General features: G+C 38.1%; 1 protein-coding gene and 3 pseudogenes across 1 annotated transcript; all 4 read right to left on the reverse strand.

The window, feature by feature from the left end:
• Window positions 1-1068, reverse strand: part of LOC122138592 — a 1309-nt pseudogene extending 241 nt beyond the window's left edge.
• A 40664-nt stretch (window positions 1069-41732) lies between these two features.
• On the reverse strand, window positions 41733-42818 carry LOC122138593 (interferon-induced very large GTPase 1-like; the record flags this gene model as incomplete). Its single annotated transcript, XM_042731978.1, has 1 exon — window positions 41733-42818. A coding segment is annotated over one exon (657 nt), but the record flags the coding sequence as incomplete, so codon positions are not given.
• Window positions 42819-42879: 61 nt separating this feature from the next.
• LOC109083600 lies at window positions 42880-43862 on the reverse strand (annotated as a pseudogene).
• LOC122138594 lies at window positions 43700-45813 on the reverse strand (annotated as a pseudogene).
• Window positions 45814-72089: the final 26276 nt, after the last annotated feature.

The following is a 72089-nucleotide window of genomic DNA, read 5'->3' on the forward strand; positions in this document are numbered from 1 at the left end:
AAACCATTTGTTATTTGCTTACTGATGTTTCCACAATCCATGTTGAAGTGAACAAATGTATCATTGTACTGCTGTGGATTGCTGAGCAGCTTATTCAGAATTTCTGATTTGGACATGTTGCATTTACCAAGTCTCACAAAAGACACTAAAGGTAATTCTGAGAGAGCAATTCTTTCTTCCACAAATGCACTTGGATTTGACAAAGGAGTGGGGTCTGTATTTTTTCACAATATCTCTCATTGCCCAAAGCATAAGAGTGATCTGATTTTTATCACTGTTTGGAAGCAGCAGAGGAACAGCAAACTGACACATGGACATTTTTATGATCATTTCCTGCTGAAGAAAACTGTCAGAACAAAGGAATACAGCAGTTAAAAATGTCTAAAGGATTTACTGACTGAAGACAGTCTGATTCAATCTCCTGATCATCATCCCACTCTGAATCTTCTGTCCCATCTGATGAAGAACACTTAACGCCTCCTCGCTGTTCTCTGTAGCATCATCAGTCTCTTAAAAAGAGCCATGGCAGATCTGAAAGGGACTGAACAGGCACATCTGTGACATTGATCCTGTTGTTTTTTGCAGCACTGTGTGTAGAGTGAGCTTCTTATCGTAGTACTCTGCCAAACCCAAGTTTTCCAGGAGTTTCTTCATGATGTTCCATTAAAACAAGACCAAAATACCTTTTGCTGTCTCTTGCCCAGTAAGCAACATGCACTTGCTTTCATTAAATAAGGGCAATTAATTATGAATAATCATGTTTTTGTTTGCAAGTTGTCAATCAGCAGGACTACAGTCACCTAAATAAGTATTTATGTAAAATATGTCCAGTTAGGTGTACAGTATATGCATAGGAGTACTCTGTGAATAGATTATATAGGTTACTTGTTCGACATAGTCATATGTAAATTATGTAGATTAATATATATTTTTTTTTTATAGAATATATGTTTGATCTATATGTAGCACCTTGGTCCTGTACAGCACATATTTGGCTCCCTTGTATGTCTCCATGTATAGTGGAATCACAATATAGACATCACTCTTGAACTTGAATACAGTAGCCATGGAACCAAAATGCAGAAGTTGTATTACTTTTAACTTGACCACGTATTTTAAAAGCTGTGGTACTCATGATGAGTCAAGCCACAAGAAAAACAGTAAGACACAAAACAATGGGCCAAAGATGTCTGTTTTCCATGTAGCACAGTTCAAGTTCAGGAGTATGAGTGACGTTAGTGATTATAGACCGGGGAAAACGCTATTTTGAATTTTTTGAATGAAAATGAGGTTGTGAGGATAGGACCTAAAGTATAGTCTTTGAAATGGCAACACACTGTGTATGTAGGTCTATAACTCACGGCAAAGATCTGTGTTTTCAAGTTGATATTTTGGTTTAAGGCTTTGTCCTGCCTGCCTATATATACAGTAGATTAACCATGCTTATGTATATTTACATTTACATTTCAAAAAGCAATAGTAACAATTGGTAAAATAAATAAAATAAGATTTTTTTTTTTTCACTTTTGTGGACATGGGCTAAACACTAAGAATTTTCACAAATAGAAAGAAAGAAAGAAAGAAAGAAAGAAATATAATACCTATTTTTTTAAAGTTTTTCAGGTAGGTCTATATAGATAGGCTACTACAGAAAATAGCCTACTACAGACAATTTAATAATGCAATCGCAGTGAATTCATATAAAGTGGACTGTTTTAAGCTGTTGTTTTACATTTATTTATTCAATTTAGCAAACACTTCTATCCAAAGCGACTTACAATTGAGGAATACAATATGTGATTCATCATAAAGAGGCAAATAAATGCAGAAAGTGCTTGTGATACAAAATTTTTGGGCATTGTTCAGATTAGTACAAGCTATACAGGGAGAGTTTACGGATGAAAGAGATGATGTTTTTTTTTTTTGTAAGTCAATTGGTGAAAGAAAGAGATGAGTTTTCAGGTGTCGCTTGAAATTGTGAAGGGATTCAGCATTTCGGATAAGGGTGAGAAGAAGATCATTCCACCAGCCAGGAACGGTGAACGAAAATGTTCTGGGACAAGTGATTTTGTGACTCTCTGTGATGGTACCACAAGGCATCGCTTACTTACAGATCTCAGGTTTCTGGACGGGATGTAGATTGCATCGCTTACTTACAGATCTCAGGTTTCTGGACGGGATGTAGATTGAGTGAGTGGAAGTAAATGTCTTGAACTTGATTTGTGAGCTGCAACCAGAAGCCCAGTGCAAGGAGATAAAGAGAGGTGTAACATGGGCCCTTTGGGGTTCATTGAAAACCAGTAATACCGCAGCATTCTGAATCATTTGTAAAGGTTTGATTGTGCAGAAGAGCATTGCACTAATCCAATCTAGAAATGACAAGGGCCCTGGACAAGAAGTTGTGCAACATGCTCTGTTAGGAAGGGGCCTGTCGGCCTGATCTTTCTGATGTTGTGCAATGCAAAACTGCAAGATCAAGCAGTTTTTGCAATGTGGTCTTTGAAAGCAAGCTGGTCAGATTACACCAAGATTTCTGACTGAACTCGATGGGGTAATTATTGATTAATCTAACTGGGTGATGAAATCATACTGTAAAGTTGGAGTGGCATGCATAACAAACAAGCATAAAAACCTCTGTAAAACAACCATCCCCATTACCATCCCCTTTAGATGAATGATGCTGCGTATCATGTAAAAATTATCTTGCAAATGAAATATTAATATTCTCCTATGTATAATAATTTATTTTACTAAATAAACAGTGATTGGCCAATCAGAACTCAGTATTAACAAGCTGCGAGCTCACGCATGTTTTCTGCATTTTTTGCACAAAATGGTTCAAGCACAGCTTCTGACATTATTTAAAAAGACAAACATAAGGTATGATATTTTGTTGTTTAGACTTTACATTCCTCTTACATAATGTTATTGTGCTGTAGTACTATGTGTGTGTCATGATTCGGTCACTGAACTTCCGTTAAATCACCACCAGAGGTCATCATCCACAATACAGACTCTTTCACTACACAGTGCACCCTGGGCTACATTTCCCATGCTACACTGCACCAATCACATTCACCTGATAACAATCACAACATGCACCTGAGACCAATTACATTTTTGTTTGTTTGTTTTTTTTGTTTAATTTTTTTGTTTCTTTTGTTTTTTCTCTTTTTTTGTGGATTTTGTATTGATTCTCTTGTTTAGCCTTATGGTTATTGTTCTTTATTTTTAGTCCCGTGCTTGCCCTAGGATTATTCTTGTGTCTTGCCCTCTATATACATGTTTTGCAGTGTTTGACCCATGCCTGTTACGACCACGTCTCTGTGTAATAAAAGCTTTCGCACATGGATCCGCAGTCTCAGACTCGTCGGCTCCCACGTTACAGAATACTCAGCCACACAAGGATCCAGCGGCTTTTCTAAGGGACACTGGCCAGGTATGGGGCCATTTGAGCAGCTGCTTGAACTGCAGGGGAGTTTGTCCATAGAGGAATATGTCACTCCCTTTTGTGAATTATCTGCTAAGGTACCTTTTGACAAGGTAGTATTAAAGGACATTTTTATGTTTCGGACTGAGGTGAACCCATAAATTCATGGTTGCCAGAGGGTAAATTTCATTGTAGTCTAAGGGATTTTATCAACTATGCTTTGCTGTCTGCTGGCTATTGTACACTGTGGGTATCGTGGAAGAGGAAACATGACACCGTGTCTTTGCCTGTAATGGCGGACACACCAGTTTACGTTCACAGTTTACATTTGTTCTGTCCTGTTATGGCTATGGAGGCCATCAGTGAACTTTCGTCCTGTCCTGTCACGGCTATGAATGCCATCTGTGAATCCTCATTCTGTCCTGTGATGGCTATGGAGGCCATTTATGAACTCTCGTTCTGTCCTGTCACATCTATGTAGGCTGTTTATGAACTCTCGTTTATGTCCTGTCACGGCTATGGAGGCCGTTATGAACTCTCGTTCTGTCCTTTCACGGCTATGGAGGCCGTTTATGAACTCCGTGTTCCCTGCTCGGTCCCTGAGACCAGGAATGCACTGCCTGTGCCTGTCTGTCTATGGTTTCTCTAGGCCCCAGTTCTCTGACATGGGTCCGGCCCCATCTGCTCTGCCTGGTGGGCTTCAGTTCCGCCTGATCCACCCTGGTGGGCTCCAGTTCCATCTTGCCCGTCTGGTGGGCTTCTGTCCATCATCTGCTCGGCTGTGGTGGTCTTCTCTCCAACCTTGTGGGCTGCAGTTCCATCTGCTCCACCCTACATTTCCATGCTCCACTTGCACCATCACATTCAACTGATAACAATCACACCATGCACTGAGACCAATTACACACACACAGCACAATCAAATCAGACATGCTTTATAAACAATGGACTTCCTTTCACACACTGCAGAGAGTATTGTTCTGCACATGTCCCTCTCCTAGCGATAGCTGCGATACCAAGCCATTCCATGTTTGTTTCCATAGTCTTGTTTCAGTTTCTAGTTTTCATAGTCTTGTTTCAGTTTCTAGTTTTCATAGTCTTGTTTCAGTTTCTAGTTTTCATTAGTTTAGTCTTTTTCCTGCCTTGCCCTGGTTTCTCGTGTATTGACACTTTGCTCTAGATTCTGGATTACCCCTCTTGCTTAGCCCTCTGGATATTGTTCGATCATCGAAGACCACGCTTGGGACAAAGGGCAATACTGAGAGAGAGATAGACACGATCAGGATGCATTCCATTCAGAAATGATCAACCTGATCTAATTCACATTATCAAGTAGGTCAGTTGGTTTTGCACATCTTCAGATTCCAAAAGCTTTCACTGTGTGATAAAGCCTATTAGAATGCAGTTAGAATGCCTCTTAATTCTAATAATGAAAGAAAAATATCCCTGTGTGAGTTTTTTTATCTTTATATGATATAGTTCAGTATTATCACACAAGAATCTTAGCACGTCACTGTGCGCGATCTAAGGCATGAATACACTTCCGTGTGACCTTAATCGTGCAAAGCGGGTTTTCCCTTGGGGAGAACCCCTTGGTCTTAAGCCACCATTGTAGGGATCTCATGTACAGCAGGCCAAAAGGTATCATGTTGGACGCAGCTGCCATCAGGACCCAGCAGCCTCTGAAACTGCTTGACAGTGAGTAACTGGCCTTCTCTGACTCTCTTGACTGCTGTGAAGATCGACTTCTGAAACTGCTTGACAGTGGTCGAATCCCACACCACAGCCAGATAAGCAGTTCTCTGTGATGGCGTTTAGTCTCAAACCCAGCTCCCCCATATGAGCAAGAACGACATCTCAATGCAAACTGCCATCTGCTCCGATTGAGCTCTAAAGTCAACCAATCGTTGATGTAATTCAGTATGCGGATGCCCTGGAGTTGCAGCAGAGCCAGAGTAGCATCCACACAGTTCGTAAAAGTGCGCGGGGTGAGAGTGCAAGGCCGAAAGGAAGAACACAATATTGGTACACTTCGCCCTCGAAAGCAAACCTCAGGAACTTCCTGTGAGTGGGAAGGATGAAGACGTGAAAGTATGCATCTTTTAGATCTATCGTGACAAACCAGTCCTCGGACCTGACCTGAGACACGACTTGTTTAATAGTGAGCATCTTAAACTTCAGGGCCAAAGTTTACCGCGGGGAACGCTGGATGAAGGCTCCCTCCACAAATGGAGCCTTCCAGGAGCAAAGCGTACGCAGGGGAAACTGCTCACAACTGAGGGCAGTCGGCTCCACTCAAGAGCTCAAAAACCCACCTGTAACCTTCATTGCGAGGGTTAATTAAGGTGATTGATGGTTGTGCATTTCTATGCAATTTAACATATTGCTGTAAACTTGGGATTTCACATTTTCATTCTTAAACTCATTCTTCCTAACTTTCTATCTTCCTGCAACTGTGAATGTGAATTGTGAATGTGTGTGTGTGTGCTTATGTGTTAGATTAGTTTATATGTCTTAGATTTAATCTAATAAAGCCTTATTCATATTGAAAAGAGAAGTATCTTGTGTTTTGTGCTTACAAATTAATGTCTTAAACTGCCGATTTTGTTGCTGTGCTAATTAATAGTGTTTTCACTATACTTCGGATATTAATATTGCAGAGCTGATGTTATATTGCTCGTTCAACGAATCGCTGGCCGTCGCAGTGATCAGCCGTAAAACTGTGATTCTGTTCAAATTCCCTTTAAAATTTTAAATGATTCCCTTTGAGCTAAATTGACCTGTTCCCTTTCAGGTGTTCCCTTAGTGTCTTCGGACGCAGCTCGAGTTCCTGAAGGGGAGTGTTTTTGTATTCGGCGGCTGTAGATCAGCTGAAAATCAAATACTGCTATAACTTTATGATTTTATTCCTTACTATGCTCTAACATTAACCCTTTTCCTATGGCTAAGTATATGAAAGTGTGTGTTGTCCTTGTTGAAAAAAGAAGTGTGCTTAATTGTATTAAACGTGTACTGTTTATGGACTTTAAATCTTAAAAAGTATACTTTTTTTAAAAAGTGCATAGCAGGTAATATAATATCATTTAAATTAAAGGCCACTTAAGTGTCTTAACATACTTTAGTGCACTTTATAAAATGCACTTATGATAATGTCTAATTAAGTATTATTTAAACATACATTTTACATAATTATGATTTTATTATGTTTTAAATAAGTACACTTATTTGATATTTATCAATATACTAAAGCATATGTAAAATAATAGATTTTAGTGTAGTTCTCCAAAATTACATTTGTTGATGTATTTTAATATATTTTACTGTTTAGTCTATACTATATGCTATGTGCATAAATGTTAACAAAAAATAAAAAAATAAATTGTTGAAAATTTTCATTACCAGCTCCTGCGCTATGAACTCTAAAGTTTAATTTTCTACATAATATCTGACATACAGTGTCATTTATGAGAGTACTGTATTTGTATGTGTAATAGTACTGTAATTTACATTCTGTGTACAGAATACTTCAGTATCATGTTGTTCTAAGTCACTTAAATACACATTTAAGTGCATTAATTGCAAGCAAAAGTTTAACTAATCTAAACCAAATTAATTTGCATTCAAATTAGCCTACATTTGGTTTCTATTATAGGCTACACAGCACTGTAAAAATGAGTCTAAAGCCACAAGGATGCGCTGTTTATTTCAAATCAAAGCTAAATACACGTAGAAACAGTTGCAATTCTTGTGACGCGAATGACACAGAAGAGCATATGCAGCACGGTGATATGGAGTGACACAGAGGACACAGGCCGTGGTGTAGAAGAGACGCGGCGCGCTGGATCAGGCAGGTGAGGAAGAAGATAGGGACTCACCCGTCTCCATTCCCTCTGCCAAATCCAACTGACAAACAACACTCAAATAAGTAAATGAATTGAACAGTACACACACACAGAGCGCTTGCTGAAGACAGAAGGCTAAATGCCGGCTTCACCGCTCATGCTTTTTAAGCTTCCTGGGTCTCTGACGTCACCCACCTATGACGTCTCGCCCATCCATTGGACTGATTACAACACGTGATTCAGAGCCGTCATGCTGGAGGCATTCCCCAAAGCTGTTCTCCGACGCAGCTCGAGTTCCTGAAGAGGAGCAAATAGTTTTCTACAAAGCCCCTCCTTATGACAAGCACAGTCTGCTCTGATTGCCAGCTGACCCAGTGCATTGAGATTGGCCGAACACCACAAGCCCGTAACAAGCAGTAATATGTGAGCTTCAGCTTTCAACCTAAATGTAAAGACAATAAATAATGCCCTTAGTTTTACCATCAGTTCAAGCCTGAAGGGGAACAGAGTCGCGGAAAGACACAGTGATGATGCTCGTATGTATTTGCAGTTACCAAGCAGCGATTTAAGAAAGCTGACTCCACTGTGTCTTTCTCTCATGCGCACACACACACACAACGTGATACTCTACATGGTGCAAAAAACTCTGCATTTTGAACAGTCAATAGCAAATACTTAAAACTATTAAGAAAACATACTTACAAGTAGCTGATTGAGAATAAGTGCCAGACTGTCATAGCAAAGTCGGAATGACCATTTTTTTTTTAAAATAGCCTTTGACACAGCCATCCTTGTAGGCTACTCTCCTAGGTTCACAGGACTTTCGTCCATAAAATGCACAAATTCGAACATCTGGGTTTGAAGCTGTTCTGTTGTAAACATATATCTTAACCAATAATTCCTCATTTCATCTACTTTCGGAAGGGGGGCCAAATAAAGTGCTTTTGCTTTTCACACAGAAAAACACAGATCTCCCTGGCATGGCTGCATTAACACTACTGCGGTTCCAGAAAACCACACCTTCTTTCTTTGCATGAACATTTGGGTGGCATTACGCAAATCTTTTACACATCATGATGTAGGACATGTGGGGGCTTGTTGAATAAGGTGTTTTAGCCCAGTCTGGGATCAGCCTGCCTCTTTTAGATAGAATAAAATCCTTTTGTGGTGAGTCTTTGAGTTTTGTAACTCTGCAGATCTTTATAACATGCACAAATAGCTACATAAACCACACTAAAGAAAAGGGAGAAAAAAATAGAAATCGAAAACGTCATTTGAATCATTTATTCATTCATTTGATTCTTTCAAATGGCTTGATTCATTCAAGTGAAGTGGATCATCACCATTAGATCGATCAGTATGTGTGACATCAAAGTACCACAAGAGCTGTATAGTGAGCAGACAGATCCTTATCTATTTTGAATCGCTCTCACGGCCTTTGATGTCATACACCGTTCAGTCTGTGCTGCGCACTTCAAATCCAATGCCCCTATGGCAAAACGGTTCAACTCGCAAAAGGTTCTCCCAATTTGTTCAAAAACGTGCATTTAGAAGTGAAATTGCCATTGTGTGTTGCTCAGAGACAAATACTTCTGCTTTGTCTTTTATATTTTCGTTGCAAAAGAGGACAACACTGTGTCTAAAATATAACACAATATTAACTTCTTACTTATTGAACTTTTGTATAAGATCAGTATCACATTTGCACTCATGTGATATTGCACTTAGCATATTGGTCATGTGATATTGCTTAACTATATGATGTAAATATCAGACAAAAACTCAAACAGGGGCTTCTCTCTAGGCTCCATCATTGCAGTGAGTGGTTGCACCGCATCATATTTGTCATCAATCAAACTGTATGAAATGTCAGATGACCCCCGTAGGTCTGGGGTGGGGCAAGTGCGTTAAATGCATTAATAATTTTTTTTATGCGTTATTTTCACCCGTAATTAATTAATCTAATTAACACCTTAAATTACCAGCTCTAATAAAAATTAATATATGCGTATAATACAGTGCAGTGCAGATGCACGGCAACTTGCTCTTGAGTGTTAATGGACATTCCAATATGGCAGACAGCTTACGTAAAGCAGCCATAGAAACAGCTGGTACTAGGGCATCTATACAGATCTATGCCCATGACAACAACTTGTCACGGGAGGGTAATTCCAAATAGTGAATGCTACATCTGTGATGCTATATTGTAAACAAACCACTTTAGTGGCTAAGCCCTTACGAAAAAGAAGTTTATTCAAGTGTGTTATTAGTATACTTCTTTTAAAACTAAAAATAGGAAAGCATTGCTTTTAGTTTACATTTTTTTGTACTTCCTCAGAAATGGGCTTTATGTACTTCTCAGAAATATAATTAAAATGACATTTAAGTATACTTGACTATACTTACAAAAAGATTCTAAATTATACTTGAACTAAACTTTAAGTATACTTAATAAAATAAACTTGAAGTATACTACTTTTTGGTAAGGGAAGAAACTTTAAGTATACTTAATAAAATAAACTTGAAGTATACTACTTTTTGGTAAGGGAAGCAAAGTGTACGCGCCTATAGGTGAATATTACACATATTTTGTGTATGCAGTACACAAAGTGCCTGGTTTCTGATTTCTCACTTTGGGGCCATATCATACACCCGACACAATGTGACGCAAGGCACGGCGCAAGTGTTTTTGCTAGTTTCTGCATGACACAGTTCTCATTTTTCCATCCTGTGCCGAGTTGTTTAAATAGCTAATGCATTTGCGCCCATTTGTGTGCCCATGGACGTTGCTGGTCTAAAAGAGGTGTGTTCAGGCGCATTGTTGACACGTTGCTATTTTGAGGAAACTGAAAATAGACTGTGCCATTGACGAACAAAAACTGGTCTCTAAAAGTGTGGCACAATGTTTTTTCCTTGGTATTTCAAAGAGCGCGTCAGTAATATGCACCTATAGGTGGACGTGCACAACGCGCACATTCTTTGCTTATTAAACACAACAGGGATGTGCAGCAGAACACAAACATTTATAAAAATGAAAAAATTTAATTCTGCGATTGTAAATAGCGAACCCTCACGGGCTCTTAAAGGGAAGGAAGATGCACACTCTGAATGGTTTATGCACGTTATTACGACCAAAAAAAAACAAACACCCATTACTCATTACAGATAATAAGGACAAACCCATTTAGACCATGCGTCTGATGTGCGCTGACCGTTTCCCATCGTTAAACTAGCAAAAGTGGATTCAGAACATGCCTAAATGCACCTGCGCTGTGTTGCTTTACACCTTGCGCTTAGATCATTAAAATGTAGGGCCCAAAATCTTTCTTTAACTTTAATTCTAATCAGCTAATTTCATTTTTACTATTTTAGGTGCATTCCTTTCTGAGCACAATTCAGCTAAATCACAGTTACTCTGTTAATTGAATCTAAATGTAATTTATGTAAACTGTTAGAAAGAGAAGAATTCTTACAGTTATTAGCTATTTTCAAAAGCATACTGACTACTGTTCTAGTGTCATTTAACTGTAAAACAAAAAAGGATGAGTTCTGCCATTCTGTGGAATATGGATTAGTATGCCTTATTACTAGGTTGGCAGTAGTAGTAAAGTGACAAAGAGAAGAAAGTAAAATGGAAGAACAACCGGATGTCAGCGAAAATCTACGGGGGAGGAGCTCTGATGACATTCTTCAGGTTCTTTTTTTTTGTTGTTGAAGATGTGACATAGTAGCAGGTGTAACTTTGTTATTACCTTAATCAAGCCCTATCTGGATAGCACTGATCATTAGTTTACGCTCTTAAAATGTTTAAGTTACACACTGTGATATAGTCATTGTGAAACTGTCACTGTATCATACAAAATATTGTAGCATGATTACTGGCTGATGGAAGCACAGACAGAAGATGATACGGATTACTTACTTTGCACAGGAAATGTGTCTTGAAGTGTGTCTGGATGTGGCAGCACTTTTTTCTTTAATTTTCTTTACTATTAAACACAGAGGAGATGATGTTGTCATAATTGACATAAACAGAAATGTTAAAAGATTTACATAATTAAAAAGGAACTGTAATGGGATTCCTTCCAGTAGCATTCTCCACAGGAAAAAAAAAAAGATTTATCTTTAAAAGTGTGAAAAGCATACCATTATGTAAATATGTTTGAACACACTATGCAATTCCAAGGTATAGTAAAAGGTCCCATTTTAATTATTACATTACATTACATTACATTTAGTCATTTAGCAGACGCTTTTATCCAAAGCGACTTAAAATGAGGGACAATGGAAGCAATCAAAAACAACAAAGGCAATGATCTGTAAGTGCTATAAGTCTCAGTTAACCTAAACGCAGTATACGTAGCAAGGGCTTTAAATAATATAATAAATAAAAAGAAAACAGATAGAATAGAAAAAGAATAGAGCATGCTAGTTGTTAGAGGTCTTTTTTATAATTGTATAATAAATTAAAAAGAAAATAGAATAGAATAAAAAAGATTAGAAAGGTAGTTTGATTTTTTTTTATTTAAAATAGAATTAGAATAGTGAGTGCAAAGTTAGAGGTTCAAATAAAGATGGAAGGGATGTGTTTTAGGCCGATTCTTGAAGATGGCTAAGGACTCAGCTGCTCGGATTGAGTTGGGCAGGTCATTCCACCAGGAGGGAACATTTAATTTAAAAGTCTGTAAAAGTGACTTTGTGCTTCTTTGGGATGGCACAATCAAGCGACATTCACTTGCAGAATGCAAGCTTCTAGAGGGCACATAAGTCTGAAGTAATGAATTTAGGTAAAGGGGTGCAGAGCCACGTGGTTGGTTTGTATGCAACATCAATGCCTTGAATTTTATGCGAGCAGCTATTGGTAGCCAGTGCAAAATGATAAACAGAGGTGTGACGTGTATTCTTCTCGGCTCATTAAAAATTAATCTTGCTGCCGCGTTCTGGATTAATTGTAAAGGTTTGATAGAACTGGTGGAAGACCTGCCAAAGAGAGCATTGGCATTAGTCTAGCCTGGAGCAGAACAAGAGCTTGAACAAGGAGTTGTGCAGCATGTTCGGAAAGAAAGGGGGCATGATCTTCTTAATGTTGAATAAAGCAAATCTGCAGGACCGGGACAGGTTTTTAGCAATGTGGTCTGAGAAAGTTAGCTGATCATCAATCATAACTCCAAGGTTTCTGGATGTTTTTTGAAGGAGTTATGGTTTGATGTGCCTTAACTTGATGGTGTGAAATTGTGATGAAACGATGGGTTTGCTGGAACCACAAGCAGTTCTGTCTTGGCAAGGTTGAGGTTGAAGGTGATGGTACTTCTTCCAGCAAGAAATGTCTGTTAGACAAGCTGAGATGCGAGCAGCTACCGATGGATCATCAGGATGGAATGAGAGGTAGAGTTGAGCGTCATCAGCATAGCAACGGTATGAAAAGCCATGTTTCTGAATGACAGAACCTAATGATGCCATGTAGACAGAGAAGAGAAGTGGTCCAAGAACTGAGCCCTGAGGCACCCCAGTAGTTAGATGTTGCGACTTGGACACCTCACCTCTCCATGATACTAAGGACCTATCTGATAGGTAATAATAAAAAAAATGGAGTGTGGTTGGTGAGATGCCCTTTGTCAGTAGGGTTGACAGGAGGATCTGGTGGTTAACTGTGTCAAAAAAGCAGCAGATAGATCAAGCAAGATAAGTATTTAAGATTTGGATTCCGCTCTTGCCAGTCTTAGGGCTTCAACAACTGAGAGCAAGGCAGTCTCAGTTGAATGTCCACTTCTGAAGCCAGATTGATTGCTGTCAAGGAGGTTGTTCTGTGTGAGAAAGGTAAAGACTTTGGTTCAATACAGCTCGTTCAAGTGTTTTTTGCAATGAAAGGAAGAAGGGAAACTGGTCTGTAGTTCTCTAAAAGAGATGGGTTGAGGGTGGGTATCTTAAGTAGTGGAGTTATACGAGCCTGTCTAAATGATGAGGGGAAAACACCAGTGTGAAGAGATGTGTTAATGATGTGAGTGAGTGCAGGTACAACTGCAGGAGAAATGGCTTGAAGGAGATGAGATGTAATAGGATCAAGCAGACAAGTAGTAGGATGATTAGAAAGGATGCATTTGGAGACTTCTGCCTCAGAGAGTGAAGAGAAGGATGTGAATGAGTGTATGTTTGCTGGTGAGATGTGCTTGATGGATTGTGGTGTGGAAAATTGTGCACTGATGTTTTTAATTTTATTAATGAAAAACGTGGCAAAGTCGTCAGCTATTAGAGATGAATCAGGAGGGGGAGGAGGAGGACAAAGGAGCGAGGAAAATGTTTTAAAAAGCATGCGAGAGTTAGACGAATTGTTAATTTTGTTATGGTAGTATGTCTTTTTAGCAGTGGAGACATTAGCAGAAAAGGAAGAGAGGAGTGACTGATACACATTAAGGTCAGTAGTATTTTTGGATTTGCGCCACACCCTTTCAGCAGCTCTAAGCTTAGAACGATGTGTCGCGTAGAACATCAGATAACCAAGGGGCTGAAGGGGTGATACGGGCTGGCCTGGAAGACAAGGGGCCAAACAGTGTCTCAACAAGATGTAAGAGTGGAGCAGAAAGTATCAGTAGCACTGTTAGCATCAAAAGATGCTAACAGTTTAGGGGAAGGAAGCGAAGATGAAACCATTGCAGATAGCCGGAGAGGGTGAGAGTGAGCGTAGGTTACGTCGAAAGATGACATGTGGAGGGGTAAGTGATGTGTCAGGAACCATGTTGAGGTTAAGAGTGAGGAGGAAGTGATCTGAGGTGTGCAGTGGAGTAACCCAGTACATGATCAGTGGAGCAGTGTCGTGTGTAAATAAGGTCCAGTTGGTTGCCTGATTTGTGAATAGCAGTAGTTGACACTCGGTTGAGATCAAAAGAGGTAAGCAGAGTGTGGAAGTCAGCAGATAGAGGTTTATCTAGGTGGATGTTGAAATCTCCAAGCATAACTAGGGGGAGTACCATCCTCAGGAAAGGTTGAGAGATCTAATTCATCCAAAAAGTTACCTAGTGGTCCTGGGGGTCGATAGACAACTACAAAAATGTATTTTAAGAGGGTAGGTAACAGTAACGGTATGAGATTCAAAGGAACTGTTGATACCCAAAGATGGTAAAGGATTAAATTTCCAATCACTATTATGACTAATAATTAAATTATGACTAATGACTAATTGTTTTGTATTCCTACACAAATTATTTCATAGTTAACTGACTCACTGTTGTACAGGAGAGGAATGGTAATGCATGTTGATGTTTTTTTTTTCGTTGGAGACTAATCCAACCTTTAAACACAGGAACATTTAAAACAAAGATCATATTTAGATATGCAGCCTTTTTAGAAAAAGTTATCAGGAATAATTATATAAGTTCATTTTCAAATGTACAGTAGTTTAATTTAACAAATTTATGTTTGTTAGTTAACTTCTAGCAAAAAAAAAAATTATCAGCAAAACCATGTCTCATTCGAGTTTACATCTCACAGTTTGGGCTTTTTCCTTTTTGAATTTTGAGTTTGTCTCAAAATTGTGAGTTTACATCAGTAGTTGATAACCGCCAGCAAACGTCATGATTGATGAGATTGACCTTTGACATATTAATTATGTCCAGATGTGCCCTTTGACATTATAATAATTTCCATATGCGGAACTGGTGTGCGTGAAATCCATCCGTCATCCTTTGAACTCCGCGGGCTGAAATGTGTTGTTTGTTCAGTGACCAAGTGATTAATGAGATCCCTGAAGAACGTGTCTGTAGATCTTATACACATTCTCATATTTGGAATCATCTGCGGACTGTGCTGTGTGGTACGTGACTGACGCGGTATCAGGTTGCGTTCCAAGGCTATCCCGCTTAGATAAATAGACCATGTGCACTTCTGTGGAAGATCAAAAAAGTTGTGTGAAATACATAGACATGGGACCATTTATACTCACCTAAAACTCCGAGAAGGATTGGGATGAAGAGATGATGGAAAATCTGACTTTGGCTCCGAGAAAAGCAGTACAATGCGAATCTGTATTTGACAAAGTTTCTCCACAAAAATACCGAATTTTTGAGAGACAATTTTTTTCTGATCAGCGGACGCATATTCGGCTATATATTTCACAAACCGTCTCTAACGGTTACGCTCTACACGTCTGACGAGATCAATGAATTTGTTCACGGTCAAGCCCCCTGTCTGGTATTTCCTGATAAAAACTGGCACATTTCTTTTTCAATCGTATGTGGAAAGATTGAACGATTGTGGGGAAGAGCCTTTGTACAGCTCGGGAATGTTCAAGTGGTGTTGTTGACATGCGTGACGGATACAACAAAATTTAAAACACAGCTTTTTCTCCCGAGACTTCCCCCGGCAGAGAAGTTCAGGGGTTTGCCGTCCCCCCGCCCATTTACTACAACCATTATAAAGAACAGTAAGTACCACCCAACATTCACATTTCCAACATGTCTCCAAGAAGCCTCTTTACGAAGCGATTACGCTCCTTTCAGAACTTGTTGTTCCTGATGATAATGCTATCGATTATATTACGACAGATGAACACCACGCACCCGACCTGCACAAAGAATGCTTGGATAAATTCTGCACGGGCTCGGCTTCGGATATCGCAATCTGAGCTATCTAAAGGATCTGAGCACTACCTCCTCGCACACAGGGGTTCGATACCACAGATGGCTGCTTCAGCGGCACTGGGTTCAAAATAATATAAAGCCACGATCGTGCTGCTGCTACAGCACATTATTTGACAACAAACTGACGGTGGGAGGAGTGTGTGGGGTTGCGCAACGGGGACCATCCGAGTCAGAGGCAACATTCCTGTCTGTTTGAGCCTGCGGCATAATATTTCGAAACTCACATTCTCGATGAGCTGTCCCGCAAACTCTTCCAAACCCGATCTTCAGACTATTATCGACTCCACTCTATTGCGCTTGGGTTTAATGACCAACAACATTCTGAGGATTCAAGGAACTACCGGTGCTATCCTGTACGAATTAAGAGAATGAACCGTTCATCGCTGCCAAAACTGCAAGAAATCAGGGAGAAGCTTGCCGGATGAATCCTACAAGAAAAGTCGTTTACGACACCGTAGATCTCTGGGGATAGCAGTGTGTCTCCCCCTGGACTGTGACAGCGACAACATGGGGAGTGTGTGGTGTAGCTGAAGAATTTTTTCAGAGACGTTGTGTTTATCCCCCGTTATAAAGAGCAGATGATCGAAATGATACTTACAGCTATCAAACATGCGTGTGATCCCGAGAAAGATTACGAGGGACAAACGAGATGTATAAAGAATCTCAAGAAAACAAATGGATGTTATGAGAAGAGTTACCGATACATGGGATACGTTGACCGACATGTGCATTAACAGAGGTGATCCACCGACTGTAATGCTCAGAAAAATTCTAGATGAGATATCCGCAGCTGGCCAAGGGATAGGAGTTAGCGAGGTACTATGTATGTGTACATATGTAACTGACGTATATGTGAAGCTTGTTTCAAAAAATGAGACAAACAAGGTCGGCGAAATGGTTGAAATTCTGGTTGACTACGTACTAGATCGGGGGTATATCGGGGGATATGTCCTGTGTAAATTGTCTTTAATGGTTAGACAGTCTGTAACATCATTCTATCAGTTTTATTATTATTACTTACTACCATACATTATGTAATCAATTTTTATTTTATTCTTGTCATGTGTAAATCAATTTAAATTTTATTCATGTAATTATGTAACCATTTGTTGAATTGTATTTTGTCATTGGTATCAAATTTTTGAATTTTATTCTTGTCATTGTGTATTCAGTTTTGGAATTTTATTCTTTTCACTATTTCTTTATTATTTTTTAATAAAAACCCGAAACGCTACACTTACACTTGTTACTCTTTTGCAGAGGGTCGAAACGTCGACATGTCCGAGCTCATGAAAAAAGTCTATTACACTCCAGCTCACCGCGGCTTTAGGAGGTAAAAAGCGGGTTAAAAGATGCGGTGTTGTTAAAGGATACAGGAATACCGTCTGAGTGATAAGCAAGTCTCAGACTGGCTGGCTGGGGAGGGAGGATGCATTACACATTACACAGAACAGCGCTTATAAACTACAACGTAATAAAGTCATGGTGTATGGTATGGATATGCAGTTCCAAGCGGATCTAGTAGACATGTCGGCATACTCCAAGGGAAAATGATAATAATAAATATCTGTTGACCTGTATCGACAGTTCTTTAGTAAGTACGCCTGGGCTTGAGCATTGAAGAATAAGAGCGACGTCGAAGTTACTAAAGCATTCAACTCTATACTCGAAGAGGAACGCATTCCAAAGAAATTGCAGACAGACCGTGGAACAGAAGTTTTTTTAACAAGCATTTTCAAGATTTATGAAAAAGCACAACGGTCATCATTGGCTACGGGGGGGGGCTACTGATTTGAAGGCCCAGTGTTGTGGAGGGCCTACGATTTAACTCCCGTCATAGAACGTTTAAAAAGTCGAATGTGGAGATATTTATCAGCCACCACAATTCACAGAGATACATAGATGTTTCGCAAGATATTATGCAAGGGTACAACTCCAGTTACCTAAGAAGAGAAGTATTAAGATAAGACTGACGGACGTCGGCAAAGAACAATGAAGGTACCGTATTTCAAAAACTTGTATGGCAGTCTGAAGAAGAACAAAACATGTACTATTTAAATATAAAATTAGGGGATGTGGTCAGGATTTCTAAAGTGCGAGGGACCGTTCGCCAAGGGTTATAAACAGAACTACACCAATGAATTTTTCACTATCTCAGTGTGTATCCTCGTGATCCCCCGGTCTATAGACTCTCTGATTTATGATGGAGACATTATCCATGGGGTGTTTTATGAAGAAGAGTTACAAAAAATAATCGTGAGCAAAAACAAAGCGGTTTAAGGTGGGGAAAAGATTTTAGTGGGAGAAAAAACATGGACAAGCTACATTAGTATTAGTGAAATGGCTAGGATGGCCTTCGAAATTTAATAGCTATATAGACAAAAAAACTTGTGTGGACTTACAAAAGCCTTAAAATGTGACAAGCCTTTACCGAAAGAGATCATTTGAGTAAATGTCTACCATGGATGATCGTGGGTTTCTACGTCACGTTGCCGTGCAATGCGTCTTTGTCGGTTTATCCTGAAAATCGTATATCTAGTTATACGACCAGGTTTGGCGAAAACTAAAAACCTGACAAAGGAGCGTGGCAAGTAGGCCTCGTTGAAATTGAATATCCTAGAACCTGGTACACCTTTCAGGATGACGAGGGGTATTTCAACCTACACACTGCCCCACCCCAGATACATGCTAATAAACCCGGCGAAGCTGTGTTTAAAGAGTTATCGGGGCTTTACGTATCGAGGAAGTTCCACATGAACGACGGGTACTACGAGAACGTTCGAGCAGTGGTCCGTAAGATAAACGAGGTTATAGTGCCAACTGCGGTATTGGCTTTCGATCAATTAATAAACAAAGTTCAAATGGTTGCAAAACCTAATGTTTGGAAATCAGCTTACTACGAGAAACTCACTGCTATTTTAGGTACGAAACCTGAGGAAGCTTTAGGACGTTCGGCCTACACCATGAAAAACGCGGATTTTACAAAGAGCGTTATTACAAACGCACCTCATCAGGCTGAGTATCAACGGGGGATTCTATACGATGTGCGTTTATACAGACATTATCGAATACCAGTCAGTGGGTGATTCGTACGTACCCCTTTTAAGATTGCATACATATAACCGGGGGAAAGAATGATATCATCAGTGTTAGATACGACAAGCCCCATTACGCATCAGTCAACAAGTCTCATATCACGGACATGACCGTAGAATTAAAGGCCGCAAAATACCATTTCTTATGGAAAAGTCCATCGTAAAACTACACTTTAGGCCCGCAAAACAAACTGGGTTTTAAAAAAATGGCTCTTACACCAACACCCAAGGGATGAATGTCGCTGATTACATTGACTATTATCGAAACCAAGCCGGGGGGCGGACTACCTGGATATGCCGGCAGGGCTGTTATGTACGGAGCCGGCCTAGGAGGGCTTTCAGAGGCTTGTTTAGGATGGCAGTGCCGTTGTTAAAAAAGGGGTTCAACATAGCTAAACCTCACTTAACAAGCTGGGCTGCTAAAAATATAGTTTCCGATGTCGTCTCAAATGCTATGACTAGATCATAAAACGGTGATCCTAAAGCTCAAGACGGATCGGGTCTTATGGTCATGGCCCGTAAGAGATTGTCTAAACCACGGGTATAAGGAGGGGTATAGGAGGCGTGGTCTTTCGATAAACGAAAACAAAGCGAAGGGCCAAGAAGCTCTCAGTTACGACGCAGAAAAGCGTAAGAAGACTAAACTAAGAAAGAAAACGCATCGTGTTAAGAGAACCATAAAAACCATATTCTAACATGGCTTTACTGCATTCGCATGTCAGGAGAGTGCATCAAGTCCGAGTTGGATTATTCACAGTCCCGCTGACCCCAGACAGTTATTGAGGAAAATGCATATTTAGAAGTACCTCCTTTATCGGCTATATCAGATTCGTCCCCTTTGGAGTTTTTTATCCCGGGAACCGGCGACGATTACATCGACCTAAATAACACACTGTTGTTTCTATGTCTCAAAATCACAAGACATAATGGTGCTGACATTGCAGACACTGCAAAGGTATCGCTAATAAATTACCCCGGAGCCACTATATTTCACAAGTCGACGTCAGTCTCGGTGACCGCCTGATGATATCTTAGAGTTCGAGCACATATCCTTACCGATGTATCATCAAGAGTCTTCTCAAAACTACAGCAAATATACACTGGAATCGCTTTTTTTCATCTCCCTCGGCTGGGGGTGGGGTCGTCTGTTTTACAAAGACACACCGGGTCAGATGAATGAGACTGACCCTCTGGGACGTAACTCAGGGCTGACCAACCAAGAGATGGATCTACACATCCGGGAGTAAGGAGTAACGTGGAAACTGTTGGTGCCTATTCACAGCGATATTTTCATTCAAGAAAAATTTATGCTAAAACGGTGTCGACATAAAAATATGAATGATCAGAGGCAATGACAAATTCTGTCTGATGAACGACGAGGATGTTGGCTATAAATTAAATATCATGTCGGCTAACCCTTTTTGTCAAGAAAAGTGACTGTGTCCACGGCAGTAAGATTGGCCCATGCCCAGACCTTGCTCTCAACTATGGCCAAGTACCCCATAGATAGGGTGTGCCTTGAAAAATTTCTCCATACCAGCAGGGTCCCGTGTATCAAATGAGAAAATTTTGTTTTTAGGGACATTACCTCTTAAATCTATCTTCCTGCTTATGGTGGATAACGACTCTTTCACTTGGTACCTACGATAAAAACCCATTCGCATTCAATCATTCAGAGTTACGATTTGGGAGTTCGTTGTTTTGCCGTCTTTTATTTAAAAAAAATATTAAAAACAGTAGGTTATACATAGCATTTTCACAGAGACATACATTTAAGACCAAAAATATTAAAAAACAGTAGGTATGACATAGCATTTTCACAGAGCCATACATTTAGAAGCAAACTGGTTTTTAAAGAACGCTAATCATACGTCTAACATGAGTGATTCGGTACTGTAGAAAATGGGATGTTTAATTCAGCAAAACGATTGTAGAAACTCTGACCATCCTAGAGGTCTTTCTGTTTCCCTGACCTGGTGCGGAGCTGTGACATTTTTTAACAAATCGAGGATGTGAGAGCCAGGTATGGGTTTACCTTTAAACACAAATTCACCCGACTCATCCAAGTACAGAGTCCTTTAGCTTTAGACATTTTGTCTAATATGTATTGACTGTTTGTTTTTTACACTTCTCGACGGAATGTTCTTAAAGACTTCAGCCACAAGATCTTTCGATCCCTCATTAACTTGGGTTCTAGTATCGATGTGTGTGATGTCTTTATGATCAGGATTTGGTAACGAGAGCGTTAAAAACAGAGCTCAAAAACACGATCGCCTTGTTTAACGATCGTCAAAAAACCTGTTAGGATGCTTGAGTAAAAGTTTTGGCTTTTTTCACTTTGATCCAAATCGGTCCTGAGTAAAATATTTCTTATGGACGTATCCAAATCGTTCTCTACGACCTGTTGAATGTTCTCGCTTTGTGGATCCAGATGTTCAACATCTCCAGCTGGTTCTTGGGGACGAGATACATCTTCCGGCATATTTCATGATGTTTCAACGCCCTGTCCTAGACGATATTAAACTGGAAATAAGGGTACAGCAACGCTTAGGAGCGGTTAAAGAGAAAACCTCCGTTCTGGTTAAAAACTTGTTTCTTGGCGGTAGTATACCGATTTTCTTATTTGCAAGAAATTTAATTTCCGATTTTCTTCTTTTAAGTTTTTGGTACCTGCTGTCGGCTGGTAGGAATTGTACTGTAAAGGATGTTTAGTGCTACTCTTCGCAGAGTGCTAAAATGAGCTCGTCGGACGATGACTATATAAATAAGACGACGCTGTTTAGGAGTAGCTTTATGTAGCTCTTTAGCAGAGGTAAATGCTTACAAAAAGCTTGGCAGACATGATGATTATGATCAGATTCTTCTTTTTTCTGGAGGTAGACCTACTGGCGATCTGGTTAAAGCAATCCCATGTCTGAGCCTGATATTATTGTTCGCAGGTGTTTTTTTGCTTTATAGTCTATCATAAATGGTAACCGTAAGGCTGACTCGTAGCATCTTGATAACACTCCATAAAGTATTTTGCATTGGCCTCGGATACATCTGCTTCGCTAATACCATCAACTGATTAGCGTCCTGTGGATTTTTGAACAAATTAAATAATTTGTGTTCAAAGCTGATGGTTCTACTTGGGATTTACCTTGAGCGAAATAAATTTTGCACTATATAAATAGTGCTAAGATTTATGGTGATGTACAAACTTGTGTGAAAAACTTTTTCAATCTGACCATTTCCGCTAGCTTTGCTCATCATATTGTCCCAAAATCAGAAAGATTAGCTTTGAGTAGAGGTGGTAATAAAGGGTCATCATTTAGAGACGTTGGTATTCCTTCAACAAATTTAATGTGCGTACAATTTAAGCAGGTCATCGTACAGAGGCTCCAGCGGTTTGTAAATATAAACAATGTTTTCAATTTTTTTAAGCAGATAGCTTGGGTATTTCTAGCGCGTTCAGCGTTTATATACCCTTAGCTTTCATGCACACTTTTCCTTTGGAAGTATGATAACCGTTACGATTTCGGACCGCTCGAACAGAACTCTGTGATGTTAATCGCCGCCCCCTATTTCGTCCGTCAGCTCCCCCAAATGATCCCCCAGAGGAGGAATACAGTCACTGTCCCTAGACAAATAAATGACGCTGTCGGCGTCCGAGTATAATACTCGGTCGCCAAGTTTGTCCATCAGGTTGTACAGCTCCAGGTCAGGCATGAGGGGTTTTTGAATTAAAAAAATAATAAAGAAATAGTGACAAGGAATAAGATTTTCAAAAACTTGAATACACAATGACGCGAATAAAAAATTCAAAAAATAGGAATACACAATGACAAGAATACATTCAAAAATGGTTACATAATGACATGAATTAAAATTCAAATTGATTACATAATGACAAGAATCAAAATTAAAAATTGATTACATAATGTATGGTAGAAGTAATAATATAACTGATAGAATGATGTTACAGACTGTCTAACCAGTAAAGACAATTTACACATGATATATACCCCCGACCTATGATATAGTTCAACCAGAATTTCAACCCATTTCGCCGACCTTGTTTGTCTCATTTTTTGAAACAAGCTTCACACATACATCAGTTATATATGTACACATAACATAGTACCCTTGCTAACTCTTATCCCTTGGCCAGCTGCGGATATCTCATCACATTCTAGAATTTTTCTGAGCATTACAGTCGGTGGATCACCTCTGGTTAATGCACCATGTCGGTCAACGTATCCCATGTATCAGTAACTCTTCCTCATAACATCCATTTGTTTCTTGAGATTCTTATACGTCTCCGTTTGTCCCTCGTAACTTTCTCGGGATCATACTCATGTTCGATAGCTGTAAGTATCATTTGATCATCTGCTCTTTATAACGGGGCGATAAAACACATCGTCTCTGCTTCCCCAAAAACCCATTACTAGGCATGCATACGACGGTGCAAAACAACTCCCCATACTGACCCCACGCTTTTTGTAGATAATAATGGCCCGCCATATTGGAAAATAGTTTCATTCCAGATTTTCCATCATCTCCTTCATCCCAATCCTTCTCGGGAAGTTTTAGGTGAGTATAAATGGTCCAATGTCTATGTATTTCACACCTCTTTTCTGATTCTTTCCACAGAAGTGCACATGGTCTATTTATCTAAGTTTGTGCCTTGGACGCAAACCTGATACCTTGGTCACGTACTACACACACATAGACGCGTCCGCAGAGGAGTTCCGAATATAAGAATCTGTATAAGATCTACCAAACACATTCTTCAGGGATCTCCGTTCATCACTTGGTCACTGAACAAACAACACATTTCAGCCCACGGCGCTCAAAGGATGACGGATGGATTTTCACACGCACACCAGTTCCGCATACGGGAAATTATTATAATGTCAAAGGGCACATCTGGACATAATTAATATGTCAAAGGTCAAACTTATCAATCAATTATGAGGTTGCTGGCGGTTATCAAACTACTTACATCTCGTAAATCCGGTTTATATCTCACAATTATGACTCCCCCCACCCAAAAAAAAAAATAAAAAATAAAAAATAAAATAAAATAAGCAAAATTAGATTCCGAAAAAAAAAAAAAAAAAAATTAAGCGAGAGTATCCAGGGTAATAAGTCCGTTTTCAGTGATTCAAATCACAGTGGTTTTTTTGTCCCCCGAGATTGCAATCATAGTTCCAACTGCTGAACATTGTGTTTTAAAAAAACGCGTCTCCATCTTTTCAGATTTTGTTACACACAAATGAACACATGATAAAAGCCATGATTTAATGAATTTAAAACAATGATGTTAAAAGACCAATATCAGTAGTCTATAACACTTTATTCATTAAACATAGCAATGCGGCATTTTGTGCCATTATTTTACCACGCCCACCCAAAAAAAAAAGCATATCATTTTGCACTTGACGTGGCTGTAATTGTTGCTGTCAGGAGGAGGCACTGCACAGAAAAGAGAGCGCGTGGTAGAAGAGAGAGGATTTTTCCACTCGTATTAATTTATTTGGAATGCCAGAGGAAGATCCGAACATATCATTTGCGCTGCTCTAGGTCAGTGGCGGCGTTTCATGGAAACGTATGGCATAATTCCATGGCCATACAACATTCCTGAATGATAAACCCAAATTATAACCTAAAAACAAAGTGCGTCATGCACTATTAAATATAGTTCACATTGAACAGCATTAAATATAAAAACAAATGTCTTACTTTTGTCTGACTGTACAGATAGGTAATTGATGCAATATAGACTGCGCACACTCAGAGAAAACTTATCATGAATTACTTTTGCATTACATGCATACATTTATACATTACTACGATTTTGTAAAATGATTTTTACGTTGTTAAAAATAATAAATAAACATTTTAATGTTTAAATGACAAGAAATTCAAAATTTGAATACATAATAACAAGAATAAAATTCAAAAACTGAATACACAATGACAAGAATAAAATTCAAAAATTTGATACACAATGACAAGAATAAAATTCAAATTGATTACATAATGTATGGTAGAAGTAATAATATAACTGATAGAATGATGTTACAGACTGTCTAACCAGTAAAGACAATTTACACATGACCAATCTAGTACGTAGTCGACCAGAATTTCAACCATTTCGCCGACCTTGTTTGTCTAATTTTTTTGAAACAAGCTTCACACATACATCAGGTATATATGTACACATACATAGTACCTTGCTAACTCTTCTATCCCTTGGCCAGCTGCGGATATCTCATCTAGAATTTTTCTGAGCATTACAGTCGGTGGATCACCTCTGTTAATGCACGTCGGTCAACGTATCCCATGTATCAGTAACTCTTCTCATAACATCCATTTGTTTCTTGAGATTCTTTATATGTCTCGTTTGTCCCTCGTAATCTTTCTCGGGATCACACGCATGTTTGATAGCTGTAAGTATCATTTCGATCATCTGCTCTTTATAACGGGGGAAAAAAAACACATCGTCTCTGAAAAAATCCTTCAAGCTACACACACTCCCCATGTTGTCGCTGTCACAGTCCAGGGGGAGACACACTGCTTTGCCAGAGATCTATGGCGTTGTAAACGACTTTCTTGTAGGATTCGTCCAGCAGCTTCTCCCTGATTTCTTGCAGTTTTGCGACGATGAATGGTTTGTCTCTTAATTCGTGCAGGATAGCACGGGTAGTTCCTTGAATCCTCAGAATGTTGTTTGGTCATTAAACCACAGTGGCGTAGAGTGAAGTCGATAATAGTCTTGACGATCGGGTTTGAAGAGTTTGCGGGACAGCTCATCGAAACGTGAGTCGAAATAGTATGCCGCAGGGAGGAAACCCAAGGTCTAAACTCGGACCAAGGAAACAGAACCGGAGCACACAACGTTTTTTATTTATTAATAAAAAACGACTAACGTTTCAATGTCATGCGTCTCTCTTCAGAGTCAAACAATGAATGGCAACATACAAATTTTATAGCATTGAAATTCAAATCATTGGCCACAAACCTAGATGGGTGTGGTACATCAATTAATTATGCATAATTAGGCACTCAGGTGTACACCAGTGTGAATTATAAAAAAGCATGAGAGGCCCAGTTCCTCATTCAGACCATTAGGTTCCACTGTGTTAAGAGTGAAAATCCAGAACGCCTCTCTTTGTAGTAGGTACTTGACTATATCGCCACCTCGTTGGGAGTGTAGAATTCTTTCAATCCCCCAAAATTTTAAGGACACATTAGAGCCGTGATTAGCTTGTACATAATGTCTCGCAATTGCATAGTCCATATTACGGTTCCGAATTGCTGCTTTTTGTTCTGCAATGCGTAATTTAAGGGGCGTTTAGTCTGACCTACATACACTAAACCACATGGACATTTCAACATATAAATCACGTGGGTGGTATTACAATTAATAAAGGAGTTAATCTTGTATTTTTTTACCTGACTGAGGATGAAAAAAATTGCTTAGTATCATTTGAGTTAGAGCAATGGGTACAATGTCCACATCTATAAAAAACCCACAGGAGGAGCCGGCAACCACGTAGATTTTAGTGAAGTGCTCATGGTCGTGTGAACCAACCTATCTCTCAGTGAGCACGGACGCTTAAACGTAATGCGCGGCGATTCTGCACATATATCTTAAAGAGCTGGATTGCTCTGCAAGATGTGCCAATGTTTCTTAATCGCATGCTTTATTTCTCCGCCAATAGGAGAGAAACTCTGTGGAGAAGCAAAGTCTTTGTCTAGAGACGTGTTTGGTTTTAATCAAGAGATGTGATCGTTGCGTCGATCTAGCTCGTTCATAAGCTGCGGAGATGTCGTTTTCAGTATAGCCCCTATTATGAAAGCATTCTATCATTTCTACTGCTCCTCGCTCAAACTCGGCATCATTACTACAATTTCTTCTAAGCCGTAAAAATTGGCCAATAGGAATATTTTTAATGAGTTGTTTAGGATGATGGCTATCTGCTCTGAGGATAGTATTTCTGCTAAGAGGTTTACGATAGATCGATGTTCCTAAACCTCCTTGGGAATTTTTGTAAATAGTCAAATCTAAAAGTTAATATTATCTGTAGAGTGTTCTACTGTGAAGCTCAGAAAGGATGTGGTAGAGTTAATATAGGCCATGAAAATCTCCAATTCCGACACGGTCCCTGTCCAGATGAAGAAAACATCATCGATGTTATCTCTTCCACCAAAGGGATTTTAGGAAGAAATAAGTTGTTAACAGGATTCCCAATAAATTTTGCTTCCCAAAAAACCCATTACTAGGCATGCATACAACGGTGCAAAACAAACTCCCCATACTGACCCCACGCTTTTGTAGATAATAATGGCCCGCATATTGGAAATAGTTCATTCAGATTTTCCATCAATCTCTTCATTCCAATCCTTCTCGGGAGTTTTAGGTGAGTATAAATGGTCCATGTCTATATATTTCACACCTCTTTTCTGATCTTCCACAGAAGTGCACATGGTCTATTTATCTAAGTGTGCCTTGGAACGCAACCCTGATACCTTGGTCACGTACTACACACACATAGACGCGGTCCGCAGAGGAGTCCGAATATAAGAATCTGTATAAGATCTACAAACACATTCTTCAGGGATCTCATTCATCACTTAGTCACTGAACAAACACCACATTTCTGCCCCCGGAGCTCAAAGGATGACGGATGGATTTCACGCACACCGGGTTCCGCATATGGAAATTATTATAATGTCAAAGGGCACATCTGGACATAATTAATATGTCAAAGGTCAAACTCATCAAAAACAAATATAAATATAAAATAAAAATAATAAATAAATAAAATAAAATAAAAATAAAAATAAAAATAAAAAAAAAAAAAAAAATTAAGCGAGAGTAATCCAGGGTATAAGTCCGTTTTCAGTGATTCAATCACAGTTTGTCCCCCGAGATGCAATCATATTCCAACTGCTGAAACATGTGTTTTCAAAACGCGTCTCCATCTTTTCAGATTTTGTTACACACAAATGAACACATGATAAAAGCATGGTTTAATGAATTTAAAACAATGATGTTAAAAGACCAATATCAGTAGTCTATACACTTTATTCATTAAACATAGCAATGCGGCATTTTGTGCCATTATTTACCACGCCCACCCCAAAAAAAAAAGCATATCATTTTGCACTTGACGTGGCTGTAATTGTTGCTGTCAGGAGGAGGGGCACTGCACAGAACAGAGAGCGCGTGGTAGAAGAGAGAGGATTTTTCCACTCGTATTAATTTATTTGGAATGCCAGAGGAAGCTCCGAACATATCATTTGCGCTGCTCTAGGTCAGTGGCGGCGTTTCATGGAAACGTATGGCATAATTCCATGGCCATACAACATTCCTGAATGATAAACCCAAATTATACCTAAATAAAGTGCGTCATGCACTATTAAATATAGTTCACATTGAACAGCATTAAATATAAAAACAAATGTCTTACTTTGTCTGACTGTACAGATAGGTAATTGATGCAATATAGACTGCGCACACTCAGAGAAAATTATCATGAATTACTTTGCATTAATGCATACATTTTATACTTATACTACGATTTTGTAAAATGATTTTTACGTTGTTAAAATAATAAAAATAAACATTTTAATGACCAAAACAAACTGACCGAAAAAACCAAAAAAACGTCAATCCTGTATTTTTCTTTTATGTATTGACCCTGCTGAATGAGATTTTTAACTGGACTAGTTTGGGCTAGTTTTAAGCAGCAGTTGGGCGGAATGGTTAAAACCTGACAAACCTTATAACACAGCAGCGCTCATCGTGACACACCCTACTACCATGAATTGTCTCTGTTCAGGCCAAATATTTAAATTATCTTTAACGAGGATCATCATGATGTTTTATCTGAACTCTGAATGCTAGGGTATGGCAACTGCCATATGCAAACGCTGCCCCTGCTCTAGATGCTTTGGTCGTTATGAAAATGAGATGTTGCGTCTGTGTTCTTTAATTTGCTTATTTTTTTTTTTGTGCTTAATATCACCCACTGCAAAACTTTTCACTCCCATCCGCGTTTTTTTTTTTTTTTTTTTTTTTGTCTGTAATGCTAAAAGTGCAATCTGTTAGTAGGCTAAACCTGTCCCTAGGTCAATATCACTGTTTTAATGCATTAAGCCCACAATAAGCAACAAAAAGTCATATTTAGAAAAAAGGGTTTCCATAGTTATGTCAGATCACTGATACTCTGCATCTCACCGGATAATTACAATTAATAGTAGAAATTATTTTTGGAAATATAAAATAAAACACTAAAATGCTTCTCTGATGCTGTCAGAAGGAAAATTCGGACCACCACTGGTCCTCCCTCTCTTTTATCTCACAGGACTGTACCAAACAACAGTGGGGGAGATGATGTGACTCCGTTACAAAAGTAAGATTATATAAGTTCAACTCCTAAAATACCCTTATTGAAGTGAATGATTAATGACTAAGTGTAGTATGATTAAGTGTAATATAGCTTTTGCTGTAAAATGACATATTAGACTTTGTTTCAGTTTTGCTTTCAGTTTCAGTTTTTCTGTAAGTCATGTGATTTGCAGGAATCAGAATAAATAATAAATTTAGGTCTGGAAGGCATTCAAACTTTCCATTATCATTTACTTTTGATCAGTTATGTTAACTATTAAGAAGCTGGCACATGTGCATAGATGTGGTGTCTGTCATGTTCAGTCTGTTTTGGTTTAGTTGTCTTTGTGCTGCCTTTCTTATTCCTGGTTAGTTTCCTCATTTGTTAATTAATCATACACAGCTGCTTCTGTTCTCCCTGATAAACTCCCTCCTGTATCTACTAAAGCTTTGAGTTTCCCTAATTTTCATCATCAGCTTCTACATGTATGTGGTTTGTGCTTCTCTACTCCTGATTTTTTCTTGTTCCAGTTGGATTTTACTTATTAAAAGACTGCTTGTATGAATACTGTATCATTGTGACAGTGGACATACAGTGGTGTACTTTCACATGAAAGAGGATCTGACTTCAAATCATTTTATATTCTTTGTGAAAATGAGCAGTCTGGGTAACGAATAGCAGATGTTATATATCAGAGTGGTGTCAGTCTCCATCACTGCGTTCAAAACTGCATACTTCCCTATTATATAGTAGACAAAAAGCAGTAGGTGAGCAAATATATGTTTGAATCCTCAGTATTCATAAAAGAGTAGGCAAGAATTACCTAGCTGATGCACTAATTCTTATGAAAATCGGACATACATACAGTGAGTGTTGAACTAGGTATTGCAGTCCAAATTCAAAATATTGGAGAGGGTTTTTTTTTCACCCCGGCCCCTCCTCCTCAGACTTGACACACACGAAGTTTGCCAGTTTGACAACACAAACAGGAACGAGCACACTTAATGATGAATGAAATGAAATAAGCTGTGTTTTTCACCAACTGGCAACCTGGGGTGCCGGAATACAATTTGGTAAACTGGTAGTGGGCGGGGTTCCACAAACCAAAACAAAGACCCACATTCTGGCCTGGAAAGCACATTTTCAAAGGAGAATAACTGACTGTAGCTTGTTTTTTTAGATAAACAGGTATGTTAACTTAGCATGTTTTCTAAATAATATCTGCACACATATATGATGATATTTTATGCTTTAGTAGAGTCAAAATCTTACATACAGCACCTTTGTGTTTGAATATGCCTACTTGCCCACTATATACTGTAGTAGGAGAAACAGTATGTAAAGAAAGTAACTTTGAAACCTCAGTATTCATAAAAGAGAAGGCAAGAAATCCCCGGATGTCCTACTGTTTCAGCGAAGATTCTGAAGTGTTCATCCGAAGGACACTTTCCTATCCCAGGAGGTCACAGGAGAGGATACATCATCATTGAACAGGGCGCAGAACAGCAACGAAGGTGTTTTCAAATTTGAGTATTAGAAACAAAAAAAACACGGATCCTTGTGTTAAAACTGCATTTGTTGAGCTACTGTAGAGTAACCTGTTAATTTGTTTAAGGTGTAAAGACGCTAAATAGTATAGTATATTTGTGATTTTTGCTGTAAAAACACGTTTTTATGTGCAGCTTACAGGGGAGCTCCAGTAAGCACACATATGTCACCAGAGTATATTTACAAACCCGATTCCAAAAAAGTTGGGGGACACTGTACAAATTGGAAATAAAAACATAATGCAATGATGTGGAAGTTTCAAATTTCAATATTTTATTCAGAATACAACATAGATGACATATCAAATGTTTAAACTGAGAAACTGTATAATTTTAAGGTAAAAATAAGTAGATTTTAAATTTCATGGCATCAACACATCTCAAAAAAGTTGGGACAAAGGCCATGTTTACCACTGTGTGGCATCCCCTCTTCTTTTATAAACAGTCTGCAAACGTCTGGGGACTGAGGAGACAAGTTGCTCAAGTTTAGGAACAGGAATGTTGTCCCATTCTTGTCTAATACAGGCTTCTAGTTGCTCAACAACTGTCTTAGGTCTTCTTTGTCGCATCTTACTCTTTATGAGGCGCCAAATGTTTTCTATGGGTGAAAGATCTGGACTGCAGGCTGGCCATTTCAGTACCCGGATGAAACTGAGCACTGATAACAACTTGGATTGTCCTTGTCCTCTTTAGTCCGGATTACATGGCGTCCCAATTTTCCAAAAAGAACTTAAAATTTTGATTCGTCTGACCACAAAACAGTTTTCCACTTTGTCACAATCCATTTTTAAATGAGCCTTGGCCCAGAGAAAACGCCTGTGCTTCTGGATCATGTTTAGATATGGCTTCTTTTTTTGACCTATAGAGTTTTAGCCGGCAACTGCGAATGGCACGGTGGATTGTGTTCACCGACAATGTTTTCTGAAAGTATTCCTGAGCCCATGTTGTGATTTCCATTACAGTAGCATTCCTGTATGTGATGCAGTGCCGTCTAAGGGTCCGAAGATCAGGGTTATCCAGGATGGTTTTTCCGGCCTTGACCCTGGTGCACAGAGATTGTTCCAGATTCTCTGAATCTTTGGATGATATTATGGACTGTAGATGATGATAACTTCAAACTCTTTGCAATTTTTCTTTGAGAAGCTTCTTTCTGGTATTGCTCCACTATTTTTCACCGCAGCATTGGGGGAATTGGTGATCCTCTGCCAATCTTGACTTCTGAGAGACACTGCCACTCTGAGAGGCTCTTTTTTATGCCCAATCATGTTGCCAGTTGACCTAATAAGTTGCAAATTGGTCCTCCAGCTGTTCCTTATATGTACATTTAACTTATCCGGCCTCTCATTGGTACCTGTCCCAACTTTTTTGGAATGTGTAGCTCTCATGAAATCCAAAATGAGCCAATATTTGGCATGACATTTCAAAATGTCTCACTTTCAACATTTGATATGTTATCTATATTCTATTGTGAATATATTATAATTTTAGTTTATTTGTAAATTATTCCATTCCTTTTTTTACTCACAATTTGTACAGTGTCCCAACTTTTTTGGAATCGGGTTTGAAAGTGTAAGGAAATGGTGCCAAGAAATCACATTCCTGAAAAGGGTAAGAGTTGGCTTTCTAATTTGGTAATTTTGTAAAAAATGTGAAATGATAATCTGTGTGAGAGATCAGGACCTGAGCTCCGGTGCCTTCTGAGCTGATATCAGTTGTATTGATTTACTGGCTCAGTTCAGCAGGAACAGGAGTGTGGCCCCTGCACAAAGAGCTTTCACAGGCCAAAGGAAAACCCTTCTGCAGAACCTACAAACATTACCAAAAGAAACAAGTCTGTGCTTGATGTGTGCTTGTCTCTAAATGAACATCCTGAAATGCCTTGACCTTGAATGCACCAGGAGAGCTGGTTTCCCAGACACAGATTAAGCAAAGTCCCACAATAAAAAGAATTTCCAGAGAGAACGATCAGAGTTCAGGTGACCTGACTTGGTCACATTTGAATGCCTGAGAACTTTTTCGAAAATAAACTATTTACTTGTTATATGACTTATCTGTCTCTTATCTGCATGACTTCATTTTTTTCACCTATAGTGGAAACAAAAATGTTTATTAGGTAAATGAATTACTTAATTAAAAGAGTAAAATAGGCTAAAACATTTTAACTTTGTTTAAACAAAATCTGGCCTTGATATTATCTCCCAGAGTTTATACTATACTAATTATTAAAACACGCATCTGTAAACGGTTTGTTTTTGACATATTGAGGAAAACTGCCAACCAGAAGTTGCATTTGTTTTTTATGGCTCAGTGGCAACATAATAAGGAAAAATTAAGATCACAAAAATGGCCTTTTCTGTTGAGCTTTACCAACAATACGCATGTACTGTGTCCAATATGTGTTAGTAATACGCCCCCTAGTGTTTAAACTGCAGTCTAACTTGAGCTCCAATACTTATTACACTGTTAATATTAATATTTTTAATTCTGTTAATAAGCAGAAGGAAAAAAAATCACATTAAAACATTAATTTTAAACTTTGTATATTTTTTATATTTTAATTAAATGAGAGTCTAAATTAAGGTGACCAGATTTCTGAAATGAAAACCAGGGACATTTCCTAGTTCAGGGGTCAGAATATCACTGAAATCTCACTTGTCATTATCTGTGAATTTAAAAAACGGACGATATGTTTGTGTGTGTGTGTGTGTGTGTGTGTGTGTGTGTGTGTGTGTGTGTTTTACTATTATTATTGTTGTGGGTTCCATACATTAATATCATAATTGATACAGTGGTGTTTGAGGATCAAACTTACCCTAGTTTTTTTTATATATATATATATAATATATATATATTATATATATATATATACAGTATATAAAAATTCACCAAAAATTACACTGAAAAATAGTAAATAGTAACTACTGCAAATAGCCTGGGGTGTAAAAAGTCCACTCCCTTGTAAGAACATCATTAAACATGATTTATAATTAATTTAACATACAATGCTCATTTAAACGCGTTTTGGAAATTTGTAACATTTAATTTAAAAAAGTTGTCATCCCTACCAAAACATGAATTGTATTTAAATTCTCATCACTGATAGTATTTGACTCAGCCATTTTGTGCATTCAGCCAATATACTACAGCTAACAAATATATCAAAATGGACCAAAATAATAATAATAAATATATATATATATATATATATATATATATATATATATATATATATATATATATATATATATTATATATATATATATATATATATATATAAAGCAACTTTGCTACCTCGATATGCTCCCTCGGATTTGATAGAAAACTTTTTGATGCCATAAATTTACCTGGTTAAAGTTATAACTGAAGCTGAAATGTGTGTGCTTGATGCATGAAAACAAACCTCATTGGTTCTTGCACATCAAAAGCACTTTTAAGTTTCTGTTTACCATATTTAATGTGCATGAGATAAAATAAAACTGCAAAAAATTAATAAGTACTTCTTAAGTTGATATAAAATTGTAAGGAGTAAAAAGTAGTTTTTTTTCTTCAGAAATGTAATCAAGTAAATGTACAAGTAATCAGTTTACATTTTACATGAATAAAGTACAAATACCCCCAAAATAATACTTAAGTACAGTAATCCAGTAAAATTACTCAAGTATTTTACACCCCTGCAAATAGCAAACATCTCAAAACAGTAGGCTAGTATTATGCATGATGCAAAGCCAAATGTGTTCAGTCTCAGTCATATAGTCATATAATATAAATTTATAACATAATACATAAACTCATATTTTATTCATATGTCATATTTCATTGTCCACATTTGACCGTTGCTGCTCTTTTCTTAATTCACGTTCACTTTATAAGATCATATCAATCATATCATTACGATAATGCATCAGTGTTGCATCAGATCAGGAAAGCTTTACTGTAGCGTGAAGGACACTGATTGAGTGCTGCAAGTACACTTCACGGAGTATTCAGAAAATTTAACAGCTTTATTTACTCCAAGTGTGCTTTCTAAGCCGATGCCGGAGTATTCATGCTGATATATTATGTTCTGCTGTCCTACTAATGACATGAATTAAATTCTAGTCAGTAAATTGCAGTCAAAACACAAGATAGTTTTGGTCAATTTAATGTGACTACTTCTGATAACTTTTACATTAGGCTACTTTTCAACAGTGTTTGGTAACGTGCATAATATTTTTTAAATCCTCCTCCTCAGTGACATACAACCAAGTATGGTGACCCATACTCAGAATTCGTGCTCTGCATTTAAATCCATCCAAAGTGCACACACACAGCAGTGAACACACACACAGAGCAGTGGGCAGCCATTTATGCTGCGGCGCCCGGGGAGCAGTTGGGGGTTCGGTGCCTTGCTCAAGGGCACCTCAGTCGTGGTATTGCTGGCCCGAGACTCGAACTCACAACCTTAAGGTTAGGAGTCAAACTCTCTAACCACTAGGCCACCACTTTTGCCATGAAAAAAACATTATCTAATGAATCATGATTTACCACAAACAGACGAGTAAAAAGCACAAATTTTATTTTACATAGTGTAAAATATAAAGGGAGTGATGCAGATAAAGCATTTATAATACACATTTTTGGTAATCTGATTTAATATAATGCATTACTACCCATTATTCATTTATCATCTATCTATTGTAAAAGAGTATGAAATAATATGAACAGAAAATTCATATAAAACTACAAATCATCACGTGTATTCAAATAAATCACAGCATACAGTCCAGTAGAGTTAAGCAATGCATTTGCCGAGAGATTTTTTAAGATTTCTGAAAAGCCTTATGTGTTTAAAGATGTTGTGTATCTCTGTGAAGCATCATCCTCTGAGGAGCTTTAAAACAAACTGATTCATGGGGCTTCACATCAAACATGCATCTGAAATCCTGTATTTTGTAAGAACTTGAGTCTTTCCCAGTCGTTCTGTGAGAAGTATTTAGTGTGTAAAGTTATCTCCTCCAAGTTCCTCTCCTGCTGCAGTGTGTCTGAGGCTCTGTAAAGAGAATGAAAACTGATCCCATGACTTGAATAGAGAAGGCTGTTCAGTGGCTTCTGAAATAATGTCACTCTTAGAGTCACGTGTGGGTTTATCATCTAATAAAATTGTAAACTTTTCAGGTAGCTCCATGTTCCTCTCTGGGTGGAGGTGGGTAGAGCATGACATCACTGCAGTCACGTTCTCATTCTCTGAGGAGAAAACAGTTCAGCGCAAACATTCATCTACAGCCAATACTCAGGACCTAAAATTGACATGATGAATAGAAAGTGATCTCATCACATTATATCTCAACCTTATCATGGCCCTCTTCAGATATGTCAGGCTGTGAACTTTTCTGGAGCACCAGAATCATGAGAAACTGAAAAACAATACATTTAATTCTCTTTATACACAGTTTATATGTGGTGGACAGACATTTTTGCTAACCTCATACATAAGTCACATTGTTATAATTTTAGATAAATCTCATCTTCTGAAGTACATGAATCTCATGAAAGTAGGAATGAACATACCATTATATTTTGCACTACTAACAGTATATCAAATATAAACAGTTTTTTTTTTTTATTATTATTATAAAAAATCATAGTGTGAATTGTATTGTATTACAACAAATTACCTTATGACTGTGTGAAGAAAATAAAAACAGCTTTCTGGTTTTCTCTGTATGTGAATATTCCTATTGTATCACTGAGTATTCAAGAATATGAGTCACCAGATCTGAGTGAATGAGGATTTTAAGACTATATTTACACTGAACAAAACTATAAACACAACACTTATGTTTTTGCCCCCCTGAAAACCAGTCAGTATCTGGTGTGACCACCATTTGCCTCACACAGTGTAACATCTCCTTCACATAGAGTTGATCAGGTTGTTGATTGTGGCCTGTGGAATGTTGGTCCAACTCCTCTTCATGGCTGTGTGGAAATTGCTGGATATTGGCAGGAACTGGAACACGCTGTCGTATATACGCGATCCAGAGCATCCCAAACATGCTCAGTGGGTGAAATGTCTGGTGACGTCTACTTCAAATGGGTCTATTGGGAGGTGACGTCACTCACAGACGACCGTGCTGAATGCTTTGATCAATGGAGGTAATCGGTAAAGCTCGGCTAAAGGCAGCTGCCAATCACTTCGTGCCTGTGTGAACAAACAGACAACCTTCTTGGCACAATACACAATTCTGTCTTTTTCCCCCAGTTGTAGCGATATCCCCTGCTAACAGCGGGAGCAACAACGGTACGCACAAAAGGTCAACATTCACTATTAACCAAACGCTTTTTTCACCTGTCTCAACAGCTGTGTCCCAAACTGAAGTGCACGGACTCTGGAGTGCACATTTGAGGGTGCGATTGCATCACAGCGTCACACGACGTAAGCTGTCCCAAAGTCAGAATGTGCTCTCTGAAGACCACATTCCAAGGCCGATTGCGTCAACTCGGTGCAGCGAAGGCTGATGTATTTCAAAAGCGACGTCAAATGCGCCCTCTGTTTCCTGGGAAAATCAAGGGCCCAGTCCCAAATAGCACACTCCGGACTTGTGGACTTCTCAGAGTCCACACTTTGGTGACGTCATGTAGTGCAGACCTATAAGGCCCTTGGCGCGAGTCCACGAGGACGCATTGAGAGGTATTTTTGGGACAGACTCGATTGTCACGCCAGAAATAACGGTCTGGTTGTTTTTTGACAGGAGCTGCAGGTTCGGGGAATATGCTGCCTATTGTTGTTGTTTTTACCATTGTGTTTGCGAGATGGCTTGCAATGTAGAGAAATCATATTTTTGCACTCCGACGTCGTAGTAGAAGCAAGATTATATTATAATATATAATATAGATAATATTTAGCATGGAGAACAGGTTTCTTTTCTTTTGCCAAATATTATCTCCATGTCAACTACACAGCCTGCTTTTGCTTATGCCACCTGGGCATTAGACAATATATACATGCTTATTTAAATAATGTATATAGTTGTAATAATACATAATGTTCCATTTGAACTAAGATTAAAATTTTAACACATAATAAACATGTGCGTAAGTTTCAGATGAAATTACAGGGTTTAAATATAAATACTAGGTTTACATATGACTCAGTAAAGCCCTAACATTCGGTTCTATTTATTTAATGAATCATAATGCGATCATATTATTCAACGTGCTATTATTATGTTTGAGATATCAACCACTGGTCGATGACCATAATGTTTGTATAAACTGTAGGTAACAACTGGTAAAATGTACACCTAGGTCATAAAAACCGTAATGATACCTACACTTAAATATTTTCTTTTCAGCCATGTCATCAATTGCTCTTGAGCGAAATCTCCTCCCAACCGTTGTCTGATTGGCATTTTGCAAGGATTCCTGGGTAGTTAAAGTGTGCGGAGCCTGCATCTATGCGGGCTTCGGGGAAGACCGCTTCAAGGGTACAGGGGGTGCTACTGAGCACACTTCAGAGTGTTAAAATGCTGAATGGGACGGCCTATGGACTCGTAGACTCGGCGAGCACGCGCAAAATTTAAGTCCACGAGACCGAAAGTCCACATGAAGTGTTGCCATTTGGGACAGGGCCGAAGTGTACATCTGATGGACACTTTTCGCCCTACATTATCCCAGAATCACTTGCGCGCAATGATATTATGCAGTGCCTGAAAAAATAGTCCCAGCTAGGTAGCTTCCAATAAGCCTATTTTCAGGCGCTGTGTAATATCAGTGCGCATGCAAAACAGTCAGAGCCTCGCTGCTCAGCTCGAAACCATTAAACACCTGTCCAGAGCTGCCACATTCAGCTTTATCCTGACCTGCAGTACAGGGGTCTGGTCTGATTTACAGAAAGAAGGAAAAGAGGAAACTGTTTAGAGCTATTACAAAGTAATTAGTAGAAGAACTATTGATATACTTTAGTAAACTACTTTAGTAACTAATAATACCATATTGGGGAAAAATGGTGTGAAAAGGAATAGTTCACCCAAAAATGAAAATTCCAGACCTGGAACAACTTACGGGTGAGTAAGTGATTACAGAATTTAAATTTTTGGCTGAACTATCCTTTAAGTAAAAGGATTATCTTACATTCTCTAATATAATTAAGGTATTTAGAGTAAAAGTAAAGGAATACAGTTTTGTTCTGAAAAAATAATTCATCAGGATGGTTTTGCATTAATATTACTTCTGCACTGATGTGTGTTGCATTTTACTTCTGAATATGTTCAAGGTTATTCAATTTAAATGTTGCCTACTAAATATACTGTTGGCTAGTTTAATCTACAACATTTCATCATGTTGTAAAATACCATTATTTTGGTAGTGCTGCTGTCCTGTGAGAAAAGCAAAAAGAAAACGTAGTACTTAATATTTGTATGAGTATACTTAACTTATGTACTTCCTTACAGTCCACCTCTGATATATTTTGAAAATGAAAGTAACAACATTTATTGTCAGAATATTAACAAATTGTTGCTAACTATATCATAGACTGCATTTGAAGAACTCGGACTGGTCAAACATAGCACTGTTCAGCTGTGACCGCTGCCACTGAACATTGAGCTGTACCATGCTCTATTTTGTATTTTTTTTTTTTTTCAATTTTATTTTTATGCTTAACTGCCTAAAAAAATCTGGGTTGCAAACCTGTCTACATATATACCTGCATTTAAAGTTATAATCCGACAAAGGACGCAGCAAACCAGTGTAACTTACCTGGCCGCGTCTTGGCTAAGCCTGAGGTATATCACCGTCTCCTGCATTATGATGTAAAACATAAAAACAAAAATGAGCAATTCTGGCTTCACCTGTCCTGGCAGGATTGTCCTCTTGTCAGCTCTCCTCTCGTACAGTTGCTATGCGACAAATCGGTAATCGGGATCACCTGGTGGCGGAATTAGGAAATTCTGCAAAGGCGGAGGATCTCACGCACTTCAGGAGGGCCCTTCGTGCACTTCGGAGGCCTGGTCTCGTAGTCCGTGGCCTTCGAAGTGTGCACACTCAACTTTGGGACACAGCTTACACCTCTAACTTTTTCGCACTCCGACTGACAGCTTTAACTGTAGACATTGTAGAAATTCAAATGCAAAAGGAATTGCGATTCCATTTGAGTTTTGGCAGGTTACATGCGCGACACAGAAAGCGTGAAAAAGCAGATGTGGTAATTAATATTGCTATTTAAATATGACAGACTCGTAACTCGTAAGACATGGGAAATACAGTTGCAAATGGACTGTGGTATTTCATTTGAAATTTGGGCGTGAAAAAGCAGATGTGGTAATTAATATTGGGGTAATGCAAGGATTTGCAATTGCATTTGGATTATGTCACAATTTATGCGTCTACGTATGGGAAAACGCAATTGAAAATACAATTTGCAATTCCTTTTGAAAACTGCCCTGAATATTCCTCCATATAAAAGGTTCTATATCGCTGCTAAAGTCCATACACCTTTGGTTGTAATATTTGGTTGTAATATTTTAAGACATTCTCAATATCTTTAAACATCTAAATAATTTAGGCGACTCAGTTCCATATATATTACAAAAGAAAGGTACTAAGAGTAAGTAACAGAGTTGTAAAGTGAAAAAGAAGATACTCAGTGAAAATTTTACTGAATTAAAAGTTCAAGTATCTGGCCAAAAACATACATGAGTAAAAGTAGAAAAGTACAACTTTAAACTGTACTCAAGTCTTTAAAAAGTAGAATTACCTTTTTTTCTGACAGACATACAGAAGTTTGGTTTAAAGGTAGAAATGAAACACAAAAATGCAATAGCGCAGGTCAAATACACATATCTGGTACAACAACAATTAAAATGCAGCACAGCAGAACACACAACATCAGTAAACATGAATTACAATTAATTTAACATACAGTGTTCATTTAAAAACTTTTTTATTATTTGTAACATTTAATTTAAAAAAATCCCACAAAAATATTAATTGTATTTAAATTCTCATCATTGATTTAATTTGCACTCAATCTTGTGCATTCAGTCAATATATTACACAGCTACTGGCTCAATCAAAACCAAACGAATACACTTTTTGGGGAGAAAAACACAACTTTGCTACCTCAATATGCTTCCTCAGATTTGTTGGTAAACTTTTGAAGCCAAGAAGTTTACTTAATAAATGTCATAAAACTAAAGTAGAAATGTGTGTGCTTGATGCGTAAAAACAATAATCAATGGTTCTCATTCACATCAAGCACGCACATTTGAGCTTCCATTTACCATATTTATTGTGTATAAGAAATGAAAAAATAAAAATGAAATGTACTTTTCAAGATGAAATGTAAAGAGTAAAAAATATTTGTTTTCTTCAGCAATGTAATCAAGTAAAAGTACATGTTCAGTTTTAAATTGTGCTTCATTAAAGTACAAATCCCCCAAAATAATATTTAAGTACAGTTAATGAAAGTAAAAATTACTCAAGTATTTTACACACCTATGTAAGTAACTATGCAAGTACATGTCAACTTATTCTACTATCCTTAACCCTAAACCTAACCTAACAGTCTAGTAATACTCTAATGAGAGTTAGCAGACTCTACTGAGACATGTAGTTGTACTTTCTGGAAGGAGATGTAGGATGCTACAAAAGAAGTTCAAATTCAATGTCTATTAGATGGCATAATGGGAGACCCACTATATAATGTAGTATACAAATACATCTACTTTCTGGAAGGAGATGTAGGATGCTACAAAAGAATGTCAGTATTTATTCAGGTAACATTTTTTTTTTTTTTTTTTTGCATATGGTTGGCAAATGCTTAATATCTCTACAAATAATTAACCTCATACAAACATGCCTGTATATGTAACACACAGAATACCAGCTCTAAATACAATTACATAGACAATAGACAAAATTGAATTTATTCAAATTAAACTCAGTCAAAAAAAATATGAAAACAAACAGTTATGACTAAAAAATTTATCAGAAAGTAAAATTTAAAGCATTGTGAATCTAAAAATTGTTCTCAACAAAAAAAAATAAAAATAACAAGTTACACACACACATTTTAAATACCATTTTCAGTTTTAGGATTTCAAGAAAACGTGAAATGTGAAATAGGTGAAAATATGTTTTCATCAAGCGTACATGTATATCACAACAACTGAATGATGCTTTTATTATAAGAAAAACAAATCTTAAACTAAACTAATTTGAATAGACACCACACAGACACCAGTTAGATGATGTTTACTTTAGGCTTTTATCTGCCCGGATCTTTGTAATGCCTTTCAAGGATAAAGGTATATCTGCAGGATTTGCATCATACTCTTCAGCAAACCGGTTATTGAATTGTACCATCACATATATCCAGTATGCTGATGGCTCTATGTTGGGCTCTCGATCAATACGCCAGTCTGGATAGATTGTATCGTATTCCTTATATGGATGCCACTGATCTTTGGTGTCATGGCATTTAAAGCATGAGTTGCTGTTCACCGATGATGTACAGATGTCTGTCACTAGTTGTTTAGAATTATGAAATCTGCATCGGCCGAGACCTTCTGGTCTGTGAATTGAGACAAAGTGTTTAGAGTGGGCTTCTCCTCCAGCCTCACATAGTGCTTGACAGAATGGACACTGTTTCCCACAGCCCTGCAGTCGTTTGAACAGCACATCCTGTGGTTTGGTCTGAAGATGCTTTATTCTGCTTTCAAAACTTGATTTTTTGAAACTAGCTTTCAGTGATTTATCCATGTCCTTCACAGAACAGTGAAGGCATTGAGCATTTTTTTTTTTTTTTTGTGATTTGCAATGTTCAGTGTGCTGATTTTGTCCACTACATCCCTGGGAATAAAAAGTCTTTCTTGAAGTTTCCTGCAGATGACTTGGATGAATCCCTTGATGTCATTTATAGTTGAGTCTTGCTCTGCCTCTTCAGTTGCCTGAGTAATTTCTCTGATGACGTTCAATCAGAAGTTTTTTCCTCTAATTTGAACATTCGATTCTCAGCTGTAAAGTGCTCTCTGACTTTGTTAAAAATAAAGTCTTTGACAAATGTTTCATATGACTTAATGAAACGCAAATATGTTTCAAATTTAGATTCAAGAAGATTTTTCGAGACAAAAAATCTGAAATGATGCCCCTTGTTCCAAAAATAATAGAGTTTTCACCAGTCTTCATCTCGTCTGCCATTTTCATGCCCAAGACATCAGACGTGTTTCCAAAGCAGGTCTTATGCAGCTATTCATGATTTATCAGCTTTCTTCTGACACTGGTCTCGTTCACGGTAAAGGTCAATGAAGTCAGAATGGTATGTTTGTTTGAAGTCCTCCAAGGCTGTTCGCGGGTTGTTTTTCTGGACGAATTGGTTGTGAATATCTTGAAATTCTCTGCTTGCAAAGCCACAGATGTGTAGTTTAAAGGGGTAGTTCAACATCTTCTTTTAAATCTTCATGAGCCTTAAGTCTCTCATCAATCATGTTAAGAATTTCCCTGATATATGTGTCATCATAATCATCCTTACTTTCTCTCTCTTTGCTTCAACAAATTCACAGCAATCCCTGATAAGTTTGTCTGACATCTCTTTTGCATCTTGATCTGACTTTTGTATAACCACTTGGACACACAGTGTTTGTTTTTTGCAAGCAATAAATTGTTCTTGCCCATACATGTTTAAATCCTTCACTTTGTCTAAGTGTTGAGCCATTGAACTTCCTCTAGATTCAAGATTTTTCCTCAAAAGAAGAAGAACTCTTTTGATGATATTTTGTTGTTGGAGCCCTGTGTGTGACAATGTCCTTACAGTCTCCTGCCACATCTTTTCAAATGCTTCATCCAGCATGGAGTCTGACATATCTGACTTGTTCTCCACGACAGAAATTTGAGCAAGTCCAGGACTTTTTTCTCCATTGTGTCCATGTATGTCTTTTTGATTCCTTCCACCTTCATTATTGCATTTCGACATAAAAGAGCTGCATTCAGTTTGTTATTGATGGAAATAGAAAAGCTCGTTCTTCAAAGAATGGGCAGAGTTTATAAAGTCTTGTCGATAACTTTCCACAAGTTCAACATGACCTTCTCCTTGTTCATAGTATGATTGGATCTTTCCAATAATTTCATTTTGTCCATTTTGAAAGTTCAGATAATGCTTCATTTTGTAAATTACAATAGACGTCTTCAACTGTGCACTCCTCAGAGTTGTTAAATTTTCCATAGTTTAAGATCTTTGTTTCAGCCTCTAATGCCCATGTGTGCATCTGCTTTCTCAGTGTCCAGTCCCATGTGTTTGTACTCAGTGCACAGTTTCATGTATGCATCAGCCACCAGGCTGTTTTCTGAAGCTGAAGATGAATTTCTCAAATTTCATAGCAGTCCACAAGTCTTTGGTCCATCTAATAAATTCATTCATGTTACTGGACTTGTAATGTCTGAAGATCTTCATTAAATGCTTTTTTGAGATCATACACACACTCACTATAGCCGATACTCACTGGTGCCATTGGGGGGTTTCCATGCCACAATCCAGGGATGTAGTGGTCACCTGTCTCAGTGTCATAATTCATCACATCTGTAAATTTCTCAAAACCCCATTTTGTTCTCCACTTTGGCTGCAGCTTGTGTCATTTCATCCAGTGGATGTTCCAACAGAAATTTACGGTCTTTCATGTTTGAATCATGAGCTGAGACATCAGCAACATTCTGGTGTACAAACAAACATGTGTGTTTCTTACCTATTTCCTTCATCCTGAGGAAGGCATGAACAATGATCTGTAAAATGTCTTTCATCTCTGTGGAGTTTTCCATGGCGATGTTGACAATTGTTACATCACTCAGTCCAACAAACAAAAGTTGCCAACTCATTGTCATGTTCATGGCTGTTGTCCAGTTGTGCAAGTTCAGGGGATTTCAGTCCTTCAGTGTCAATTATTACTATATAATCACAATTGAGCTCTGCATTACATTTCCTCTGCTACTTTAATGAGCTGCAGAAAGGCTCCCCTGGGTGCATCTTCCACTGCTCACTGCAAACTGAACTCCAAACATGGGTGTTCAGCAGCGTTGACTTTCCTGAACTCTGGACGCCCAAAACAGTGACAACCATAATCTTGTTTTTTGGGCTCCATCAGTGTGTTTAATATCAGAAAAACACACCAGAAAGCCATTTTTCAGAAAACCAACACCAGAAATTTGCCATTTTCCGGTCTTCTTTTTCAGGGATATTGAAGAATCCTCCATCTCCCAAGTTCAAGTGAAAATCCATCCAGCAGTAGTTGAGCACAGAGAGTTAGGTAAATGTTTCCAGCTGTTTTTCGCGAAAGTGCATCTTCTGAGAGTGAGACTGCAGCTTCGTAAAAGCTGGCTCATCTCTCGAATGAAGTGCTCCACTCCTAAAGAACTGTTTGAAATGCTTTTTTATCAAGCTCAGCTATTTCTGTCTTGTTCTTACAAACATCTTGACATTTCTGTTTGTACAGTTCTCTGAGTTTAGGCTGTACTTCATGTGAGCGATTCTTCAAATTGATTCTCAACCATTTTTAAGAAGTAGGCCCTTTATGGTGATGATATTGTGCTGATAAAGCAGCCAATAGTAGTAGACATCTCTGTTCTGTATTGCTCTTTCTCTGAGCTTCCATTTATCTGCATCTGAAGTTCATTTTTGTAGTCCTCAATACTCTTATCCCCAAACTTTCTTCAATCGGCATTCTCCTTCTCTATCTTGGCCAGTTTCACCAAGATTTCCCCTTGCAAGGGAAGTTTCTCCTCCTTGAATGCACTATATCATTAATTTTTGAAGTGATTTCATCTGCTCTTTGCTTTGGGCACGCTGACATTCTTCAGCATCCTCATCCACCAAGATTCCCAGATTGTGTGCAATCTCAGCTAAACGGACAACTGACATTTTGGGATTGTGGTTGTCCTTAATTGCATCTTTGCAACTTGCTCTTAATTTTGCCAACTAATTCTGCATCATTCTGCTTTGCTTTAAAGATGAAATTTGCTTTTTTTCAGTTTGCGTTCATTGACTGTTAGCTTTTATGATCTCGTGCTGGAGTCCCCACAGAAAAAATAACTGAGGAATATGTCTCTGACTTGGGGACTGAAATTAACTGTGAATCTAAAAATTGAGGTTCAAAGAACACACAAACACAGCAAACTGAAGCCTCACAAAGAAAACGTGTACTGTGTTTCAAAGCTCTGAATGTCACCTCTCAAGTTTGCAATTGCTAACAGGCTCAGGAAAGACATACAATGTACTTGTTTCCACAAGGAAGATACCAGGATATCTCAACTAAGCCATTTGGATATATTTCTTACTGATGTTTCCACAATCCATGCCCCCCCCCCAAAAGTGCACAAAATGTTTCAGTGTACTGCTGTGGAGTTGACTGAGCAGCTTATTCAAGAATTTTCTTGATTTGGAAATGTTGCATCTACCAAGTCTCACAAAAGACACTAAAGGCATTTCTTGACAGAGAAATCCTTTCTTCCACAAATCCACTTGGATCAGATAATGACTGTGGTCTGTATTTTTTCACAATATCTCTCATTGCCCAAAGCATAAGAGTGATCTGATTGTTCTCAATGTTTGGAAGCGCAGAGGAACAGCAAACTGACACATGCACATGTTTCATGATCATTTCTGCTGAAGAAAACTGTCAGAAACAAAGAAACACACAGCAAGTCAAAAACGTCTCAATAAAGCATTTACTTGACTGAGGACAAGTCTGATTCAGCCTCCTGATCATCTTCACTCTCTGAATCTTCTGTCCCAGCTGATGAGGAACACTTCACACTCCTCGCTTGTACTTTGTAGCATCATCAGTCTCTCTTCAAGAATAGCCATGGCAGATCTGAAAGGGACCTGAACAGGCACATCTGTGATACTGGTCTTGTTGATCTGCAGCACTGTGTGTAGAGGGAGCTTCTTATCATAGTGAATCTGCTCTAAACCCAAATTTTCAGGAGTTTTCTTCATGATGTTCTCTGTAAATGAGAGCAAAATGAGTCATTACATACTTTATAATAATACTATAATACTTTTATTTATACTATACTAAGTACAAAGTAGTTCCATCTTGTTGGTAAAGGTTAATTTTGCCACTGCTAAGACAATTAATCTTTTATATAGAAAAACTTTAGTGTTTATATTATATATATATATATACTTGGTGCAAGAGTGATTTTCTTTTATACTAATGATGATGAATAGCTATCTACTCTAATGTAGCACACTTTCAGTATGCATTCACATGTACAGATTTAGTCACTTTCATTCACAATACATAATAATGAACATCAACTGAGTAAAAAGTATAGTGTGACCTCCCTTAGGGTGTGAATCAGAACAAGGTAAGTTAAGTTAGCTTTAGTCATACTGCAGCAGAATTATAACTATCCCCGTATGCCCTAGTGAAAATGTATTTAAAATATACTTAAATGTAATTTACACTACAAATACATTTTCAGATTTATGCCACTTAATAAAACTGCCCTGCACTTGTACGTTTTGATATAATAAAACTAGCATAATTAAGGTCTGCTAAATTGGAAACAACTAATTTTGTACTAATGCACTTTAATTGTGCGGAAGTAGTGCTGAAGTCCAACTAAAGATATGTATATGTTGTATATTGTGCTAAAAGTGGAACTATTGCAAGTATACTTATGGTACATTTTAAATATTTGCATTTTAAACACTGATATTATTCAAAGATCGTACAATCCTCATCAAAAGTGACATTAAAACACATTTTAGACTTAATATTAAGAAATGTGCATTATGCACAAGTAGCATGCCAAATAAAGTTTAATATATATATATTTTATTTTTCTTTATTTTTTTGTTATTTTATTTTTTTTAAGTCTTGAGTTATCTGTCACGTAAATATGTTAATAGATTTGAACTATACTTAGTATGAAATAAATGTATTTTAAATATACTACCTTTTTTACTAGGGTAGTTTTACGGATTCTTAAATCATTATTGCAACTATAAAACTACATTTCATCTTTTTTCTCATACAACAACCAGACTAATGAATGGCTTGACACCAAACCACACTGGGGCAGAGCCTAAACAGGGCTTTCTTCTGTGTAGACATAGGTTCAGTATTGCTAACTACGCATGCCAGAGAAGTAGGGTATTATTGTGTTTTACTGTATGTCATAAGTATGAATGTATCTTGCATCAGCATCTACAGTAATCATTAGTACTTCTTTGACAAATTAACTGTTTTATGTAGCCGAGTTGAGAGAATTCACTGTGGCAAATCTGCACAACGCACAGGATAGCACAGAGCGAATTCATTTTCACACAAACTAGTATCGATTTAAGTCTAAATATGCAGCAGTCAAAAATTTTGTTTTAGATATTATGCTGAGTTTATTTAATTATTATTAAGTAGACTGTGTTTGATTTTCTCTGCCAACCAAAGTCCCAGACCACCTCCAGCACTGGTGCACAATGTGGTGGTCATTCAGTCTTTGAATGAACCAGTTTAACAGAGACAGCTGCTTGATTTTTATTCCTGAATGATTCCTGAATCAACCTTTTGAATAAATCAATTGAATAAATTATTCATTTTCATTAACACAATGACTTCCCATCACAACCGGCTATGTTACCTTCATAATACAAGTATTGTTTTATTTTGTCATTGATTTCATATTTCTGTATTCAAAATGTTATATTGAAAGCATTAATCTCATTAAAATATGCAACTGTAATTACTGTGTAAATGCAATGACTTCCCTCTGAGCAGCAATAAGCTGCGTAAATACATCTAAAGCAACTTCACATGCAGCTTCTTTGCCAACTCTGCAGTGAAAAGAGAGGCTTTGGATGATACTTCTTTCATTGATAACAGCCTATAATGTTATATTATTCTCATTAATTTTAACATTAAAGATGACAAAATAAGATTAGAACAAAAATAAATAAAAATAATAAAACATATAATAAAACATAATAATAAAACAACAACAACAGTTTGAGGGGGCACATATTGCCCTTTATTGGAAAGTTAATTTGATAGTTAACAAAAAATATAAAAAATACTCATCATCTCTGGTTTTATTGTTCAATTTGTTATTTCGTAGGTTTTTTGATATCTTCTGGAAAAAGCACTTTCTATATTATATCCTATGTTACAATGGCTATTTAACTAGAAATTTGTCTAGGCTGAGTATGCTACATAACCTACTACTTTTTCTAGGAACCACAGCCTCATATTTTTTGTAGTTTGTCAATGATATTTCTGTTGTTAGTTGAGGTAATTTGTAGACTAGGTAGAGCCCAAACAATGACTTAAGTCAAGGACTCCTTCTAAATCATACTCTGGGTACATATGTCATAGCATTTCAAATTCATCCTTTGTCCAAATCAACATATTGTCTGTAATAAAAGTTATGTTTCATTTTTACACTTAAATCGATATTGGTCTACACTTCACTGTGTTAAATTACCAATTGTGATATTGGTCTACTCTTCATCATCTTAAATGCATTCGCTCCTTGCTGCCCAGGCCGTCCCAAAGCACATCAAACTGGTCACTGGGATTCCTCAGGACATGTGAGTGACACCTTGTGGTACCATCCCACAGAGGCAAAAAAAAAAAAAAAAAAAAAAAATCTGTTTTCACTTTCCCGTAATCCATCCCTGTTCTAGATTGTGTACTATTCTAAACAATGTCTGAAACTTTGTATTACGAGCACTTCCTGTGTTTTATTTGCCTCTATATGATGAATGAATTGTTGTTTAAGTTACATTGGATAGAATCATCTGCTAAATGAACTCATGTAAAATGTATATGTAACTGAAACTTTTTTCTTTTTTTTTTCATTTTTCTGTTTTCAAGACAGAAAACAAGAAAACCTATTATTCAAAGGTACACAGAGCATTAACCTGGTATACACGGTCCTTAATATTTCACACACAAATCAGAATGATGCTGATGCTCAAATTACAGCATAAGGGAAGACGTCATGCACAGTAAAGTTATGGTGCTAATCAGGTATTCAAAATCTAATTTAAACCTCAAATAAAGTGTAGAGCAATGATCGGCAAAATTAATGAATAAGAAATGTATATGATTCTCCACTATTTCTCTTTCCATAACCATTAGAAACATTAACTGTTGTTTAAATGGTTTCTATTCAGTGAGGTTTAGAAAACAATTTAAGCTTATAATGTTAAGAAATGCATTAGTATACGTACAATTTAACATCATCTGACACTAACTGTATACTATGCTGTATACATATTGTGCTCTTTGTACATACACAATTATGAACTGCATATCAAACATGATTATAGAAGTAATTTTAACTTACTATCTTTTGAAAATTCTGGTTTCCTTCCCTGTGGAGAAAAAAAAATGACATTAATGAAAGTGAAATTGCTAATACGTATGTGAACAAATTTAAAATTTCATTGTGATAGTTATGTTGATAATTTTTATGTTTAATGATTTTATATTTATCAACAAATGAGAATTTTAACATTCCAGAGCTACTGGTCTTTAAAAGATATTTCGTTTACACTTGATAATAAGCAAACTGTCCTCCAACTAATATACGCTCGTATAGGTCGTTTGTCCAAATCCTGAAATACGACCCATCAGAGCGTATACTACAATGCGCCCCTATCGGCAAAAGGTCGTTTTCATATTAATGTTTTGCACTCTTTTATTTGCGCTGTGATTTGGATTTCGTGTAGCTCAGTTGGTAGATTATTGCGTTATACCTTGATATGCAATCATGCTATCATGGGTTCGATCCCAGAGAATGGACGTGCACGTAAAATGTATATGCTCAATTACAATAATAATTTAGCATGATTTCTGTGTAGGGTTAGGTTTAGGGGGTGGGGTTAGGTGTGGTCATTCGAACGAATAAGCCACCTAGTTAAATATGTACGAATTACTGTGAGATCGGAGGTAAAAAAGTCCACACATTGCATTTAAATAAACTTGCGTTTTGATTGGTAATGACGTTATACTTCATTTTTTATGACGACAGACGCAACGCGATAGTGTCATTATTTTTACGCCCGCTAGAGGCCGCTTAACTTTAAAACGTAAATATAGGTCGTAATAAGGTGCTTGCACAAACGACCTATATGGTCATTTTTTTGTTGGAGGACAGGCTCGACTTTAGACTAGGTTTTAGTTAATCAATTGCGCAGTCTATTTCAGTTGCCTCAAAATAGTAACGTGCCAACAATGCGCCTGAACACACCTCGTTTTCAGACCAGCACACCCATGAGCACACAAATGTGTACAAATGCATTTGCTATTTAAACAACATGGCTGAACACACCTCGTTTTCAGACCAGGTCGGGCTTGAGCTAGCAAAACACACTTGCATCGCACCTGGTGTTGCATTGCGCCGGGTGTATGATAAGGCCCTTAGTCTGCGATGGCGCTTGTTGCCCATGTCCTATTCTTTGAATTTGTGGCCATTGTTCATGATCATCAGTGCCTTTGCAGCAGTATGCTGTTCCTGAAGAAGATTCATACTTTAAAGAAACTGGAGCCCTATGTCATACCTATTACGAAATCACCACATAGTTTGAAGATGTTTAGCAGTCGAAGGAAACTTATTCCTAAGCTCTTTCTTACTCTAAAAATTCATACTTTAAAGAAACTGGAGCCCTATGTGGTTTCGTACAGTTGAAGTGCAAATATTATTTGGTCTTTAAATTAATCACTATGGTTCTTATCATTGATTAATCCAATGATCTACACAAATTTCTCTATGACAGCATGCCAAGATATTTGTTGTTGCCTGTCAGTTTGTTGTTACCTGCAGTTTTATCAGACATTTCACAAAATCATTTAAGATGGTTTTAGTGTGCCAGTAGGAAATATCAGTTTTAGATTTCCAAACATTTGTTTTGCAAATATGGCAATAATTCAGTATGATTTATATATGAAAGTGGTATTAGCTGCTATTAAATGAAGAAGCATCATACCTCTCTACTTTTGTTTGGGTGTGTAGTAACTCTGATGACATCACCGTCTGCGGTGTAGTTCAGTTTCCCCACAGCTGCACATTTGACCTCATACTCAGTGTCTGGTCTGAGATCTGTCAGAGTGACTGGACTTTGTCCCTGTAGCACAGACTGATATTTCCAGTCCTTTCCCTCTTTCATTTTGTACAGTAACCTGAGCTCTTCTGTTGCAGGACCTGATGGAGACACAGTAATAACCACTCTGTCACTTGTGATGTGTTCAGAGACTGAGCAGGCTGGTTTTAATGGAGGAGTGAAGCAGGTGGCTTCCTCAGATCCATTTTCATACAAGAGAATGCAGGAACCTGGAAGGTTTTTCATCTCTTTTGATGCAACAATAAATTTAGTTGATTTACATGTATTTGATTTGATCAGGTTTTTAAATATTGTCAGGTTTCTCCTCATAGTCATTTTGACGTTAGTGGTGAACACAGTTTTTTGCTCCGGATCAGGTGCATTTCCGTCATTGTTGTCTTTTGCTGTTAGACTAAGGAAGGCCTTTTGTTTAGAAAGAAGCACATCGGGCCACTCAAACGATGTGAAAGTGTAGCTAACCACATTTTCAACATCCAGATCCATCAAAATCTCATCCAGATTCTCTTCCGCCTTCGCTCCAGAATCATTCAGTTGTCTTAGCAATGTTTTAATTGTGAGTGATTCTGTTTCTTTCTCTTTCATCCATTGTTCAAGATCACTTCCTCTGAATGGACAATCATCATGATGACGCAGAAGATCAATCAGGGCTGTTTCCTTCTCCACGTCCCCACAGATTTTTGGCAACAGAGAGCCAAGTTTCTTCATGAGACTCAACTTATAGGCAGAGCAATTTTGCTTCATGTGCATTATTTTATTACGAAATCCTGCAAAAGCCAAACATGGTGTATCCTTCATAAGGTCACTGCATTTCATTTCAGTGATGTTTAAGCACTCGATTACTGATTCAAGGTTTCTGATTAGACTTGTGTGGATTTCTTTTTGAAGTTTTGCAGCAGATGAATGTAGTTTGTCCAAGGGATAAAGCCAAACTCTCAAAGGAACTGCAAGTTCTTTGTTGTCTCCCAGCAGTTTTGGAAGATCAGCAAAAACCCTCAATGCATCTTCAAAAGAGGCTGGATTAGATGGTAGCTGGAAGTCACCGTAAAACGTGCAACTGAATTTTTGAACGGCAGTCTTTTGATTTTCATCCATGTTCAGATCAATCTGTGCACCTATTGAAATGCCCTTTAGTTTCTCAAATGCAGCTTTTACTTCTCCTTCTACAGTGCGCTTGTCTTCATCTAATGAAACTTCTCTATCAAAAACAAAGCAAGCATTTGCCCCATACAGCACAGCCGTCACCACATGTGTGGCTGTATCATTATCAAACACTTCATAGTAACCTATATTTCCAGAAGCCAAGTGGTTCATGGTCAGTGCTTCAAACTTGGTGGTTGAATGATAATGTAGAGTCAGTCTCTGTTGTTTGAAGGACTTCTTGGTGTCACTAAGATACTTGGCTGCTCCACTTACATTGACGAGTCCACTTAAAAGACTCAATTTTAGAGAACCGTCAATGTTCATTAAGTGAGATTTTTCCTCAATGGAGTCTGAAGCTGTAACACTGAGACCTGTATTAATTTGAGGATGAGCACGTATACTCTGCTGCAGCTGCTCTTTGTCCCATAGTGTGATTCCTAAAATTGAAAAATATAGGTTAATACAGCATTAAAAACATTAAAAATACATTAACAGACATTTTCCTTGATCTTCCTAAAGCTGCCATCATCAGTCATTAAATCACCACCCCAGTTTTTTAATATGTGGGAAGGATGTGTGACTACACAGAAGGAATATTAGTATGTGGAAGTCTGTGCATGTGATATATGCAACAAGTACAAACTGTGATCATAACAGTGTTTCATTTATTGTAGTCTGTTTTAAAATTACAGTGGTGGCCAAAATGTTTAGAACACCATTTTCACCAGCTAAAAAAATGGTTTCAAGTCAGTTATTTTTTATTTTATGCTGTAGTGTGTCAGTAGGAAATATCAGTTTACATTTCCAAACATTCATGCCATTGATTGTAATAATCCAGTGACAGCAGCCAGTGCTCCACACAGAGATGTGATCTGATCATCATCAGTCTGTCTGAGATTACATGAAGAAACAGAACAAACTTAGACAGACTCAATCCAGAAGAACTGTGGCAACATCTCCAAGATGCCCCAGTACTGTTAAAAACTTTATGCTGTAAAATGCTGTAAAATGAAGATGCTGTCAAAAATAATGTCATAAATAGATTTTCTTTAACAGTTAACTCCTATTAACTAAATTAAATCAACTCAACGGTAGCACTTTACTTTACAGTCCTATTTCTCATGTACATACTTATTTTAGTAATTACAATAACAAGGTAAAAACTAGATACTAACCCTGAACCTACCCCTAAACCTAACCCTAACCCATGCAGTTACCTTATATTACCAGTACTTTCTTAGGTAGGTGCACTGTAAGTACATGTAAGTGCATGTACTGTAAAATAAAGTGCAACCAAATCAACATTTGGTGTGACCATCCTTTGCATTTAAAGCAGCTTTTGCCCTCGGTGCACTTGCACATCATTTTTCAGGTAGCTTCGCAGGTACATTTCTTGAAGCAACTTCGAGACGTTGCCACAGTTCTTCTGAATTTAGTCTCGGTTTGTTCTGTTTCTTCATATAATCTCAGACAGACTGATGATGATCAGATCAGATCTCTGTGTGGAGCACTGGCTGTCGTCAGAAAAAAATCTCACTGGATTATTACAGTTAACTGTAAAATGAGTGTTTGGAAATGTAAACTGTTATTTCCTACTGACACACTACAGCAAAAGATAGAAATAACTGTGTAACGTGGGATTTGGATTTTGTTTCTGGTTTAGCTGTTCATGGTTTTCATTTTGATATTTTGCCTTGTTTCATGTTCCTGTCCCTGTCATGTGTTTCTTGCCCCTCATGCGATCATAGATGTGTTCAAATTCATGCAGCACTGCACAGATTGGCAAGAGTAGCCGCTCGCAGTCGGGGGCGGAGTTGAAGACGGACATGTCAAGTCGGACACTTTCTACTCCTGGTAGCGATGCTCTTGCTGTGTTTGCATACTCCATCACAGGTGAAGTGAATATAATGCAATATTTGTCAAATACACTGACGTTTCAGAGACGTTTTCATGAGCAACAGAAAAACTTTTTTATACTGCTTAATACAGCACCATCTAATAAATACATTTTATCTTAACATATACTATTTAAATACCAATAAAGTGGGGTAAATATGCTTTTATTGTTTTTTTTATAAACGTGACTCAATATAACATTGCAACTACAGTAAAAAAAAAAAAAAAATGTCATGTGCTACTCTTGTCTGTGTGTCATGTTCTGATTGGTTGTCCTAGTCATGTGTCTTGTTTCTCATTGGTTGGTTTTGTCATGTGACCCTTATTGTTTGGTATTTATAGCCCTCATGTTGCCATTGTCTCTTGTCAAGTATTGTCGCTATACCTCTGTTGGTGAGTTCTTGTTGTTTGTTTATGTCAAGTTTGTTCATGCCATACCAAGCTGAGTCAAGTCTATTTCAAGTCATGTCAAGTCAAGTCCTTGTTTACTGTTTGGTTAGTTTTTGGAGTTAAATAAAGCTCCACTGCGCTGGACTCCAGTGGACTCTCTTGACAAACCGACTTAAAATAATTTTTTAGCTGGTGAAAATAATAGTGTTCTAATAATATTTTCTTTTAATATGTTTCTGTTATGAATAGTCCTGTTACCTCATAACAAGTGCTTCACACAATACAAATACATGCACATTTAACAAATTGCGGATTTTAAATTGTGCATATTTGATTTTGTTTTTTGAATATTTTTTGCTGGGATTGATTTATGGGATTTTTTTTTTTTTTACATGTTCTGCTTTTTCTAGTATTCAAATGTCTAGCAAGGTTTCTCTCACTCACTTCAAACAAATGCACATTTTGATTAGTGTGTTTAATTTTTGGGGGGGGGTGGTGGGGGGGGTTTGAGCTTGTAAAAAAATATGTGTGCTTTTCTAATCTCACAATTCTATTCACAGTTTCCTGGCAATTTGGATCAAGCGGTGAGTGGGCAGAGGCCTGAAAGTTTCAACCTGGACAGCAGTACAGCTTTACTCTTTAAAAGCAAATACCTGTAGGCATTTTTGATAATGAAAAGAGTTTGCAATATTTGTGTTCAGTATTACAGAGTTTGAATGCTGTCAAATGATTAATCGTGATTATTCGCATCCCAAATAAAAGCTTTATTTACATAATGTATGTGTGTGTACTGTGTATATCAAGTAAAGTCATGTCAAAATAATGCATTAACAAGCCATGAGTTGATGTTAGTGAATGGGTAGTTAATAATGAGTTAGTTATGATGGGCCCCTCAATGTAAACTGACATGATGCATTAACAATTCGTCAAATAAAAACCATTAAACATGCTGTAAGAGTCATCTTTATTCCTTTACACCAGATGTTAGTGAATAGATATTATTTTTTTTATAGTGCTTTTATTATTTATTTAATTTATGTATTGAATAAAAAAAAAAATATATGTATGCGTGAGTGAATATGTATGAATTTGGTTGTTTATTAATTCATGATTCGTTAACAACTTTAATTATCATTAGTATTTGATGAATTAATTATTAATTTAGGCATTAATTCATGATTATTCAGGTACCCTTATTGTAAAGTGTTACCAATATATTTATATATAATATAAATTATGTAAAATATGTGTATTTATACTGTATATACATAATAAATATACACAGCACACACACATATTATGTAAACAAAAACTTTTATTTTGGATGCGATTAATTGCGATTAATCGTTTGACAGCACTAAAAAATACACCTAAATATAAAACTAATAAGATTTAATTTAAAATTACAAAGAAGAACATAAAATTGTTAGTATGGACATAAATCTTTAATATAATGAACTACATTATTTAATTAAAGATTATTTTTGTAATTTTATGTACATTTGTACATAATTTAAGTAAACAAAAAATACTGCATAAATAATACAATAATTTTTTGTATAAAATTTAGAATTACTGTAATTTGTCAATAATGGAATAATACTTAAAATTACAGTCAACAGTTGTTAATTTACAGATATTGTTTGTAATTTTACAGAGTTTTGAACAATTTAAAATAACAGAAAAAATACTGTAAAAATAATACAGTCATTTTTCTGTATAAAAAAATAAATTACTGTAATTTGTCTTTGATGATATAGTACCTAAAATAAGTCAAGTTGTTAATTTGATATATTTTTTAATTTTACTAAGTTTTGAATGTAATTTGAAATATGTAAATGTAAAATAAGTCAAGTTGTTAATTTGATATATTTTTTAATTTTACTAAGTTTTGAATGTAATTTGAAATTTCAGGGATCGTGGTCCCTTTAAATGTTCGGAATGCGTGATGACGTAAAACACCGGTCAGCGCCATGGTTGGAGTTTTCTGTTTGGTCTCTTTTTGGAGGAAAAAAATAAACGAGACACGAATTAGTGTGCTCAAAGTGAGAAGTTGCTCCCTTGCAAATTACTGCAATTTCCACACTGGTGACCCCGACATTAGTCTGCTGGACGTATCCAGAGCACGACGCGATCATGATCCCGCGAACGCTGTCACCCTCAAAAACTCCCCGAATTCTGGGAATCGTCAGCATCGGCCATGGGTTCGCCCAGACTGAAGCGCAGTTCGCATTGCGTGAGATCACCGCGGATCCAACAAAAATATTACTACGTTGTGTCTGCTCTCGGAAATTCAAACAGCATCGAGAGTGGTGAGCCTTCTTACGAATCCTCCTGAAAATGAGAAGTATACGGCACTTAAAAAGCCCACCTGTGAAAACGTTTTGAACTGTCAGACGCTGAAGAGCCAGCAGGTCAAGGACTGGGTGACAGCAAACCGTCGAGCTCATGGACCGTATGCTGGATCTTTTGGGCGAACACAGACCTGATTTCTTTTCATCCAGCTTTTCTTGGTCAGCTGCCTTCCCAAGGTGAGAGCTTGCATTAGCCAACACCACAATCACTGACTGTCGTAGACTAGCTGAAGAGGCTGATAAATTTTTCCTGGCAAGTCAGGGACATTTTGCGGGCCGCGCTTTTTTCCGCGCACATCTCTTCGGTGATGCAGGACGACACCACACTCATTGCTGCGATCCCACTTCTCGTCGGCAGCAGTTCTGCTGGCACCCAAACAGCCTTCAGGATTGTGTTTCTATCATGCAAAGTTTGGAACCAAGGCTAACAAATGCCGTCCACCATGCAGTTGTTCAGTGTTTCGGGAAATGCCAGGGCCGGCGCCTCAGTGGTAGCCATGAGTGTCGGCCGCGTAGGCAGGCTGCTTTTCATCCGCGATTGCATGCTCCGGACGCCGTTTTCTGTGCGACACGGGGGCACAAAGGAGCGTCCTGCCTGCATCCCGTTTGGACATGGTAACCGACAGCCACGGCCCCCCTAATGGAAGCTGCCAACGGTAGCCGCATCCGCACATAATGGGCACAAGGTATGTTGAATTGTGTTTTCGGAGGACAGCATTTCGGTTGGGACTTTGTTTACTGCAAAGGTTGCCGTTTCCCCTCTTGGCGCTGATTTTTTGTGTGCACATGGACTGTTGGTGGATGTAAAGAACCGCCGTCTGATTGATGCTGTCAACGTGTTTGTTCTTATAACATGCACGCTCAGCGAAGCGGACTCCATACGACTGTCTAGCATGCTCTCAGCTTCCGATGATTTCCAACGTCTATTGGCCAGTTTCCCAGCCCTCACTCAGCCCACTTTCTCTTCATCTACTGTGAAGCATGGTGTGGTGCACCATCTCGCCAATACTGGTCCACCCGTCTACGCCCGCGCTCGGCGCCTCGACCCGACCAAGCTTGCCGTTGCAAAGGCTGAGTTTGCAAACATGGAACGACCTGGGCATAGTACGCCGATCCGACAGCCCCGTGGGCATCACCCCTCCACATCAGTACCCCAAACCTGGCGGCGGCTGGCGCCCGTGTGGCGACTACGGCGGCTTAATGAGGCAACGGCACCTGACCGATACCAGTCCCGAACATAACAGGATTTTCCAGCACACCTGGCTGGCAAGGTGATTTTTTTCCAAGGTGGACCTCGTCCGGGGATATCATCAGGTGCCGGGTACACCCACTGGACATTCCCAAAACAGCAGTGATCACGCCGTTTGGTCTGTTTGAGTCCTGCGCATGCCGTTCGGCCTTAAAAACGCCGCCCAATCTTTCCAGCGCCTCATGGACTCTGTTTTGTGGGAACCTGCTTTCCTTTTTGTGTACTTGGATGACATCCTGGTAGCAAGCAGGTCCAAGTCTCAGCACTGGCGCACCTCCCGAACCCTTTTTGAGCGGCTTAGCCACATGGTCTAATTGTCAACCCTGCCAAGTGCCAGTTCGGTCTCTCCACCATCGACTTCCTAGGGACACAGAGTCACTAAGGACGGGGGCAGTTCCTCTCCCATCAAAGGTGGAGGCAGGTCATACAGTTCCCACGCCCCGCTCACTGCGCCTTTGTGAGCGGAAGTACAGCACTTTCGACCGGGAGCTGCTGGGTATCTTACCTCGCCATTAGACACTTTCGTTCCCTGCTGGAAGGCCGACACTTCACTGCTTTTGTGGATCACAAGCCGCTGACTTTTGCCATGGCCAAGGTGGCTGAGCCGTGGTCCGCCCGCCATCAGCAACGGCATCTGTCTTACATTTCAGAGTTCACCACGGACTTGCAGCACATTGCCGGTTAAGAGCAACCACGTGGGCGGATTGCCTATCACGGGCTTTTTGGCAGGGGCAGTCCATCGTTGGTTTGGATTACAACCGCATGGCCGCAATTCAGACCACAGACCCAGACGTGCAACATCTGAAAACCTCGACTACAGGGCTGCAGAATCAAGGACGTGGTTTTTTTTGGCAATGCCGGCACACGGCCTCCTTTTGTGACATTCTCCACAGGTAGTCCTTTTCGTTCCCTCGGGGTGGGAGGCGGCAGGTTTTTGATGCCATCCATGGTCTCTCCCACCCAGGTGCGAAAGCTTCACAGAGGCTTGTTTCAGCAAAAGTTTGTATGGCATGGCCTCAAGAAGGACGTTAGGGGACTGGGCTAACACCTGTGTTGAGTGCCAACGGGCCAAAGTACACCGCCACACTAAAGCCCCGTTAGAAACATTCCCGGTTCCTGAGATGCGTTTTGACCACGTAAACGTGGGACCTGGTTGGTCCTCTGCCCTCCTCTCAAGGTTTTCACATATTTGTAACCATGGTTGACAGGACCAACCCTCTGGCTCTGAGGCGTGCCACTGACATCGGTGGCGTCTGCCTTGCCGAGATGACACGGGCAATTTTTGGCACTGGATTGCCCGTACGTTTTCGGCACCCCTTCGGGACATTTCCTCTGACCGAGGTGCACAGTTCACGTCTGAGCTTTGGAACGCTGTCGTCAGAGCCTCGGAGTGAGACTCCACCGCACGACTGCATATCACCCGCAGGCTAACGGGACTCTGTGAGCGTTTCATAGATCGATGAAGGCTGCCCTGCCGTGCCAGCCTCAAAGACAGCAACTGGGTCGACAAGCTCCCGTGGGTGATGCTGGGTATCAGGACTGCACCAAAGGAAGACCTTCAGTCCTCATCCCGCGGAGCTTGTTTACGGACAGCAGCCCTCTGCGAGTACCAGGGATTTTGTCCCTAGCACCACGGTTCCCTGGTCTGCCCACTCTCCAGCGGTCTACTCTACTGGATAATGCGAGGTCTTTTTGCACCTGTCCCTACTTTCCTGTTCACGGCCTCCCTCAGTCGCACATCCCCGCTGGACTTCAAACAGCCGACTATGTTTCATTCGACCACGATGCTCACAGAGGACGCTTACGCACACCCCGCCCCTACGAGGGCCCCGTTCCGGGTTCTGGAGACAGGGGACAAAACACTTTGTGGTGGACAGGGGTGGCAAACCGGAGCGGACTCCTCCATTGACCCGCCTTAAACCGGCTCATTTGGACGTGGCCAGGCCCGTTGACTTGGCAGCCCCAGCCCCCACGACGCGGACGGCCTACTGCTCTGCCCCACCCAGTGCTCACTACCCAACCCAAGCCTCCCCCCACCCCATGGCCCTCACCCGGGGTAATGACGTACACCAGCTGCAGTGGGGTCTCCTCGACCTCCGGTACAGCGCAGTCGCTGTGGCCGGTTGATACGCCCACCCCCCCGTTGACAGTTGGGTTTTTCTGATATGGTGAATTCTGGGGGGACGTGTGTAGTGCAAATGTGACAGACATAATTCACCATTGTTAAGTGGTAGTTTCTGTACACTGTGTTCTGCATAACTGTTCAGGGATCGTGGTCCCTTTAAATGTTCGGAATGCGTGATGACGTAAAACACCGGTCAGCGCCATGGTTGGAGTTTTCTGTTTGGTCTTTTTGGAAAAAAATAAACGAAGACAAGCATTAGGTGTGCTCAAAGTGAGAAGTTGTTCCCTTGCAAAATTTACTGCAATTTCCACAAAATGTAAGTTGTTAATTTGATATATTTTTTAATTTTACTAAGTTTTGAATGTAATTTGATATATGTGTGTGTAGGAGACAAAGACCAAAAAAGGTCAAAACTGAAAAACAAAAATCAAATCCCCCACAATACCAGACTTATGCAAAAAGTATCAAAAATGTTTATTTACAACATTTTGGTCGCATGACTTTCAAACATGATTAAGGTCATGCAACCGAAATGTCATAAATAAACATTTTTGATACTTTTTGCATAAGTCTGGTAGTGTGCGGGATTTGTTCTTGTTTTTCAGAGTTATTTTCTGTAAAATTAGTTGTTGTTTTTTTTCTCATTTTTTTTTAGTGCATTGTTTTCAGTTTGAATAATGTGGGATTTGTTGTTGTTTTTTTTATTTTTTTTCTGTAAAATTAGTTTTTGTAAGCCTGTGCAGCACATTACAGTTTTAATTACTTTGATCTGTGGAAAAGTTGTTTACTGTCAAGTAAAAGGTTTTATTCTGACCTGGTATTAGTGCATCTTTTCTGCAGTCATACAGCATCCCCAGCTGGAAGGGTCTCCCCAGAGCTGCAGTTTCGATAACGTTCACTCCCACTGAATCCATACTGAAGTTATGGCAGTCAAGACAGAGAAACAGGAAACCAGTATTACTCTGACCAATCCTGAAAAACAAACATATCAATTCAATCATGGCCCTGTGGAACATGTGTAACTGTGCGATGCAAACTACAACATCTGATTTTCTGTGAACACTGTCATCACAAATGTAATGCAAAATGATTTCTATTCTATAAAGTATGAGTGAGAATGTGTAAAAAAAAAATAAAAAAAAAATAAAAAAAATATTTTAATAAACAAATCCCTTTTTGCACCTTGTGCCATCCTTCTCCAGAAGTGGTTTATTGTATTACACCTTTATTTTAAGGTGTGCTTGTTACAGTGTAATTATACATTTAAGTACTACTGAGTAATATTAAATAACTACTGTACATGTACTTGGTTGTAGTTTAGGGTAGATTAGGGTTTGGGTTAGAGTTACTTGTATGTAATTATGCATAATTTATTGTTATTGTAATAGTAAGTACATGTAATGTGTAACAAGGACACCTTAAAGTCTGCATGAACCGATGTATTTCCAGCTGAAACAGAATATTAAGTAGAGGGCGTGGTTTTATTTTTGCGCTCCTCTCTGTCTCTCACTCTCCCATTCGAGAGTGGAAGCAAATGTTCAGATGATTAAAGATTACCAAGACAAACAATTTTTTTCAGCGGATTAACTTGCACAGATTAATTGTTCACATCAAGATTAGCAATGTGAGATCGTAAAGTAAATAAAGTCATGAATTCAATTTTGATTTCATGCGGACTTTAAAATAAAAAAAATTCTAAAGTGTTGCCAAAGTGTATATGAATTTATACTGTGATGGAGTTGAGGCAGACTGTAAATGAAGATTTTGAATGAAGTCACCATGAAATCAAAATCTAAAATTCTTATTTTTTAATGGTATACTGTATTTATTTACTGTGTTATTGTATATAATTAATCCATGCACTTCATTCTTTTTTTTTTAATTCATGTGCCCTCGTAATCTTTAATCAAAACCGTTAACCTCCCCTCCCCCTCAAAACGAGTCATCTTCTCTTCCGGTCACGGGCTATGGAGCAAGGGCGGAGCTAGTGACATGAGGGCTAAACGCTGAGGGGAAAGCTGAAGCTGATGCTTCACTTTATAGAAATCAAATCAATGCACTGACCAGTGCTGATGCAAGCCATGGAGGATTACACTACCCTTAAAAGTTGAAAGGATAATAGGATATTACCACAACATTACTCTTAGGACATTGTAAATTAAATATTTAAATAAATAAAATAAATAAATATTTAAATAAATATTTATCTAAATAAAAATGTTATTTAAAATATTTTTAAATTTTTATTTTTTTTAATTAAGGATGTCTATCTCTCTCTCTCTCACGTGCGAGCTGTTAGGCATGTTTTGTGCCATTGATTGTCCTCGTCGTCATCTTCCTCAATAAATAAAACATTTCTTCATGCTACGGTTTTGCCGGTGAATCCAGTGGAGAGAAATCCCCTCACAACAAACTGCAAACTGGCAATCAGATCTGCCTCCATTTTGTCAGCAATGCCCCAACTTCCAACGATCCAATCAATTCCCGAAGGACGAAATCAAGTCCCGCCCTCTCATTTCAAATGCCGTTTCACTAGGATAGACGTCACAGTAGAGAAAAAAAGACAATAACTACTTCCGTTTCATGCCGACCTTAATAAAACATTGTCGTTATCCATACATGTCCAGTTAGCATTTTAAAGGGGTGGTTGATTGCGATTTCACTTTTTAACATTAGTTAGTGTGTAATGTTGCTGTTTGAGCATAAACAATATCTGAAAGTTTAATGCAAACAGAGATATTATGTTTTAAAATTATGGCAGTTTAATGCTTACAAAAATGGCATCTGAGACTACAACAGCTACTTCCACGGGTTTGTGACATCACAAACCCAGAAATGTACATAAACCCCGCCCCCGGGAACATGCAACAAAGGGGGCTAGGACGTGTTCTGCTTTAGAGAAGAGGAAGAGTTGTTGCCATGCCTTCAAAACTAGGGGTGCGTGCATTAAAAAAAATATATTCATACATGAATCATGAGTCTGTCTTTTAATGATTCTAATGGATTCACAAGTTTCAAAATCAATGTTCTAAAGCAGCGGTTCTTAATACTGTTCCTTGGGTCCCCTGCTCTGCATCTCTCTCCCTCTCATCTCTCTCTCTTGCTCTCATTTAGATCATCATCAACAGCTCAGCTCCAACAATGAACTGTTCAAATTATACACTTTATGTGTATAAACAGACAGATATTTGTAAAGTTTTGCATGAGGTTGAAGTTGTGTATTAATGGTTTAATAAGGATAGAATTGTATATTATTAGTTAACAAAAGCATTTCATTTTGGGTTAAATTTGATTTGGGATATTGTTGATGAGATATATTGACAACGCCATTGTTTACAATACAACCGGAACACATGCCGCTGAGGTGAGGGGCGGGATGTTAGACGCGCACTAGTGTGTGCATTTCAAGACTTTAGGCCGACACGATACGCATCGGCATAGCCGACGATACCATACATAAAAGATACATATGAAGCAGCTAGTGATGCAATGCTATGTGATGCGATACGATGCAGTGCAAACCGATTTCGATTCGATTCAACACAATGCGATTCGATGCAATGGAAAAAATATGATCAATTCTAATGCCTCGAGGCTTGTTTCATAAGGCTTATTTCAGTTAGTCTTTGGTTTCATAAAGCAAATTTAACATAGGCCTAGATCAAGCTAGTCACTTTGGCAGCTTATGCTGGGATACTAAACTGGTCTAAAGCAGGTTAACTGTCAGACTAAGCTGAGTTCCTCTAACACTTACCAATAGGAACCCAATGATATTACCACTTACACTCTCACATACTTTTATTTGATAATATTTTTTTTTTTTTTTTTTTTTTTTTTTTTTTTTACCATTTCTAGCCATGCAGCCTTTCTTTTTGGTTTACAAACCCGATTCCAAAAAAGTTGGGACACTGTACAGATTGTGAGTAAAAAAGGAATGGAATAATTTACAAATCTCATAAACTTATATTTTATTCACAATAGAATATAGATAACATATCAAATGTTGAAAGTGAGACATTTTGAAATGTCATGCCAAATATTGGCTCATTTTCGATTTCATGAGAGCTACACATTCCAAAAAAGTTGGGACAGGTAGCAATAAGAGGCCGGAAAAGTTAAATGTACATATAAGGAACAGCTGGAGGACCAATTTGGACCTATTTGGTCAATTGGCAACATGATTGGGTATAAAAAGAGCCTCTCAGAGTGGCAGTGTCTCTCAGAAGTCAAGATGGGCAGAGGATCACCAATTCCCCCAAAGATGCGGTGAAAAATAGTGGAGCAATATCAGAAAGGAGTTTCTCAGAGAAAAATTGCAAAGAGTTTGACGTTATCATCATCTGCAGTGCATAATATCATCCAAAGATTCAGAGAATCTGGAACTAGCTCTGTGTGTAAGGGTCAAGGCCGGAAAACCATACTGGATGCCTGTGATCTTCGGGCCCTTAGACGGCACTGCATCACATACAGGAATGCTACTGTAATGGAAATCACAACATGGGCTCAGGAATACTTCCAGAAAACATTGTGGGTGAACACAATCCACCGTGCCATTCGTCGTTGCCGGCTAAAACTCTATAGGTCAAAAAAGAAGCCATATCTAAACATGATCCAGAAGTGCAGGCATTTTCTCTGGACCAAGGCTCATTTAAAATGGACTGTGGCAAAGTGGAAAACTGTTCTGTGGTCAGACATATCAAAATTTGATGTTCTTTTTGGAAAACTGGGACGCTATGTCATCCGGACTAAAGAGGACAAGGACATCCCAAGTTGTTATCAGCGCTCAGTTCAGAAGCCTGCATCTCTGATGGTATGGTGTTGCATGAGTGCGTGTGGCATGGGCAGCTTACACATCTGGAAAGGCACCATCAATGCTGAAAGGTATATCCAAGTTCTAGAACAACATATGCTCCCATCCAGACGTTGTCTCTTTCAGGGAAGACCTTGCATTTTCCAACATGACAATGCCAGACCACATACTGCATCAATTACAACATCATGGCTGCGTAGAAGTAGGATCCGGGTACTGAAATGGCCAGCCTGCAGCCAGATCTTTCACCCACAGAAAACATTTCGTGCATCATAAAGAGTAAGATGCGACAAAGAAGACCTAAGACAGTTGAGCAACTAGAAGCCTGTATTAGACAAGAATGGGACAACATTCCTATTCCTAAACTTGAGCAACTTGTCTCCTCAGTCCCCAGACGTTTGCAGACTGTTATAAAAAGAAGAGGGGATGCCACACAGTGTTAAGCATGGCCTTGTCCCAACTTTTTTGAGATGTGTTGATGCCATGAAATTTAAAATCAACTTATTTTCCCCTTAAAATTATACATTTTCTCAGTTTAAACATTTGATATGTCATCTATGTTGTATTCTGAATAAAATATTGAAATTTGAAATTTCCACATCATTGCATTCTGTTTTTATTCACAATTTGTACAGTGTCCCAACTTTTTTGGAATCGGGTTTGTAGTTTGCAGAACAGATAGCAGAACATTAAAATCTAAAATTGCTCTTTAAAGCATTAAAATAACTAAATTAAAAGTTAAAATCACAGAATTAAAAATGAAAACATAATTAAGAAACATACTGTTCTAGCGTATATTTGATTTACCCATTAGTACCTTTACAGTTACTGCTATAATAAAAATACAATTATATGTATGTTTAAAATTCTACAAAAGACACATTTAATATCCAACAACAAATATTTTAACAAAATGTATATTTTACTCAAATGATTGCGTTTCTACTGGATTCTGTCTGTTTAGTGCGCGTGCGAGCAGCAGCGCTCGTTCGCTCGCGTCAGCCTCGCCCACTCCAAACAGCAAAATGGATGTTTGTGTGACTTTCTGACATGTAGCTACTGATTAAGAATATAACTGTGACATGTCAGTTATGCACCGAGGAAAACACAACGTCTCAAATGCATTAAACAGCTAGCCTATTCGATGTTTGCCATAGGTGGAGCGATTTGATCCATGATCGACATTAAGAGCTGCTTAAAAATAAACGCGTACAAATTAGTGAGATTGTGTGAATTTAATTTGTCGTTTGCACAGACTGATTTGTTAGGTTATTTCAGGTCAGGTTCTGGACTTTAATCCCCGCTTTTCATCGGGTCTCCGTAGAGTTGTGATACGTCATAATGCAGCAGTGGTGATGAGAGCCTTTTTTGCATCGGTGATTTTAAATATGTTAGAAACGACGCATTGCGATAGGCCTATATAGCCTATGTCGACTTGTAGCCGATGCACACTTTTAAACCGATGCATCGCATCCTTAACTTTTAATGCCTTTGCACCGAGCAAATCGGGGAATCTTCCCATCCCTACAGAGAAAGCACAGAGCGGTGTAGGAATAAGGCTAAATTATGTAAAAGATAAGGCGTTTTTTTTTTTAAACGAAGCATTAGCACAGCCTGCACCATGAACACACTCAAGAAAAAACACCCAGTCAACCACCTTCTTCATAAACCAAAATTATAATATCTTTATAAATTGTATGAAACTGTTTCAAATCAATGACGAAGCCACTATTCACATGACTAAAAAAAAAAAAAAAAAAAAAAAAAAGGAATAAAAAAAAATAAAAGAGCTGAGCCAAGGATGTTACATTTTCTGTTAGGCTATATTTGTGCAGGCTACTTACCACTCTTCATCAAATCTCCAGCCTTAGTATCTCAGTATTCACGCTTTGGAGTGACTGTGAAGTGGTCTTCTTAGATTAGACTCATGAATACATTTTGAAATTGTGTCTTTTCCCAGTAAAAACCTTCAAACATGTTTGCTGTGATTCATCCTTTACAAGAGGTCTCCTTTGCTGCAATCCGGGAACTGCATTCTTTCATTTTCACTTTAGCTGCATGCAGTTAAACACCTCCTACATCTGTTTTCTGGTTATATTGTCATAAATAGGCTATGTAGCCTATATTATTTCCTAAAAGTTAATTTTAATTGTACATTAGCTTATTTCCCATCGGTCAGTTAAATTTAACAGCACTGCCTGTTTGCTGTCTGTGTAAAAGGTCTAATTTTTGCACTGATCTGAGCAAAAGCTCCTGAATTTGCTGAATAAAAATGCAAATTCAAAATGCGATTTCCGACAGTAGTTGTAATTAAAGTAATTTAAAAATGTTAAACACTTAATTGTGAGAAGGGCAATGTTTTTTTTTTCACCTGCCCCCTAAAATGTTTGTGCACTGCCCTGATTTTTTAGACGATAGCAACAGATTGGATGTGTTTTATTAAACATTATCTTTTAAGCTTCTAAAAAATAAACTATTAAAACCTCACTGGCTGGGACCTGATTTTTTTTTCTTTCTTTTTTTTTTTTTTTTTACTTTTTTGCTTAAGGTAGCTGTGAAGGTATGTACAAAGGACTACATGATGCTTAATTTGGTGAGAATCTACATTATTGTTTGTGGGTCAATATCACTGTAGGGTGCCTTTTGGTGTCCTGTGCATAAATAACTAATTTGGCATGATAACAACATAAAAAATGACTATGAAAAGGTGTGTTATATTAGGCTAAGTTTTTATATTCATGACAAAAGTATCAGCTCTTTAGATACATTTTCTAGATTTTTTTTAGTTTTATGTAAGAGAATGCATGTTATTTTGCTATGTACCATGCACTGCTCATTAAATTTGAATAATAGTAGAATATTTTCAAATTATAGAATTAAAAAATATATATAATATTAATATTTTGTTAAATAAGAGATTACTCAATTTGAGTGTATTGATCATTTGGTAATAAAAACTATATTTTTTTCTAATAAAAAAGAAGAGTTTTTCCATGTCCCTTGAATGGCTGTCCACACTGTTGTATTGGGGAATCCACCCCTTTAAAGGGTTACTCAACCCCAAAATAAAATTTTTTTTTAATCACTTAAAATAAAAAAAAACCAAACCCGTAAAAGCTCAGTTCATCTTCGGAACACAATTTAAGATATTTTGGATGAAATGGAGGCCTGTGACTGTGCCATAGACTGCCAAGTAAATAACAGTGTCAAGGTCCATAAAAGGTATGAAAGTCGTCGTCAGAATACTCCATCTGCCATCAGACATGCAATCTGTGTTATATGAAGCGATAGGAAGAATTTTTGTAAGCGAAGAAAACAAAAATAACGACTTTATTCAATAATTTCTTTGTCAATGGTCTCCTCTGTGTCACTCCATATCACCGTGCTGCGTATGCGCTTCTGTATCATCTGCGCCACAATCATATCCTTGTGGCACGGATGATACAGAAGAGTATATGCAGCACGGTGATATGGAGTTATTTAGGAATATTATTATTATTATTATCATTATATAGGAATTATATATATATATATATATATATATATATATATATATATATATATTTATATTAAGTCATTATTTTTGTTTTCTTCGCTTACAAAAAAGTGTTCCTGTCGCTTCATATAACCCAGATTGCATGTCTGATGGCAGATGGAGTATTCTGACGATGACTTTCATACCTTTTATGAACCCTGACACTGTTATTTACTTGGCAGTCTATGGCACAGTCACAGGCCTCCCGGTTTTCATCCAAAATATCTTAAATTGTGTTCCGAAGACAAACGAAGCTTTTATGGGTTTGGAACGACATGAGGGTAAGTGATTAATGACAAAAAAAAATTATTTTAGGGTAGAGTATCCCTTTAAGAAAAGGCCATACCCTTTAGTGACTGTAAGGGAAACAGGTCAATTTATCTCAAAGGGAATCATTTAAGATTTTAAAGGGAATTTGAACAGAATCACTGATTCACTGAACGAGCCGTTTAACATCAAATCTGCGCTGGATATTAATATCCAAAGTATAGTGAAAACACTTAATTAGCACAGTAACAAGATCGGCAGTTTAAGACATTAACTTGTAAGCACAAAACACAAGATACTTCTCTTTTCAATATGAATAAGGCTTTATTAGATAAATCTAAGACATATAAACTAATCTAACACATAAGCACACGCACTCGCACATTCACACAAGTTGCAGGAAGATAGAAAGTTAGGAAAGAATGAGTTTAAGAGGATGAAAATGTGAAATCTCAAGTTTACAGGAATACGTGAAATTGCATAGACATGAACAACCATTAATCACTTAATTAACCCTCGCACTGAGTTCCTCAATGAGGTTAAAATTATATTAGATAACACCAGTACAGATGTGAGTCTGGAGGTTACTTGCGTTGCCTGTTTAACGGGGTTCCCTTTGTTGTCGCTGAAAAGGGGGTTTCCCGAAGTTGCTGATTGGCTGGAAGTTCAGTAGCCGTTGAACTGACGTCTTGGGAAGCCCGTGGTTGGACGTTGGCTGACGATGCAGAGTTGTGGGCTGGTTGAAGTTGAACGGGCACTCGAGGTCAGACTCGGAGACACGGCTTTACAAAACTTAACTCAGAACACGAAACTCTCAATGGAAAAGAAACTAAAGTAAAAGAACAGAAGTAAAGTTTGACGAGACTAGGTGGTGTTTCTTCTCATCGTGGCTAAGTAGCAGCAGTGCAGGCCGAAGCACGCTGGAACGGCGCTCGAAGAACGCTAAACGTGATGACAAAAAGCATGGCTAAAAGCTAAAGCTAAAAAGCAAAGGCTAAAAGCCGGCATGACTGATAGCAAAAGCTAAACGAAAGCTAAAAGCTAAAAGCTGAAAGCTGAAATGACTGATAGCAAAAGCTAAAAGCAAGCTAAAAGCTAAAAGCAAAATTTTATGGTGTCCTGAGTATTTAAACTGGCATTTTGGCCACACCTCAAATGTTGTCTTGAACAATTAGATATTGTCTTTTCTCGGGGTGTTGCATTGTTTGTCCCACCCATTCATAAATCATATGTTATCTTATCAAGCATGTGGTCCGAATTTTCCCCGCTCTTGCAGGGTATAATTTGGGACATGATTCCTATAACAAGAATATGATACATTTGACAAATAACTGATGGTCAGAAACGTTTCAAGCAAGAAGATTCGAACACACACATACTAAACATGAATATGATCCCTTAAGCTATTCAAGAGTTATTTAAAAAGACATACACAATAAGTGATTAGAAACATTATAATCAAATGTGTGGGTTACATGTATAAAATGGAGTTAAGCAATGGACTGATATCCATTTAGAAGTCTTTTTTGAGTTCATTTTGGTGCATATATGCATTGGAAGGCATTCTCTGTGCCATTCTGGGGAGTAAGGATATGTCCTGTGGAGACCAGAGGGGTTAACAGGTCTCCTTAGGAATTTCAGTCTGGTTTTGCTAGGTGGGGGGAAGTCAATCCAACGATCTTGTTTACTCTCATGGCTTTACATGTGAGGGTCAGACTGTCCATCTCTTCGATTACTTGCCCCAAATTAGACAATCTCTTCTTCGAATTGAAATTGTCAATAATTGTTCTAATGGTGTTAATGTTGAAAGCTGTTCTGTGAAAGAGTTGGTTAGTTATCTTGCTTCAGACTGTGGTGCTAGGAGTTGATTTACAGCATCCTGTTGCCTTTCCGAGGAATTCGGCTCATGTTTAAACCAGGCTCCCGATCGAATCTTTAATTTGTCTGGTTCACGCTACAGACAACAGATGTTTTGTCTCTTCAGTGGCAGGAATTTCATGGGCTGAGGTGAGTTAAGTTGGTGACTTTTCAATTGACAAATTTTCTTCGTATGACTTTCCTTACTTGCTTTGCCAAAGCTTAATATGTCCACCCTGTCAGCATAAAATATGCCAGAAGTGATTCGAATACAGTATTTTCAAAATATGAACATTTAAATATATCAAATTCTCTTCAACAACCAGACTAACTATTTAGCTAGTCTCAGTTTGTTGTAAGCTAATATGCTAATTGAAGCTCAATGTCCACCCTGTCAGCCACTTAGACTCATGACACATACATGATACAGTATATACACATAT

The sequence above is a fragment of the Cyprinus carpio genome, chromosome B10, assembly GCF_018340385.1.
Source record: "Cyprinus carpio isolate SPL01 chromosome B10, ASM1834038v1, whole genome shotgun sequence".
NCBI lineage: Eukaryota > Metazoa > Chordata > Actinopteri > Cypriniformes > Cyprinidae > Cyprinus > Cyprinus carpio.